This window comes from Acomys russatus, chromosome 12 (assembly GCF_903995435.1).
Source record: "Acomys russatus chromosome 12, mAcoRus1.1, whole genome shotgun sequence".
Taxonomy (NCBI): Eukaryota; Metazoa; Chordata; class Mammalia; order Rodentia; family Muridae; genus Acomys; species Acomys russatus.
Window position 1 is genome coordinate 20,286,407 of NC_067148.1, and position 72,089 is coordinate 20,358,495.

The 72,089-nt window shown below is 40.8% G+C and overlaps 1 protein-coding gene across 1 annotated transcript; it reads left to right on the plus strand.

Annotated features, from left to right (window-relative positions):
• The first annotated feature begins 33,563 nt into the window (after positions 1-33,563).
• On the plus strand, positions 33,564-35,849 carry LOC127196697 (growth hormone-inducible transmembrane protein-like). Its single transcript, XM_051154540.1, has 2 exons — positions 33,564-33,581; positions 34,785-35,849. Exons 1-2 carry the CDS (start codon positions 33,564-33,566, stop codon positions 35,847-35,849), a joined length of 1,083 nt encoding a protein of 360 aa, XP_051010497.1.
• The last annotated feature ends 36,240 nt before the right edge of the window (positions 35,850-72,089 follow it).

Genomic DNA, 72,089 nt, shown 5'->3' on the forward strand with positions numbered 1-72,089 from the left:
TCATGGCTGACATATTTGTGTTGGCTGTCTGTATTGACTGGGTCCATGGTACAATCGCCATACAGTTGAAAGATGCAGGGCCACTGCCCAGTTTAAAAAAAAAAGCAATGCCAGCATGGCTTGTGTGGGTTGCCTTTATTTCCAGTGCATAAGTTCCTGCCAAAATATCACAACTAAAATGCTTAAAAGACATTAAAACTTAAAAACCACACATGTGGAAACAAGAGCAAAGTGCCTCTCTCTCCTGGTGAACCCCGGGACCACTCTCCGGTTGTAACTTGGGAAGAGTATGGTATGAGCTAATTCTAGCTCTTTATTAGTTTTTTTCTCTAACTAGATTCAAAATAGCTTATACTTTCTGGATTGTCATTCTTCATCTTGAAAAGTCTACAGGCTGAAATGTTTTCTTGTCCAAGTTTGCCTTTCCTAGATCACTAATGTGCCCACAGTAAGAGCTAAGTATGAGAGTCAAATATTAAAAAGAAAAACAACTTTATTTTTTACCACTATCCGCGTATAGGTCTATCATATGTACTATGAACCTGAGATTCCTGAAGGGAATGTGTATGGCAGGAGTTCTGAGTCATACTCAAATGGGAGCTTTTCATAGGCTAATCTTGCTTGAGCTACTGTTCTTTTTTTTTTTTTCCCTCAGTCAGCATTTGGTCACAAAAATTAATGGGGGTGTGTGTTCTTTGCTACTGGCTTGACTTGCCTTTCTCTTGAATGGGTGCTAGACAAACTCAGTTTAGTTTTAAACATAATACATTTGGCCTAGTGATATGGCTCAGCAGGCAAAAATGTTTGCGGCCAAGTCTGTCAAACTGAGTTTGACCCCTAGGAACCAACCACAAGATGGAGAAGAGAACCAGTTCCCACAGGTTGTATTCTGACCTTGACACAAGTGCTGTAGCAAGCATGTGCCTCCACAAATAGGCAAATAAAGCCCAATTAAAATAATTTTAAAAATGTAAGATTCTCCCACAATTTCCAGAGAACAGAGATGCTTTGATTCCCAGGGAGAATTTCTGTAATAAAAGATGCCACGGAACAATGAGGCCTTAAACTTTAAACAAAGGATGTGAAAAACAACATCTGATGAAAGAGATAGAAATGGGGGCGGGGGACAGAGAATCCCTTCATCTTTGAAATAAAATATGAAACCATCTATGTTTTCAGAAAGGAAATCTCTCCACCCAGAGGCCAGCATTTCTTCAGTAAGTGCTAAGTTGAGTGAATAGAAACAGATGGAGGAAATGGCCTGGCCTGCCTTCTGGAGGCCACGGTGAGAGTCCAGCCAGGGGGACAGTTTCAATGGGAAAGTTGGTTGGTGCGGAGTGTCAGTGATTTTTCTGGATTTAGTCCTGCCTCTGTCATTTAGTGTGTCAGAGCATTGTGCCATTCTTTCTTTTTTGCCTTCCCTCTCTCTTCAATCTTTCTTAAAGTAAATTTTCTTTATCATCTCAAAATAAAAACAAATAAAGTCTTCCAGTTTTCTTGCCTCAGGGGCCCAGCAAGCCAGCGAGCAGATTTGTCACAGGCCATTCAGTGCTCTAGAATTAAAACAGAGACTGAACTGCTTGGGTGGCTGTAGTATAGATGAAAGGGATTGGCCCTGCTTAAAACAAACAAACAAACAAACAAACAAACAAACACAAAACAAAACAAAAAAGTGAATCTGTTTTTTTTTGACTGCACCTCAGGAAAGGTCACATAGGATTAAAATCTTTAAGTTGACCAGAACAAAGATTGATGACTTGATTTTCAGTGCAAATTTGGTTATGTCAAACCAAGTAGCACCAGAAGTATGATCGATTAACCTCTGGAGAGCCGATGGCATATTTCATTTCAGTCCCTCTGGAGTCACGGTGGGCACTGTGCTGTCTCTCAGGATGATGGATTCACAGGGATTTCCCAGTGCCTATTAATGCCCTTCACCCACTGTGCTGACATCAGTCATCTGAATGGTGCGGAGATTTTTATGTGAGGATGCTATAAAAAGAGTCATTGGTTTCTCTTGTTCATAGTAGTTAGGTGTATGCATGGGAGACTAGGATTTTAGAATCAATGCCATTAAAAATAGTAAGATCTGAGACTTGAATTCTCTAAAGAGTTCCAGTAAAGAAGATTTTTTAAAGACTATTTTTTCCTTACATATTTTGAAAGATGTTTTCTTACAAATTTTTATGTGTATATTTTACTTTAAGCACTTGCACGTGCTATGAGGGTTATTAAAATCCCAAGTTTCTGCACCCGATGTGGTGAGGTTGGCAGGAAGGAATGTTTAAGAACTGAAGCTAATTACGCAGTGCCAGAGAAAACAAGAGAATCACTTCAGAAAACAGGATTTTCAGCTGAAATCTTCTGATTGAGTCATCTGACAGAGAGCAGATACTACACTAGTTACTAGAACTGTAGTCTTTGAGGGTATACCAGCCTCTCCTTACTTCCATTTCTTGTGATTTGCTTCCTGGGTCCAATTGAGATGTGATCTTTCAACTTCCTGCTCTACCTGACATACTTTCTTCCAACACTATGGACGTTTAGTTGTCTGGAGCCATAAGCCAAAATAAACTTTCTTCCTTAAGTTGCTTTAGATCATAGCGAGTTTCTTCCTTCTTTCCTCCCTTCCTCCCTCTTTACCCCCTGCCTCCCTCCCTCCTTCCTTTCATCCTTCTCTCCCTCCCCCCGCCCCCACCTCTTTTTTATCATGGCAACAGAAAGGTAAGTAGTCAGTAGTGCATGTGCGTTATGCCAGCATTTGGGAAACAGAGGCAGTAGGTATATAAATTCCAAGCTTACATTGGCTAGATAGCTACATCCAAACTAGGATAATAAAAAAGAAAGCTCAAATTTTATATTGATTTTTCCCTTCTTTGCCTTTCTTCTAACTTAAGACACACATAAAGTTTCTGCCTCCATCTTCTTCTACTATGTTAAAGGTTGCACGTACATAAATGATACATGATGGCATTTATTGATACAGCAACTTGCAGTTGAGTCCCAGCCCATATTTTACAGACACATAAGCCCTTGCGTGAAGATGGCAGACTTGCCTGTGCAGTCTGAAGACTGACGTTGGTCAGATGTTCACACGTAACAGGTACTTTGAGCAATAGCAGGGGCTGTTGTGTTACCCTTCTGTTGCTACAAACCTAATCATTAGTTAAGTAGTGGGGAAAGAGGAGTGAGAGGTATAGGGTGGTGTGTGTGTGTGTGTGTGTGTGTGTGTGTGTGTGTGTGTGTGTGTGTCTGTTTCTCTCTACCTTCTTCTGGTTTGGTTGTTACTGCATCTAAAGGTTAAAGTGGCTATACACAATGGATCATGTTTCTCAATCCTGAAACTCTAGAAAAATACCCTTAGGTACTCAGCACTTTTATAAATTTTTAATGCATTTTGAAAAGCCTTGTATTAGAATTTCTGCTTAGAGATCACTAGGATAGTCTGATTTTTAACGTCTAAGTTGTGGTGGAAGAAGCACAGTAAATACCCTTGGTGAATATTTACAGACACAAAGCGTTGTGCCTTTGCGCCCACTGGTTAGGATTAGCTGTGCCACTTTTCAGTATCCCATAATGTTCCCATTTACCCTCTCTCGGTGCCTGACCCGATGTCAACTGAGAAACTTAGCTGTGGCTTTGACCATATTTTTGATGCCTCACTTTGGATTGTCTTTGGCAAAGAAATCCGCTCCCAGTTCAAAATAGAATAGGCTGTGATTATGGAGTCATTATTAATGTCTCTTATAAACGTTTCTTTTTCAGTGAAAATGTGAAAAAAAAAACCCCTATGTTACATTTGTCATCCATGTGTGTTGAGATAACCAGAGATCATGTCGGGACAAATACAAATACAATTAACGTTTTCAGAAAATACAAAATATACCAAGTATTTAAGAACACACTGCCAAAACCAAACTGCTTGCTGTGTTCCTATGGATTGATGTCCCAAGCCTACAAAATTGAGGTGCTTAATGGAGACTTAATGTCAGGGATGGATTATTCACTAGCACTCCCCTCCCCCATTTTTTGAACTTGCCACACCGCACCTAACCTTGAGTAATATGAAAGAAGCTACCTTCAGCAGTTTTTATTTCAATCAACAAGGAGAAAATGGGGCGAGTCCCAGGCTGGGAAGAACAATCAATATCTTGACGTTGATGCTTCAGAGCCACTTTTAGACATTGTTGGCCACTGATCATGTATCCTCTCACTGGACTTTTCCATGTTTGTGCTAATTTGGTAATATGCATCTCCTTCATGCATTATCCACTTTCTCAGTTAATTCATTCATGAGACATGAAATGGTTGGTGACCATTATAGCATGAGTCACAGAGGCTGTTCTAAAGAGTCTTGGGCAGTTACTTGGCAAATCGAGTGTTGTACTGTCTGGTTTTGTGGCAACTTGACACAAGCTAGAGTCATCGGAGAGGAAATGCTTCCATGAGATCCAGCTGTAAGGCATTTTCTCAATTAGTGATTGATGGGGGAAGGCTCAGACAATTGTGAGTGGGGCCATGCCTGGGCTGGTGGTCTTGTGCTCTATAAGAAAGCAGGCTAAGCAAGCCAGTAAGCAGCAACCCACCATGGCCTCTGCACCTGTTCTTGCTTCTAGGTTCCAGTCCTGCTTGACTTCCTGTTCCGACTTCCTCCAGTCATTCACTATAATCTGGAAGTGTAAGCCAAATAAATCTTCTCTTCTCCAACTTGATTTTTGGTCATAGAAACAACAGAACCACAATAGAAATATTAACTAACAAAGTGTGCATTGGGTTTGTTTGTGTCTCTTGCCTCTATTCTTAGGGAAGACAGGGACTCCCTTGCAAAGGAAACCTCAAGTTCATTCCCAAGATTTGTTCTTATTGGACTGGCTGTAGTCTCTGTTTTTTTTCTCAAGTGCTCTGCTGATCTAAGGAATGAGGTGTGGCAATTGGTCAGGTTTGGAGATGTAGGTTTCCCTAGGTTAGGGGACCATAGGTGGTGGTGAAGCCTACGTAGCTACTTCAGGCAGAGGAAGACAATGGAATCTTTCACAGGAGAAATGGTGGACCAGCATCAGAGAATGATGGATTGGAGGGTGGAGTGGAGTGGGGGGAATGAATCCATTCAAGTTTCAGAACAGGTTGATCCATTTATAATGTTAATATTTTAATACTCATTCAGTGACATGAGTGACTTGTGGGAAGTGGGAGGGAGACGTGATCATGCATTCTAAAGCTCTCAAAATACGACCAGCCGTAAACAATTATTTTATGACTGTTCTGTAATGTCTACACATTGCCTAGTTTTTGCCTTTTGTAAAGAAGCTTCTTTCAAAATATATTTTCTGTGAGCAGAAGAGGTGGCTTTGTGGTTAAGAGCACTGGCTGCTCTTGCCGAGGACCTGGGCTCAGTTCCCAGGAACTATGCGGTGGCTTGTAACTGCCTGCAACTCCAGTTTCTGGAACTCCAATACCCTCTTCTGCATTCTGTGGGCACCACATACACATGGGTGCACATGCACACAAGCAGCTACTTACAACACACATAAAATGAAGTAAATAAGTCTTGAAATATATGTATAAATAGCTCCTTTTTTAGCCATGTTCTCTCATAACAACTGCCTACTGATACCCTTGCAAAAGCCAGTATTTGAATTCAGCTAGAGACATGAAAGGAGAACAACGGTTACTTTTGACTCTTCATATTTTCTCAACCATGATGACTGTTTACTGACAACGGACAATCATTTGATTTAAAAGCATTGATAAAAATGTAGTTTCTGATAAATACATTTATGAATAAGGTTATCTTGTGCAATTTTGTATATTCCATATATTTTTTGACATTTTAGAATTTTTTAAAAAAACAAATGGCCTTTAAAAGATTTCAATGTTGTATTAGGATTCACTAACACACACACACACACACACACACACACACACACACAGAACACACACACACACACACACACACACACACACACACACACACACACAAAGAATTATTATGCTCTCTAGGTTGGGTTCCAAATCTCCTGAAAAGAACTAGGTCTCTTTTTACATCCTTGTAAACAAATGAACCACCTCATTATATCAATAAGTAAACATCTCCCGCCCCCTACTCTCTCTCAGTGTCTCAGTGTGCAGGTCTCAGTGTCTGTCTGTCTCTGTGTCTCTGTGTGTCTCTCTGAGTGTGTGTGTGTGTGTGTGTGTGTGTGTGTGTGTGTGTGTGTGTGATTCTACCTGTATTTATCTTGTTTTTCTACTGAATTCCAATTTCTCTTTGATCATCTAATGATCCTGGCTTAGTTTTTTTCCTTGCTCACAGTTAGGTTAATGAACATAGAAACAAGGCATGGGGTAGCACTAAGTGCTTTCTTCCTAAGATGACCTCATTCATCTCAATCTTTGCAGCATTTCAATGCAATTATGTGTGTTTAAAGTGGGTGTGGTCTTGGTTTGCAGTATCATTCTTTCTTACTCCCCAGTCTTTACTACATGTGTTCTGTGCCTTTTTGAGTTGATCCTGCCAAATTTTGTCCAGTTTCTTTGATGCCTGTTTACTGCTGTACTTGGGTGTGGGGAGAATGGATTAATTAATACTCAGAGACAGTTTTGAAGATAAAAGCACTGTGTTCATGCCACCGTCCACTCTCTAGTTCCCTACATCTCCAGACTTTACAGCATAGAGGTCTCCCTCAGTCTCAGCTTCATAGACAGAAGCTCTGGACTAGGTTGCTTTATGGGACTTCCAAAGAAAAAAGTCCTAGGTTTTGCAGTGGAGAATAGAATAGACTTAATAGAAATGCTTTTCTCTTATTGGATTTCCAAAATTATAGCCAGCCCGTAATAGGCCAAACTCCCTACTTTTGTATTCGTTTTGAGTAATGGGGGATAATATATGCATATGTGATTTATTTTCTAAATCTTTCTTGTGACCTAGAATGACATTTCCATGAAGAGACACTGTCCAAGTTTGTCATCTGCAGAACCACACCCCAGCTTGCTCGAATTCTAGCCTCTGTCACTTTCTCTGAAGATGACACGTCTTCCCTCTGTGGTTCCAGCCGCACATTTCTGCCACGCTTCTCACATCATCCTATGATCTCCACTCTTGTCTTCTGGAAATCACATTTAAAAAAAAAGAAGAAACATTTTTAAGCTTGAATATCTCTTCTAGTATCTAAATGCTTCCCAACCAGTGACCCGCACTTTCCTCTGAATTAACGCAACACAGCTTGAGCTGATTTGGATGAAGCCACAGGCTTGAGTGCAGCCCTGCTAGCACTTCTCAGGGAGCTCCTGCTCCCTGACCCCAGAACTTACAGACAGTTCCTAAGCCTGCATCTCTCACTACACTTCGCAAATGACCTGAAATGGCTTCCTTTATTTTTTTGTAAGTGGAAGGATAGAGAAACTTCTGTGGAAATTGCAAAGACGTGTATACAATCCAAACCAAATGAGGGCCATATTTCTTCATTTTCAGAGACAGCGGTGAAGATTCGTAAACAGATGTACAGCCAAATAAAGTATTGCTTTGGTACACTCTGTCTCCGTGAAAATGCTTCCCTAGTTTGGGCTTGCAAAGTGAATGTTCAGGTCTGAGATTTTTGCCTACATGGTTTATTTATCCTAAAATCTTGCTTGGAAAGAAGTGATTTATTTCCCTCTTTTTTTTTTTTCCATTTATTTTTCTACTTGGCTTAGGGTAACTACACAAAGCAGTTATCATAATTAGTGTTTGAAAAGCACCTGTAGCCTGTCACACATATAACAGACACCTTTCTAGAATATTTCATTTGATGTTAATTGTAGTTCTCTAAAGCAGATTTTACTATTCCCATTTTCTGGATGGAGAAAGGGAGGCTCAGAGAGGTCATTCATGTGGTCTAAATCTAGGTCGCAGAAATCCGTGCTCTGCTCATACTCTGCCTTCCTTGGGACTCGCTTTTGCCCTGGAACACATCATTCTCAAAGCACCTGAGTGTTCGAGTGAACCTGGGTATCCACAGAGGCTGATGGGAATATCAGCCTGAGGTATGCTTGGATGCTTAATCTCATCCAAATGATGCTGACATCCATTGCCCCTGGATCTGTGCTTTAGTCCCTCGCTTCATGTGGGAGGAGTAATTAATAGCTCGGTTATAAAAAGCTTCCCTATGGACTCACATATGGAAATCAAAGAAACCAAAGCAATATTGAAATGTGTCACCAAAGGTTATTTTTATTTCTTCTGATTGTGTTGCTTGAGGCTTGGGATGTAAGATTTGCTATGATTATCTTGTGACACTTCCTGTGAAGGGACACCATGACCACGGCAACTCTTTTTTCTATTTTTTTTTTTTTTAAGGAATAGTTTAAATTTTTAATTGAAGCCAGGCATGGTGGTTCCCACCTTTAATCTCAGCACTTAGAGAGGCAGAGGTAGGAAGATCACTATGAGTTTGAGGCCAGCCTGGTCTACAAAGTGAGTCCGTGACAGCAAAGGTTCCACAGAAGAACCTTGTCTTGAGAAAACAAAAATAAAACAAAAAAGAAAAAAAAAACCTGAGCAAAATTTAATTGAATAACAGCAAATAATAATGAGTAATTGGAAGTAAATGTTCTCCTACATAGTATATTGGGGGCCGGGGAGGAGACACCAAAAGCACATTACAAGAAAAATACGGTGTTTTGAAGAAATATAGGTCACAATAGACTTGTTTTCTTTGAGTGTTCACACAAGCATTCAGAAACCTCTCCCTCATGACTCCATTCCAGGACAGTATTCCAACAATATACATTAAGTACGTTTATTTTGCTCTAATTAAAAAGTAACAAAATGTACATAAATAAAAATGAAGGAAACCCTTTTTAAAATATGGGAAAACAGACACACATGTAAACACATACATATACATGGTATGTCTCTACACCATATGACTACTTGATGACCAAGAAAGGCAGAGAAATTCATCAGATGTCCTGGGCCAGGATTTACAGGTAGTTCTGTACCGGCTGATGTGGGTGTGAGGAACAAACTCGGGTTCCCAACAGCATCAGTACCACTGAGTCAACTCTCTAGCTCACAAAGATGTCATTATAATGCAGAAAGTGAAGATGCCCCTTTACTCGTTCTGCCTTCTATCACTTGTAGGTGATGATAGTCCTTGCTATTTAGGCATTGAGAGATTGAATAGATTTCAATCCATTTGTGAATGGACATTGCGCACTGGCTCTATTATAATCATTAGCACAATTCTTTTGACATAAAGAAAATGAAAGATTTAGTTGTGTAGAGTTGAGTCCAGATTATTTTAGATAAAGTTCCATAACGCGATATATGTTTTAAAAAAATTGTTATTTTTATTTCATATGCATAGCTGTTTTGCCTGCATGTATATCTGTGGGAGGGTGTTGGCACAACAACACTTATAAATGAAACCATTTAACTGGGGCTCTCTTACAGTTTCAAAGGTTTAGTCTATTGTCATCATGTCAGGAAGCATGGCGGTATGCTGGCAGACTTTGACAGACAAGCTACTCTAAAAGTGACTTGAGAGTTCTACATCTGGATCCAGAAGCAGCAGGAAGAGACAGACACTGGACCTGCCTCGAGCTTGAGCTTCTGAAACCACAAAGCCCATCCCCAGTGACACACATGCTCAGACAAGGCCACAGCTACTCCAACAAGGCTACACCCACTAATCTCTCCAAAGTAGCCACTCCCAATGACCACATATTTAAATATATGAGCCTATGGGGGACACTCCTGTTCAAACCGCCACAGACACCAAACAGAAGATGCTCTTTCCATATATTAAACAAGCTGTTTTGGTATCTCCTCTGCCTGTCCTTGCCCTCTTTCTGGTTTACCGTCTTTGGGTCTCCTATCTGGACTCTAGATTGCTTCTCTGCTCTGACGCTGTCTGCATTTCGATGGTGGCATACTAACGATATGAGCACCATTTCTCTCTCAGTCCTTTACCCTTCTGCCTATTTTTCCTTTTACTCCATTGTCATAAGGTCTCTGTTTTTTCACCTCCTCAACTAACCTGGTACACAAACAGTGGCTGTGCTGTTCTTGGCTTCCTTTCTTTTCTTTTCTCATTAAAAAAAAAGATGTTTGATTAAAAACAAATTATGTGCATATGTTTGTGTGCATTAATGTATCAACCTGGTGCCCTTGAAATCCAGAAGAAGGTACCAGATCCCCTGACGCTGGAGTACAGGCTGTGGCCCATATCAGATGGTTGTTAGGAATAGAAATGTGGTCCTTTGCAAATGCAGCAAGCATTTTTAATATTTTTATTTAAATAATTTATTCAGATTATGTTTAATTTGTTGTCCCTTCACTTGTATCTCCATTTCCCCCTCCCTTTCTCTTTCATCCTATTCCCTTCCCATGGGCCTGTGATAGAAGAGGACCTCCTCCCCTCATCATATGATCATGGCCTATCAGGTCTCATCTGTCTAGTCTGCTTCCCCTTCCTCTGAGTGCCACCAGGCCTCCTCACCAAGGGGAGGTGGCCAAATAGGGGGGCACCAGAGTTCATGTCAGAGTCAGTACACACTCTCCACACAGCTGTGGAGAATGCACTGTCTGTTATCTAGATCTAAATAGGGGGTCTAGGTTTCCTGCATACATTGTCCTTGGTTGATCTGTCAGCCTGATTGTCTTATTGTAGGGTTTCAGGACCCACTGGATCCTTCTATTTCCCCAATCTCCCACACTTTTCTCACTTGGAGCTCCAATAGCAAGTCCCAGCATCTGTCCCAATCCCTCACTGAGTCACGACTCTCAGAGGACATCCATGGCGTGGTAGTATCCAATTATAAGTGAGTATATACCATGTGTGTATTTCTGGGTCTGGGTTAACTCACTTAGGATGATCATTTTTAGTTCCATCCATTTGCCTGCAAATTTCAAGATTTCCATTTTTAAAATAGCTGAGTAGTATTCCGTAGTGTAAATGTACCATAGTTTCTTTATCTATTCTTCAGCTGAGGGATATCTAGGTTGTTTCCAGATTCTGGCTATCACGAATAAGGCTGCTATGAACATAGTTGAGCAAATGTCCTTGTTGTGTGGTGGAGCATCTTTTGGGTATATTCCGAGGAGTGGAATAGCTGGGTATTGAGGTAGCCCTCTTCCCAATTTCCGGTTTTTAATATTTTAATGGCTAAGCCATCTCTCCAGCTCTTGTTTCTGACTTTTTTTTTCCTCTCTCACATCCTTTCTTTTCTGTGTTCTAGCCTCAAGGACTTTGGCACCAGCACCTCCAGGATAATCTGATAAAGATCACTCCATGGTACAGAGCGCAGCAGTAGGAAGCACTTCAGATACACCCCTACTTTCCAAGATGTCTCTTTACAATGTGATTTTCTCTTTAATGTTTTTTTTAATTATAGTTTTGACTTCATTCTTTTAAAATGAAAGATGTAAAAGTAGCAGCAAAGACACTTCTTGGCGAGGGAAGGGAAGAAATGAAAGAAATGACCTTGGCCATCAGTCCTGCTTCCCCTGCCCTTGTGACAATGTAGCTACTCTCTTTCTCTGTCTCTCTCTGTCTCTCTGTCTCTCTCTCTTTCTCCTTATTCCCTGAAAACTTAATAGTTATGCATTCAAGTCTAATCTCTAGTTTTGATCCCTATATTTTAGACGGCAGTGTCTTGGGATCACGTTCAGTCTAGTTATACCCAGTCATTATAATTATCTATTTTGATAATAAACAATATTTTTGGTGGTATCACATTCAACAACGCTCTTCTAGAAAATAAGTTTGGGTTCTTCAGAGTAAGTAGCCAAGAGTGAGACTGATGGGCGGTATAACACATTTAATTTTAGTGTTAGAAGAAAGAGCCAATCTCTTTCAGAGTAGTTGTATCTTCTTCTTGTCCCAGCAATATACAGGTGTGTATAAGGGATCGAGTTTCTCCACATTCTTGTTAGGTTTTGATGTTGGCAATTTGATTCATTCAAATAGGCTTGTTTTGTAATAGTCTGAGATCAAACTTACTCAGCCATTGATTTCTTTTTTTTTTTTTTAAATTGGTAGTCTTTCTACCTGTAAATGTGACTAGTTTCCTCATTACAGAATGCAATTATCAAACTAGAATATATGTATAAGCATTATGTATGTTCCTACAGTCTTTGCTTATGCTTACTATTGCCTTACCTCTGTGTGCATTATTTCAATTTTTCGAAATTAATGTTTTCAGTTGGCATATATTATAATAATAGGTGTGTGATGGTTGAAGCTGTAAGCACGACAGGACTTAGAGTCACTGTGGGAATAAGCCTCTAGGCATGTCTTTGAGGGACTTTCTAGAATGCTTAATTAGCGTGGAATAACTGAGCTAACTAAGGCAGCTCCTGTTCTGTGTGTTGTGGTCCTGCAATAAATACCAAGAGTGAGCACTTATCTCTCCGGTTCCAGACTGTGGATGCGGTGTGGCCAGCTCCTTCCTGGTTCTGCTGTGGTGACTTCCCCCAGTGAGGGATGATACCCTTGAGCCACGAGGTAAAGCAAGCCCTTTGATCCTGAAGTTGTTCCCACCAGGTACTTTGTTACAGCTGTGAGAACCATCGTGAACACAATGGGTTTCATGATGGCAGTTTTTTACCCATGGATGGCACTGTGCTTTCCTCACACTCACCTCACATTACCCTCCCCTGGTCCTTCTCCTGCTAGTCCCCTTGTACCTCCAATAGCTGGCATTTCTAATGCCTAGCTTGTTTCCATGGATTTTTCGCTATTTGTGTATTTTCCTCAGTGAAATATCTATTCAAATCTTCTACTTTTTTCTTTAATTGTAGGCTTTAAAAAATTGTTGAATTCTAAGAGTGTTGTGGTTAATTTATCAATATGGCCTAATAATGTTTATTATCAGGCCTATACTTATTATTATGGCAGTATTTCCTAACCTGCAAGCAGTCAATCAAGACACAGACACCTGTTATATTTTAAAATAGCCTTAGTTATCATGGGGCAGGGAAGATATTTATTCCCATATTGGGGCAGGTATGGGATTTCTACCCCAATCCCACGCCATCTGCTTCTAATAATTTCTATCAAGCTACCTCCTATTCATAATCCCAAATACTTGCTAATAACCTCAGCCACACCTATCCCATTTGCCCTGCCCAGGTGTAATGGTCTTTTATTGGTCAAAAAGTTTAGAGTCTTAGGCAAGGCACAAGGTGGGGCACAGAGACAGCAAGCAGTAATTAGCATTAAAATACATCAGACCAACCTCCAACACAAGGGTCATTAAGATGGAATTTGTTGAATGACATTGGTAACTTCTTTTCATCTTCTTATTGGTCCAGAGCAAAAGTTTTATATTTTGATGATGTTTCTTGCTTCCTCTCTTTATTGATCATGCTTTTGGTATGGAGTCTAAATTTTTCCTTTCCACTTTCTTTTGAGTGCTGGGATTGAACCCAGCATTTTGTGGGTGCTCCACCCAGCTGAGCCTAAGAACTTGCTGCCTCAGGCAAATTCTGCAAGATCTTTTTTTTTTTCTAAAAATTGTATAGGTTTATATGATGTATTGCAGTCTCTGGTTCATTAAAATTAACTTTTGTTTTTAACATAAGGTTTAGATCAAGAGTCACACGGAATCTCTTATTTAGAATAGGAGTTAGATGATTAAATCAGAGGTTGGTTGAGTTTTTAGAAATACTTGGGTTTTATTTTTTAACTTAGGAGATGACTAGGACACTGGGAATCTCAAATGCTGGGTGAATCCAGATGAGAAAACGGAGACATCTCAGTATTGATAAAGGCAGGGGGAAGTTCTTTTTGTGTTGCGCCGGAGTGAAGGACACACATCCTAGACGGTCTCCGTTGCTGTGAACTTCACACTCGGTTATACTTGCCTTTTTAAGAGATGAATTTATTTCATTAATTTTACAAAATTACAGATATTTCTCCTTTGAAGGGATCTGACGTAGGCTTAGGCACAGGGTAGACACTGTCCTAAGAATTTTATATATAATGAATACTCTTTACTGAAGACTTGAAAGGCTTATTTATTTTTTAAAGTTATGCTTACTGTCTGTTTTGTGTGTGCATGGGTGTCGTGGTAGGTGCAAGTCAGAGGACAACGTGCAGGAGTCGGTTCTCCCCTTCTACTGTATGACTCCCAGGTGTCAAACTCAGGCCATTCGCCTTCACAGCAAGCACCTTTGCCCACTGAGTCATGGCCCCAGGCTAAGAGGCGTTTCATTTTATCATTTTCATTTCACAGACAAGACTGCTTGGGAACAGAGAGACTTATTAGTAATAAATCTGGGCTTTTACAGCTGGGTATTTTCAAGCCATGATCCAAGTTAGGCAAAGCGGTCTCTGTAGAGTAGGTTTACCCATTTCCCCACCAACCTTCTCTCCATTTTATCCTCCCAAAAGACAGCTCACCCAGTTTAGCAGACACACATGGTAAGTAAAATAGAACAGGACATGGGGAAAAACCGCTCTAATAATCCCAAATCTCTATTGTGATGCTTTGGGCAACTCCATCAATGGACTTCAACCTCCCCATTGGTGGATATATCAAGAAAATACCTACTGTCTAGTGAGGTGATGGATGGTGATGCTGTCATTCGGGTGGAATCCAAAGGGTGTGGTCTGACAAGGGAAAGCTAGCTTGGTTTGAGATTCCACTGGTCATTGTTTTGTACATTCTTGTCTACTCAGGAATGGTGGCAGTGACAAGTCCCTCTCACATGCTTCTCCTTCATTTGGTAAAGATAGAAGTGGCCTATCTACAAAAGTCCCTGGGAACCTGTGATGTCATTTGACACCCAGGTCACAGCTTTATTTCTGAAGCAACTTTACTCTTAGTTTCCATTGTATCCCGGAATGGAATGGGCATTTATAGCTCACTGGTAAGTGCCCCGTGTTTAGAGCAGACAACTGGGAGGCTGCGTGAGGCATACGTTCCGAAGACACCCAGAAAATGCCTGCCAAGTACACTGGAAGCCAAATGAACGGGCTGTGTTATGTGTTGTGCGGTTAAACTGTGCGTGATTTTTGTCTGAACAATATGTATTTCCTTCTCATAGAGGCACTACCAGGGTGTTTCAAGCGATGCAACGAGCGAGCTGTTCTAAAAATATCTGAAGTAAAACAGCAGAGGATCCAGTTCAAGGTATAACGCAAAAGATACTTAAGCATGTTTCCTAAGCCAGCTCGGGATTAAGAGCACAGAAGTGTAGAAAAATAGAAACAGAGAGAGATCATATCTGTTCAAATTATCTTGGTATGGATAACAATGTAAATTTACTTTTTGTGAGTGGAGAGATGTTACGGAAAATCTGGGATCAAGTCCTGCACCTGCTCACTGTGGCCCCTATTCTAGTTCCGTATTCTCTGTGGCCCCTCCCCCTTAGTCTCTGGATGATTGCAATGGTTGCACACCCAGCGACATAAAGAGTAGCACGTGGAGGCCTGGCATGGTGGCACACGCCTTTAATCCCAGCACTTGGGAGGCAGAGGCTGGTGGATCAATGTGAGTTCGAGGCCAGTCTGGTCTACATAGTGAGTCCAGGACAGTCATGGCAACACAGAGAGACCCTGTCTCGAAAAACAAAACAAAACAAAACAAACAAACAAAAAAGAGTGGCACGTGGTACAAACACGCCTGGCACAGGGTAAGTCCACAGAATGCACAAATTTTTATCTGTGTTTTCTATACCATGTGCTTCTAAGTCAGCTTCTCAAATGAAAGGGATATGTTAAGATTTTCCTATAATATATAGATATTTGGGTTTTTTTTTTTTTTACTGGAGCTTCTCAGAGTGTCTGCAAGGAAGAAGTATTTAAAAAAATTCCATTTCTCCTGTGTCATCAATTTTCTTTCAGACATCAATCTTTTAGCATTATGAATTTGCTATTAGAGCTTCATTTTTTCCAATTCTTTACTAATTATATTTTTTGTTCCACTGTATGATGGTTTTTGAAATTAAGATCTTGCCAACATTTTCTAGAAAAACAATACAGAGAAGACTTTAAAAGCTTAAAAAGATTTGCCCAGGTTGTAAACCCTTTTAAAAATCATTTTTCTTTTTTTTTTACATATACATTTATATTATTATACATATATACAATATACTACCTACTGCAAGAAGAACCACAAAACAATCAGGGCTATTAGAAATTCGAATACGTTCCTTAAAATTGGCCAGCCACTGTCTGTGAGCCAACAGCAGATCACATGACATTTTGAGGGTCCTCCTGTTGCTGGTACCCATTGGCCTTTTCAGTCTTTATTGGACATCTGTTGCTCAGCATCCCTATTCCTATGGGGATTGCCCCTCCTCCACTCCATATGCCTCTGGTGAGGTTTCAAAGTAGAGGACCTTGCTCCTTCTGAAGACAGGGTGCATCTATCATGGTCCTGGCAGGAAACAGATGGCGCCCTCAAAGTGGGAAACCTAAGGACTATTTGATGAGAGTATTTCCATGTTGTGTGTGTGTGTGTGGGGGGGGGGTGTTTACAGAAACAAGAGCTCAGGAGAGGAACAGTGTAATATTTGCTGCTTGCCATTAAACTGAAGACCAGGGAGACAATGGTACCCAGTCCCCAGAAGGGCTGCTGGCTGAAACACAACAGACAGAGGCACTACCTGGCAGTAGTTTAAGTTTTGAAGAAGGATGGTTCAGGGGGCAGATTAAAAGGTAACTTAAGGATGAATGCTGTGACTTTTTCCTTCTCACATGTTCTAATCCCATGTGGCTCAAGCCCAGCTGGAAGCCAGAGCAAAGGGAATCCTGGGACTTGTCACAGAGGTGATGGGGGCTGGGTGGGGTGCATCCATAGATACTAGGGATAGCCGTGGTGTCTTTGTCTGGAGGGGGTCCTTCCTGGGAGAAGAAAGTGACAGTAATAAAGCTGGAATTACCAAGTGAGTGGAGATGGTTGGCCTACGGGACACCAGATGCTGCTGAAGAGGACCTATGCACTGGACACCTGTAGTGATTGGTGTAATCTCAGTCATGGTTAGTCTTTCTTGTGAGAATTCCTTCCTTGAAGGACATAAACAATGTCTATCCTTCCTCCTGAGGGTCTAACAACAAGCCAAGGTACAATTCCACCAAAGCCACTTTGGGGAACAAGTGAGTTTATTAGGCTGACTTACAGAACTTAGGTGAGGGACTATTTATAGTCCCTCAACTCTAAGTCCTTCACTGTAAAAGCTTCACCCAGCGTGGATGATGGCTGTGGTGAAGATGAAGGCTTCTATTTCAAGTCCCTTTTCCCAGCCTGTATCCTTCAGCATCTCTGAGAACACCAAGGCTGTTTGCGATTAGGGAAGAATTGCGTACGAATGGATGGGACCTGCAGGAGAGTGCCAGACTCTCAGTGAAAGGTCCAGGGATTTCCCCTACTCTCTTGTTCCTGAGAGAAGATCAGCATCCAGCTGGACAACCTGTTATGATCTTTTGTAAGCAGGCACAGTGGATCTGGTTAAGAGGGTGCCTGATTTGCTCAAAGGATGGCATCGTACAAAAGCCATATTGTTCATTTCTTTCTCAATTTTGGTCATAGTCAGGAAAACACCAGGGGCCTTTTTCCTAATCTCTTCCCTTACAATTGTGATAAGGTATAGGTGATTTCAGGATGCACCTGAAGCTGGGAGTTAGGATGCCCTTTAGTGGGGAAGCCAACACTCTCCTGGTAGAAAGGGTTTCTGTTTACTGCCAGGGATATGGGATGTTGGCTTTGGGCTGTGTCTTAGCAGGAAGTAGGACTTCATGGAAATGCCCTTCCTTGTTGAAGCAAAGGCATTGATTATCAGTATGGGGAGTTGGGAAGCTTTCAAAGACTCTTACCCCGATGTCATATTTTAGGAGTAGGAACCTGGGTCTTTGTATGGGTGTACTCTGTGATGCTTCTAATGTCCAAGGGAAAGCTTGTCATCTCAGGTCCTGATGTCATTCCTGCCCCACAGAGGAGTGAGATAGGAATCTATGAAGCACCTTATTCTCATACGCTATTCGCTGGTCTTCCAGAGAGTATTTTTGAGAACCACCAAGTGTTGTTAAGTAAACTCCCTACTGTCACACAGGGTCAGAGGACAGACGAAGCAAGACAGGTACCCAGGGTACACATTTTCTACATGGAGAGAAAGTTGGGCCGCAACAATGAACCCCTCTGTGCTGTATTTTCTCCTTCACTGTAGTCTATGTTACATGCTGTCTAGAATGCCCCATGTGTCATCTGGAGCTTTTCCCCAGCAGGTTCTAAGAGTTTTGGTATTATTTTATATTGGACATACTTACCACATTGGTACAGATGACAGTCTCTTCCAAGTGGTGTCCTCTGGCTCCTTGTACAGCACTTAATCTCTAGAGATCTGCAAGTTCTCTTTCCAGTAATCCCACAGTCAGCTCCTTTACCATCAGATCAAATCAGTCCAAGTGTGCATTCTAAAGCAGAGGGTAGGTGAACCTCTTTTTCAGTAGCTCTGGAAGGTAGCTTCCTTTCTGAAGTGCATTGCTAACTTCCAGTTATAAGCAGATGCTGTGTGTGTGCTGAAAGTAAAATCACTGTTTTCATATGGTGTGGCTACAGGGTCTCATTTTATGATATGGGTTGACCTTTTGGCTCTCAATAACAGATTTTATAGAAAACTGTGTTCATTTCCATTCACGAGTAAAATTTTGATTCCACAGAGAGTTGTCTTCATTTCCAGTCATGGAGCGAAGAGTTTTATTTTAAGTTTGTGTCTGTATGTGGTGTGTGTGTGTGTGTGTGTGTGTGTGTGTGTGTGTGTGTGTGTGTGTGTGTGTGTGTGTCTGTATTTTGAAGTAGAAATTTGATGTTATTTCTTATCCAGAATGAACACTACCAGTTCTTTAATTGTGAGCAGTTTCTAAACTCTGGACCAGTCTAAGTGTCTTTATTTGAGGAGTGAGTTTAAAGACGATTGTGACTTTTATTGGTGTTAAGATGTGCCTCGCACTCTGCAGTGCTTAATACAAATCAAGCTATAATAGCCACTTTGTCCTGATCATACAATAAAGCCCTGGCTTATCACAGAACACACCACACAGCTAATGCACCATAATTCTAGCTTCAGTGTCAAACATTTACCACATAGCATGTGTCCTGACTTGACCCCTCTGTAAAATGATACATACTGATGAATCCACACAGAAGTTTCTTTCAGAGTTGGCTATTGGTCATTGTCTGCTAGGCTCAGATAAAGAAGACAAGCTTCTTGGAGTCAGAGAGAACCAGAGGGCATAAGAGCTTGAGAATATGAGACAGTAACTAGTTGGACAGTGCAGGATCCTTTCCCTGGAAGTACAATGGCACAGGGTGTTCCCTCATCTGCTCAGGTCTAGATGACGTCTAAATCTCCTTGCCTCTAGATGTTCTTTGCTGTTTTTCTAGGGAAACAAGGACACAGATGCACTGCCCAAGGTCACAGAATGAATCAGCATCTATTTGGAGATTCTGATTCCTAAGCCTGGGATGTGGCCTTCGGGGGGGGGGGGGGGGGGGGGGGGGGGGGAGGGAAAACCATTAGAACTTCTTTATTGACCTTTTTTTGTTTGCTCTATTTTGTCATCCAAAAAAAGCTTTGGAAATTACTTTCTCATCACTAACACTATTGATTTTCGACTATTGATAGGTTTTTTAAAAAGACATTTGCATATAAATTGAGCAGGCTCAGGGATCATCATTTGCATTTATATTAGCTAAAGGCTTGTTGCCATTAATTATTTACTGTGTTTAACTCTCCTGAAAGTGGGATTTTGGTCTACACTTCATAGGTGAAGCAGATTTCTAAAGGCAATGCCGGAAACTACCAAGTTCAAGTTCAGGATGGGTTGGCATCTTAAGGCCACTAAGCTTGTGAAAAGGATATCTTTACCCACGTGGGCACTCCTCTGAATAGTGAATGAGTCTATACATAGATTTTCTTTTATACAAATACTATTGTTTTGAAGTTTCACTCTGTGTTGTTATGGAAACCTCAGGTTCAATTGTGCTAGCATGTATGGTTAACTTGTGCAATGAAAATTTTTCAGACGTTCACAAAAGCAGGGATGAAAGAATTACAGAGGACACACATGAACCTACAGCAAAACAGCAAGCTGCATGTGGATGCTTTTCTTCTGTCTATGACCGCCTACTTGCTTTCTGTTTGATTTTGCTTGCACAAATATTTTAAAGTAAATCCTTGATACTATCTACGTCTTACCAATAAATTCTTCAGAGAACAAGTAAAGACTTAAAATAAGAATGCCAGGATCCTGATGTTGTCATCAGCCCTTCCATGGTTAGCATAATCATCCGGGTCACCTAATCCTAATCAAATGCCAACATCTGTGGTTGTTTTGTTTCAACTCCTTTAGTTTGATGAGAATTGAGTAACAACTATGGATCAGAAACAAGGATCACACAGAATAAGCTACTTTGTCCCTGACCTGGACATGTTCATTGTCATGCAGAAAAGACAGACAAAATTATCCTCATGTACAGGGCAGCAAAGGTTGTTCTAAGTTCTATATCTTATGCAGTCAATGTACAGGTGACGTTGAGGGTTCAAGTCGAAGCTAACACTAGTGAAGGGATGGATTGCTGTGTTTCTGTAATTCTATTTAGTCTCTATTTAGCTTGCTAAGTTCCCTCAACAATTCAATAAAGCAGATACTCTCTCCTTATCTCTGATCTGTAGGTTGAAATCCAGATTGGTTAAATAATGTAGGTTTTGAAAGGTCAGAAGACATTTTGCAGGATACTGGGCAGTGAAGAAAGCGGCCAGCATGCAAGTTGACACTGCCTGACACATAAGGGCCAGAAAGGGGGGTGAGTAGGAAGGAAGGGGAGGGTTCATAGGAGAGATTTTGGGATAGCTGGAGATCAGAAATGCTTGATAAAGGAATTTGTATGAGTTTTTAAAAATAGAAAATATATATCACTGAAAGAACATACACAAGCATATATTCATATACATACAAATTTATGTCTTATTTAAATTTTTTTAATTCTTTGAGAATTTTATACAATGTATTTTGGTTATATTCACTCTTAATTCTTCCCCAAAACCCACCCCAGATGCACCTCACATCTCTATCCTAACTTTGTGTCTGTTTTTAATAGCACATCAACTTCAATTTGTTCTGTTCACATACTTCTGAGAGTTGGGCCCATCCACTGGGGTGTGGTCCACCCACCAGGAGCCATACCCTTAAGATAAACTGATTCTTCTTTTTATCAGAAGCCATCAATTGTCCATAGCTCATCAGCTAAGGGTGAGGGCACATGAACCTCCATCCTGTTTCATGCTAGACAGTTGATTGGCTTGATCTTGTTAAGGTCTTGTGCAGGCAACTACAGCTGTTATGACTTTGTGCCTATAATGATCCTCCCATTACACACAGTTCCATTCCATTCTTCCCTGACTTCTGGCTCTTGTAATCTTTTCATGTGCTCTTCCAAGATAGTCCTTGAGTCTTGGAGGAGGGATGCATGTAGAGAATCTACCTGTGGCTGATCACTCCACAGACCCTGATTCTTCATACTTGGACCAGTTGTGATGGTCCATATCAACCACCATCCACTGTACAAAGGAACAAGTCTAGATCTTTCAACTAGTGTATTTCATCTGCAGTGACTGTAGAATTTAGGAAACTAGGAAGGAACCATCGCGTGGGTAGGTGACAAAACATAAGGGAGTGGGGCTAGAGAACATGTCTGCTTTTCTGATGAGATCTGAGAGCTGCACTGAACTATGGGTAGGAAGATATAAATTTAGGGCACAGTTTGATACTATGTCCATTCATCAAACTAAAACATAGGTTTGCCCCTGGGCCCAAGAACTCTCAAACATAGGTTCTTGTCCAGATTTGTAATACCAAGCATGTGCTTCCTCCTGTGGATTGGGTCTTAAATCCAATCAGGAGGCAACTGGCTAGCTTCTAATATTTATGCCTCTGTTGTACCCATGGTAATATCTTAAAATGCCTGTCATTATTGCAGTTCATTCTTAGGTAAGACTGTTGGGACCTTTTCTCCCTTGATAACCTGCATAGGACCGTCAAGTACTAGCTAGCCTGCAGAGAGTATGCTTCTTGGCCAGTACTGACTTGATTTTTCTTATGACCAATGTATATGGTATCTTCAGCAATAAGGTCTTACAGTTAATTTCTTCTGGGCAACCCAAGGCAACAGCAATAGGCTGAATTGTTTTGAGGTTGTTTTTTCAGGACACCTCTAACTAACAACCTGAGGGGAGCTATCCCACACATGGCACTGTTTGTTTGCCTTTATATTTGTCCTCCTATGGCTTCTAGGATGAGTATAATTCCAAGACCCAGAAACTTAAATGGCACATGTTCTCCTATGCGAATTTTAGTTTTAAATCTTTAGACATGTGCATTTCATCTGCAGTGATTATAGAGTCTAATAAAGTAGGAAGGAACCATTGGTGGGGAGGTGACAGAAAAATAAGGGAGTGGGGCTAGAGAGCACAGGTGATGGGACTGGAGGTAATGAGGACAGAGGTTTAGATGGGAGGAGAGGAGGGGAGGGATACAATCACATTTGTATTGTAAAAAGAAAAAGCCATTGCTGCGCCCCCCCCCCCCCCCTGTAAAAGATAAAGTGGGATAGAAATTTCCTGGGAATTCTCTGGGAAAGAGACTAGAAATGAGAAAGTCAGGAAAAAAATTTAAAATATTAAAATATGTGTGGTGTTAATGATTGAGCCCAAGACTTTATGGATGCCGGGCATGTGCTCAGGCAACGGAGCTGTATCTATCCCTGGCCTCCACCTCAATTGAATTTGTATCACACTGAGTTTTTAAGGCTTCTCAGCGTGTTCTTTTATTATTATAAAGGCCAATTGTCATGGGATATTGTAAAGCACCTGCTTAGTGTATGCAAGGCTCTCAGTGCTAAGTCTCAACACTAAATACATTCTAGAAGATTTTGGAGAAGACATGAAAAAGGCAAGAAAATTCTGTAATTCTAGGAGAGGAATCTTCTTTCACTTCACATCAATGTTTTATGGTGTCTTTAGATTTTCACAGCTATGATTTTGAGTGAGCATATTCTATCCAATAGTGATGTGGTCATTAGCTATCTTTCCACTGTGGGACAGCCAGGTTATTCACACATGGTTCATTTGTTTGTTTTTACATAAAGAGTAATGTTTGTTTATGTTTATGCCAAACTTTTATGCCTATACCAGAATTGCAGCACTCCCTTAATCTCCAGGTATCATGACTACAGCAATCTCTGACATTTTCCACTTTAGCTGTCCTTTTACGCTGACATGCAACCAATTAGTAACAGAAAGAGGAGACACTGAAGTTGAAGACTCTGGTGTGCAATTTAGACTTGCTCTTATATTCTCCATTCACCACAGGGTCTTTCAGATAATAATGCACCAGACATGTTGACTGCTAGACTTGGCCTGGGTCTGTATGGCATGTTAACCTATGAGGTTAATCATGAGGCCTATGTTGTTTTTCTGAATAGTCTTCCCTTAGCACAGAGGCCACCCCTTAAATCTACTAATAGTTACCTTGATAACAAAGAGGAAAAAAATCTATGGTGCTTAGAGTTTCCAAGGTGGGAGCAAGCTGTTCAGATGTTGACTATTTTGTGGAAAATTTCACTTACATACCATTCAGAAACTCATTACACCAAATCCCATGCACTGTGTTCATTTTTAATGTGCCCCTAAATTGGTCATTTGAATTCATTGTGAAGAGTGCTGTGGTGTGGTTGCTTGGGAACCTGGGTGTAAAATGCATGGTATTTAGGGATTATAGGTAAGCTGACACCATGTCTAATGAAGCGGTGAGCTAATGGATCCAATCAATTATTCACTCTTCTTTAAAGTAATATGATAAGTCGGCTATGTGGTATGAAAATACTGGGACCCTACTTAGTGCTACACATCAGGTGAGTGTATAGGTGGTAGGTAAGAAAAACTTAGACAACTGGAGGAGAAAAATAGAACCCCCAAAGAAAGGATGATAAGAATAGAGGGTGGACTTACAACCAAAGGAAAATATTTAAGTCTCCAATTTGAATTATTAAATGTTCAGTACTAATGTCAGTGGTTCATTAACCATCAGGTTGAAGGTGAGTAAAGTTTGCTTCTCAAGACCCCATGGCTAAATGTGTCCAGGTAAGCCATTAGAAGCCAGAAGCCAGAGACACAGTACATGTTACAAATGTGTCACCCTAGACCCAGACATCTGCCTCTGATAAGATGAAGTGAACCCGTATTTCCTCACCTCCCCAAGGAAAACTGAGAAACCTCCACTTGCAGGATGGACAGAATTTCGATGTGGTTATTGAGTTGATTCTGGGAATGCCATGCTCCTTTTAAGGTATTCAGAGGTGCCATTCTCAGATGCCCACCTTAGAATTCTTCCTAAAGCCTTACAGTTACTGGCCTCGTGTACAGAGTTGGCAACATCAACTCAAGCTATTGTGATGTTCCCTTAACAGTCTTTCTCTTGAGCATCCTGGAAAATAATTGTGAGGGGACAAAGAGAAATCCAGGCAGTGTGTGGGCTGTAGGGTGAGATGTGAGATGCAGGAAGAAAATATGAGTTCTTCTTATTCATTTAGTAGATGGCCATCTTGTGTGGTTGTGTGGCAATGTCTTAATGTTCTTCAAGGATTCTCAATGATTCTAAACCACTGTCATCCCAGGGGCTCAGCCCAGAACCTTGAAAACATGTTGCGATCTGAGAAATGGGCATATAGTCATGGGTTTCAATGAATTCACCATCTAGTTGAAAACTGAAAGTTTGCACCTTTTAAAACTCAAAATGAGAGATTAAAAACAAGCCATGTCAACATGAAAACAACTTTGATTATCCCCAGTCATGAGGAGGGCGGGGATAGTAACACATTGACAATGAATATAGTGACTGTAGAATGAGGGCCCAGGCTGCTGCTTGAGCAAGTCTTTGGTTATATATCAGTACTTGATATTATACCTAGGTTCTTGAGCATGCCAGACAAGGACTACAACACTTACATGTATCTCCAGGCCACTTTTAACTTTGTGTTTTGAGACAGTGTCTCACCAAGTTGTTCAGTCTGTTATCCAAGTGACCCTCAAACTTGTCATCTTCCTGAGCAGCCAGAATTACAAGCGTGAACAACCAGTCCTTTTCCAACTGGTATGTAGATGAAGTCCTGTTTCCAATTTATACAGGCTATCAGACTCTGCCTTCATTTCCCTTTCTTCAGTTTGGAAGTAATCAGAGCCCATGTACCCTGCGGTATACACATTAGGAAGGGTCATGATGTATCGAGTTCTCGTTATGATACATGAGTGTTTGTTATATAGTGATCCCTCAGTAAACACTACCACAGCTCAATGGACTTCAGCTTCTGGGTTTAACAACATGCATTTTACCACATATTTTAGGTAGGCTTTCTATTGCTATATAGAGACACCATGGCCATGGCAACTCTTAGAAAGGAAAATGTTTAATTGGGACGGGCTTATTTTACTTCATTATTATCATGACCGGAAGTATGGTGGCACACAGGCAGCCATAGTGCTGCAAAGGTAGCTGAGAGTTCTACATCTGGATCCACAGGCAGCAGGAAGAGACAGTGAGACACTGGCCTGGCGTGAGCCACACTTCCTAATAGTTCCATTCCTTATGAGTCGACAGGGGCCATTTTCTTTCAAGCCACTATACCACAGATGCAATTTTCCTAAAAATACATTATTATGTATATAATGTATATTTTGAAATTTGAGCAAAAACTACAATAGTGTTAGCTCCCTGCCTAACAGAACTTTGGCTTTCTCACACCCTGTCATTTATTTGTAACTATAACCACCAGGGAACAATTAAAAGGGCTATATTTAGGAGGCTGGGACCCCAGGGACTTCTTGCTTTGTGCTTGATTTTCACACTTTCTCTTCAGAGTTATGACCTCATATTTCCTTAAAAAATACCCAAGTTTCTTGTGTTTCTTCTGTGGGTGGGACAGAAATCCCCTTTTATGGGAGCTGTGACTATGGTGTGCGTAGATGGCTTATGTGGGAGCTTGGTGAGAATCTGCCATTCGTAAGAAAGGGGCAGAGTTTTTCAGTTCTCCTCTTGCTCTTTAAGTGGCTTCTTTACCATCAGAACTACAGTCAGAGATGTCATGGTAACACTTATAGTTTCCATGGGTTTAGTGATTAGACATCTTTAGGAAAACAAAAAGGAAGCTAAACTCCAGAAATGAACAACTAGTTCAGCCTAGGTTTAATTTCCTTGGAGATCTAATGAGTTTAAGAGATTCATTGTGTGTTCAATTCTTCCATACAAGGAATCCTTTCATTTTGAACTCAATGAAGTTATTTTCCTACAAGGTTGTTATCAGAGGAGATCTTTCACTTCTATTTATTCTAATTGCTTACAGCTTTTGTGCTTGGGTATGTGGGGTGTGTGTGTGTGTGTGTGTGTGTGTGTATGTGTGTGTGTGGTATGAGTGTGCATATATGTAGGTGACTGTGCACCCCTGTGTGTGTGCATGTGTGCAGGCTACTGTATACCCTTGTGTGTGCGTCTGAGTATGTACTGTGTAGATGAATGTACTGGCTTCTTTGTGTGCATGTGGAAGCCAGAAGTCAACAATGGGTATCTTCTTCAGTCACTCTCCACTTTATTTTTTGAGACAGAACCTCTGACTGAACATGATGCTCTCTATTTGAACTAAGCCTGCTGGCAAGAGAGTTCTCAGGGTCTGCTTGACTTTGTCCCCTGCCCCCCAGTGCTAGGGTCTGTGAATGCACTACCTCTTAGGCTTTTACATACATGCTGGAGATGCGAATTCAGGACGCCATGCTTGCACAGTAGACATTTAGCTATTGAGCTATTTTTATATTCCCTGCTTTTGTTCTTTAGAATGAGTAATGAGTTCTTTATAATGATGTCACTCTTAATTGTTGACCCATATTACAAAACAGCGGTAAAATGGGATTCAGGACAAGTGTTGGAAGCGATATAAGCTTTAACTCTGGTGTCAGTGGCCGGTTGAGGGAAGTGAGCAGAAACTCATCCTTGCCAGAGGAAGAATTGTTATGGTAGATGGGTACCATGCTGAGGTGGTCATGTATGAGATCACTGGCCTTGGGAATTATCTGAGACTGCTGTTACATCCCTGGTGGACAGATCTCTGTCCCGTTCTTCTGAGGTCACATTGTTGGCCAGTGTTGTGTCCTCTGGGTGTTATACCATCTTCTTTGTTTACAAAGAGAAATAATTTGACCTGTTGACATTTAAAAAGAAAAGTAAATGTAAAATAATATATTTTATGATATGTAGTAATATCAAGTATTGTATATTTTATTTCCTATTAATACTAACATATAGAGTCATTGATTGATTTATGCAATAGGGATGAATTATACCTTATCCTAGTACTTCTAACTGAAGATACTAAAGTTTTTTTTTTAATATACAATATTCATTAGTTCTTTGAAAATACTATACAATGTATTTTGATCATATTCCATTTGCACATGTGGCTGAGTACTATTAAAATTGTTTTATTTATTAAAATGATTTATTCTAATCCTTAATGTCTTTATTGTTCTGTAATTAAAGAAGCTGCAGAAACCTAGACTTTTTATGAATGTGGCAACTCAGGCATTATTAGAAGTTCCAGATAATTAAGAAATAGTCAACTTAATTACCAAGAAGACTTCTGAATATAAAGCCATTAGCAAGTGGCTCATAAAGAGGCTGATAGGGGAACAGCACACATTCTATTAATCTTGTATTTCAGGAAGACACCCAATCCTGAAATGGAAAGGTTGACATTTTGCTGGCGCTTATCCATCCTTAGAGGCAACACTCACACCATATGATGTTGAAGAAGATGTTGTGTAATGCCATTTACTGGGGGATATCAGCAAACATTTACTCATTTAAAATAAGGAACTGATGACAGACCCAAATAAAGGCACCATGAACAAACAACTGGGCAAACCAATGAGTTTCATTATAGTTGCTATGCTGTTATGCTATGCTATACTATGCTATTCTATAAATACTATAATATTATAGGTGAAGAATTATTTGCAAGAGCAGAAATGACTCAATGACAGCTGAACCACACACGACATGGGTGACAGCTCACAAAAGCTGGAAATATGGTACTAGCAGACAGCTCAGCAGGGTTGAGGGTGTCCTTATAGCTCAGTTAGTCTGAGCCTCTTCCGGGCAACTCAACATGTTTAAGAGACTCTCCCAGACATTCATATTGATTATTTAAGTTTGGGAAAGTAGTGGCTTACTGTGTCTGCTCAGTCTCAAGGACTTCTTAAAGCTTTTGAGCTGTTTATTTCCCCAGTCCTAGTGAGCCTTCCAGAAGGATGGAATATTTCACTCCTGTTTCCTTCTGCGTTGTAAGAAGCTTGCATCCAAGCTGAAATGTTTTCTCCAGAGAAGGACAGCAGTTTGTGCTATTAATCAATCAACTCCAAGAGATGCTTTGAGAGAACTGTTGCAGAACAAAAAATTGCAAGCTTGGCTGTTCCTGGACAAGGCAGTCAGGACCCACTTGAAATTTCAGGGACTTTAGCTATTCTGAGAATCCAGAAGAGCATTTTCTTATTTCCTGGGTATGGTGCTTAGCCATGAAAATTTTCTGGTTCGTTGTCCTCCCTCTGTGGTGGGGGAGGGGACTCTGACGATGTGTTTAGACATGCATCATAAATAATTCACAGGGGTCTCTCATTCCTTGACATAGTCTGGCTCTGTGTTCTGGAGGGCTCCGATGTGGAGGTAAGGAAGTCTTTGCGAGAAGCATCATCCCTCACAAACATGTCTGGAATTCAACCATCAAAGGGAGGAGACCACAGGCTGGTTTCTAGGTGTTAGATGTTCAGGCGATGCACCGGGATTTCCCTGTCTTGGCTCTCACTTGCTCCCAAGATCCCGTAGTGCATCTTTAGGAACAATTGTGCATTGTGTGACATCGTTAGGTTTCTAGAGTCTTCAACCTCACTACTAAGGCAGATATTTCAAATGATTTATTATCAAGTAATAAACAAAATTAAGACCAAATTTGCTTCTTGCACATCCGAGCTTGGGCCTGATGCTGGGATCGTATCAGAAGTGCATACGCAGGTCAACAGCTTATCTTTAGTGCTCCACTCTCATCTTGTGGAGTAAGAGTGGTGTTTTGATTTAGAGATGTGGGTACAGAAAGGGGAGATACTGCCAAACCCGATCCTCTGGGCCATGAATATTTACTCCCACAACTGGTTAAGAGATTCAGAAGTCTTTCTTCACAAATTGATTAGCCTATGGAGACCTCAGGAGGAAAATTTGTTTCTAACCCTTTGTGAGCTAGAAAGAAAATTAATTTGCTTCTAGCACTTAGTGGGCAAATGATCTTTGTTTTGCCTGGGACCTGTCAATTTGGTCTGCAGATTAAATAAGGGCGTTTGGGGTGATTCACGTTATCAACTGACGTAAAATCAACCCCAGATTGATGCTGGAGCTGCCCGGTAGTCACAGACTCCCCAGGACCTAGGCGTAGATGCGTCTGGTGTAGAGGACAACAGAGGAGGATACTAGACACAGGAAGATCCAGAGCCGATGCTACCCCAGCATGTGCGTAACTACTCAAGCTCTAGAAGCAAAGGGCATTCAGGTAAAAGCCTGCACCCTGATGCTCGGCCAGAGGCATTGACACAGGGCTCTTAAGCAAATAGCAGTTACCTAAATGATTCCATATCAGGCCATATTCTGTTTTCTCTGTCTCTGCTCTTCATGTATCATTTTATAGAAATCCCTTCCCTGTGCATGCTTCGTAGATAAGACTTTTGGACAGAGACCCCAACCTCTATTTTAGGTACTTTAAAATGCACATCTCAGTCAGTGCTTAAGAATCAAGTGTTCCTACTCTTTGGGTTCCCACTGATGTTCCAAAGTTGACCTGCCTTTCTCTCCATTCTGTTTCAGAGGTGGGCATACAGATCAGGAAGAAGATCTCTGGTTTCTCTTGTGCTGTATGAACGGATGTGTCCATTGAGGTGGTGTGAGGAAGAGCGACAGGGGAGACCTGGCAGCTCTGAGCAGCTGGAGAGGGAAGACAATTGGGAGGAGGCCTGAAAATAGTAGAAAGGAGAGAGAAGATTCCTTCCAGAGATTGCCAATGGGGGAAAAGCTCTGAATTTTTCATCAGGTTGAAGGGGACAAGGAAATAAAGAAAAAAACTGAAGCCAGGAGAAAATTCTAGTTGAGAGGGAACACTTTCAGCCTGCTGATGTCAGCTCTTCTTTGCTTCCCTGAGAAGGAACAGTGCTTGTCAGTTTCAAGCACCAAGAGGCTTCCATTCTAACTCCCATGGCTTTCACATTTCACATAGCTGAGGCTGATCAATTTCAAAGTCCGAATGCAGTGAGCTCCAACAACACATTTGGATAAGGACGTACCATACCCTCAGCTATCCAGTGGTCATTTTCTTCAACTGAGAGACCTGGACTGTTCAAAGTAAGCACAATTATCTGAGCTTCTGAGACAGGTTCATCTCCAACTAGAAACCCTCCCTCGTTTTTCCCTCAGAAGGGATACTTGGCTACGACCAGACACATTTTTGCTTGTCACTACTGGTGTGAGTGTGGGCTGAGATGCCACTAGTATGTCATCGTTAGAGATTGCTGCTCACTATCTTAAAACGCACAGAATTATTCAGCTCAAAATGTGAATATGCTGGTGTTGCAAAAATGGAAACCTGTTTCTAATGTGAATCCAAGTACAACCGAGAATAAGGTGGGCATTCACAGTGCCTTCCCAGAGGGCACCCACTCTCCATGGGACACAAAGAATGACCCATCACTCTAAATGAGAGACGCATGGGAGAACAGCAAAATAAAAGGATCCAGAGGGTCCTAGAAATCTACAAGTAGAACAATATGATAGGCAGATTTGGGCCCAGGGGTCCCGCTCAAACTAAGGCACCAGCCAAGGACAATACAGGAGGTAAACTTTAAACCCCTTCCCAGATCTAGCCAATGGTCAGAATATTCTCCACAGTTGAGTGGAGAGTGTGATACGACTTTCTCACATACTCTGGTGCCTCACATTTGACCATGTCCCCTGGAGGGGGAGACCTGGTGGCACTCAGAGGAAGGACAGCAAGTAGCCAAGAAGAGACTTGATACCCTATGAGAATATATAGGGGGACGTAATCCCCCTCAGGAACAGTCATAGGGGAGGGGAATAATGGGAAAATGGGGGGGGAGGAATGGGAGGATACAAGGGATGGGATAAACATTGAGATGTAACAAGAATAAATTAATAAAAAAAAAAAAAAAAAAAAAAAAAAAAAAAAAAAAAAAAAAAAAAAAAAGAATGACCCATCGCTCAGGCCAAGTAGTGACCGTGATCATCTATCCAACTGCAAGCTCACAATATTTATTTTTTCAAGGTACTATATTTAAAAGAAATGGTGATTTTTTTTTTGAAAAATTGATTTCATTTCTTTCCATAAAATTATGCCTTTTGTGTGTGTTGATGAGTGTGACGTGTTATGGAAGACCATAGTGGACAAACACACAGAAAACAGCTTATTGGGTGGATTGCGTTTTGCATTAGCACAGGTGGCTCTGTCTTACATCAGAGCTCATAAAGTACAAACGAGTTCGAGTCAGACGAGAATGTACAAGGCTTGAACACTCAACACAGTGGCCTGAAGAAGAAATTGATCATTCATTATGAGAATGGTTACAGTTTGTTCCTGCCATCTCTAACACGAAGCCACAACAGTTTAAAATTTGCACAAAGGCATTCGATTTCTATGCCTGTAGAATTTGTCTTGGCAGCGTCTGAGGTTGGGAAAGGAAGTGGCACATGCTGTGGTGGCATCTTGCCTCCTCCCTGGCTCCTCTTTCTCTGATCACTCCATTTAGCCATGTTGAGAGATGATCTGCTCTTCAAAGGCTCTGAAGCCAGTGAGAATGAGATCTTCTTTAGGATGCTTCGCCACGTGCTTGTATTGATAAGGGAGCAACATTTTAAAAAATAGGATCTTAATAGAGACCTTTTAAGCGCTTATGAACTCACATCAATAGAACTAATAAGCTTATGGTCGCAGGCTAGTGTATGTGTCTATTAAGTAAAACTAATTTTACTTAATCTTAATTAAGTTTCAATTTCTATTTTGTCTCCTCAGTTCCTGCATTATTCTTTTAATTACAGCTTATGCTTAGCTTTGCCGCTATGGGAAACCAAAGTTAAGAAATAGAAAAAGAAGCACGGTGTAAGCAAACACGCTTAGGCAGCAGGAAACACAGGACCAAACCCAACTTGACTATGTGGAAGGTTGAGGGTGTGCCTGTGCATGAGTGTATTTGTTTACCCCAAGGTTGAATTTGCACAGAAACGGTCCTTCTCCTTGGTAGACCAAGGTCCTTTTGAACCAGTTAGGTACTTTTACTGCTTAGAAGTAGCTTACTCGAGTATCCAGGGTCATATTTTTGCTAGTATTTAGATATTGTGTAGTTACTAGGAGACCAGCAGCAAACTGCTGCACCCTGCTTCCTAAGCTGAACCAATTGCTTCAATGTAACTTCACAAAACTGCATGACCTGGGTCTCTCCCGAAGGAAATGACAGACTCTCATAGCAAATTTCACAACTGATCACTTCTTCAATTTTCTCAGTATATGGCCTTACTTTCTAATTTTTTTTTCAATTTTATAATATTAAGTTGCAAGGTTGATTTTTTAATTTCTTCATTCATTTCTCCAATATTAATAACTATGTTTAAAAAGCAATTACGTTTTGGTCAAAGCCTTATTGAAGACTTATTTCCTGTAAAAGAGGGAAGTTAGCCTAGAATAGCAAAGCACCTCCATCTTGCATCCGCACATATAGTTCTTGAAAAACAATTTGACTAGCAACCAAATGACTGAAGACATGTATACATACGTCCTATTTTTTAAATGTTGAGTCTGGACAGATTCTTTTATTATAATAGGAAGATGTACTGAAAATGTGTTCAAACATATTCAGATAATATACGTAGAAAATCATTTAGAAGGTACCAAAGAAAAACATAAATGTGGAAAAGAATTACTACAGGAATCAGAAAAAAAGGAAAACCTAGCCTCTTCTAAGGGATAAAAAAAATTAAAAATAAAAGGAAGAGATGTGTATGGCTAATGTAAAACAGCATCAGGAATCCATGTTTGATGAAATTGTATTTGGGTAGAAACAGACATTGCTGAAATTCATGCCAACAAGTAAGTCAATCTAGGGTCTATACAAAAAAACACAAACAATGAAACTGGTCCTATTATTATTATTTTTTCTTAAAGACAGATTTGAATTCTTACCAGGATACTGGTTGGGGAGGGCAAGGTTGACAATAAGGAGAAAAAAAAAAAAAATAGAGCATAAGGAGCCAAGTTGAGAATTATAGGAATTCCAGGAGAAAAATAAATGGAAAGGAGAGCAGAGGTAAAGATTCAAGTGTGTAATTAAACGAGTTTCCTGAGCTGGAAAAGAAAGAGCAGGCAGATGAAAAGCACTTAACATGTTCAAAGGAAGTTAAATGAAAAGAGAGCTATGTAATGTTTGAATTACAGGGATGGAGAAGAAGGAGGCTGTAAGCCATTCAAGCCGGGTGGGGGTGGGGGCAGCGGTGTGTGAAACAAAAGAACAAAGCTGAGCTGGACTTAGACTGACATCTCCCCTGAACAGCCTGGAGCTGCCTCAGTAGGGACACAAACACTAGCCTAATCATTTTATATTAGCAGACTTAAAGTGTGTGTTCCCGGAAAGTCAAAGCAGTTACGTGTACACTGAGAACATGGCTAGCTCCCTTTCCCCCCTCAAAAACTACTGGGTCAAGAAAATTTCATCTGGGAGATTCTGGAAGAGTTTTAAATGCAGGTGTGACATGCCTGTCTGTCAAAGCACCTGCTGGTGTAAGCGACTAGTGAGAGCGCAGTTAGCTTCGCGTGTGCTGGAAAAACCTGTCATCACAGCAAAGTCATGTGAACTGGCGACGTTAATGAAGCCACATGCTGCCTCTATGCAGTGTCAGCTGGATGAAGCTTGAGGGTTAAATATTTCCAACTTATTCATTAAAAGTTTTGTATAAAAGAGTGTGTGTGTGTGTGTGTGTGTGTGTGTGTGTGTGTGTGTGTGTGTGCGTAAGTGTGTTCCTCTGTGGACAGGCTTGGATGCCTGCCCCCTTGTCTCAGACAGGATTTTTTGTGTTGTTCATGGTTGTAGACGCCAGGCTAGCTGGCCTGTGAGCTTTCAGGGATTTTCCTGTCTCTGCCTCCCATCTGGCTATTAGGAGGGCTGGCAATAAGGATGGACCAATGCCTTCTCTACTTGTGTTCTGGGCACAGGAGTTCAGGCAAGCACTCCACCCACTGCTCTGTCTCCCTAGATCAAATATTTTTATTTAAAGCTATCACTCACTTGTTGCTGAAGGATGGGCTGTCTATAATACATTTATCTGAAAACACTTGTTTCATCTCTTGAAGTTTTCTTTTCTTCTTTCTTTCTTTCTTTCTTTTTCTTGAGACAGGATTTCTCTTATAACCATGGCTGTCCTTGAACTCACTCTGTAGACCAGGTTGGCCTTGAACTCACAGAGATTGGATGAAATTTTTATGGCTGTAGGTTCTAGAGTCAGATGTTTGGACAAGACACCACGCTCCATCAGCAGGATCAGCACAATACTACTTACTGCACTCCCTACACCTCCTCAAAGCCACTGGTCCAGCGGCTTAGCTTCAAAACCTGTAACATTCAAAGATTATGTGGTAGAGGTGACCGGAGCTGAGCTTTTCAGATCTTGCTTTGTGTATCACCCACCGTGCTGGCTGCAAGACTTGTATGTCTCCGGACACTACCTTCTAGGGTTTTCCAGCCCACTTTCATCACCAAGACCTCTCCGCTTGTGAAGAATTCCATCACGAAGAACCACTGGCTCGTAACGCCCAGCTGGGAATGTGCTACCAAGACAAGACTTAGGGCCCACCGTGGGAAAACAGGACAAGAACTGAAGGAGGTAGCTTTGGAACCATCAATGGAAAAAGTCTTTAAAATTGATCAAATGGGAAGGTGGTTTGTTGCTGGAGGATCAGCTGTTGGTCTTGGCGTGCTGTGCTACCATGGCTTGGGAACGTCTAATGAGATTGGAGCTATGGAAAAGGCTGTAATTTGGCCTCAGTATGTGAAGGATAGAATTCATTGTACTTCGCTGTACTTAGCAGGGAGTATTAGTTTAACAGCATTGTCTGCCTTGGCAGTAGCCAGAACATCTGCTCTCATGGACTTCATGATGAGAGGCTCTTGGGTGACAATTGGTGCAACCTTTGCAGCCACAATTGGAGCTGGAATGCTGGTGCAGTCCATACCGTATGAGCGGAGCCTGGACACAAAGCATTGGGCTTGGATGCTGCATTCTAGTGTGATGGGTGCAGTGGTGGCTCCTCTGACTATCTTAGGGGGACCTCTTCTTCTGAAAGCTGCATGTTACACTGCTAGTATTATGGGAGGTCTCTCTACCGTGGCCATGTGTGCACCCAGTGAGAAGTTTCTGAACATGGGAGCACCCCTGGGAGTGGGCTTGGGTCTTGTTTTTGTGTCTTCACTGGGGTCTATGTTTCTTCTCCCTACCTTGGTAGCTGGTGCCACTCTGTACTCAGTGGCAATGTCTGGTGGATTAATTCTTTTCAGCACATTCCTTCTGTATGATACTCAGAAAGTAATCAAACATGCAGAAATAACACCAATGTATGGAGTTCAAAAGTATAATCCCATCAATTTGATGTGGAGAATCTTCATGGATACATTAAATATATTTATGTGCGTTGCAACTATGCTAGCAACTGGAAACAACAGAAAGAAATGAAGTGACCACTTGAGGTGTCTCTGCTCACTGATGTCTTGATTGTTTAATAGGAGCATGCAGTCATTACAGTTTGCACCATCAAAACTTCTTGAAATATAGACAATAACCTGTAACTATGTTTACAATGTTCAGTAATGTGACCCTTTAAGCCTCTTTTTTCTTTTAGAGAATAAATTCAATATATGCCTTTCTATAGGCAAAAAACAAAAGAGAGAGAGAGAGAGAGAGAGAGAGAGAGAGAGAGAGAGAGAGAGAGAGAGAGAGAGAGAGAGAGAGAGAGAGAGAGAAAGAATATCATGGAACAGAGATCTGGGGGAGAGGGAGGGATGGGGAGGGGGTGGTATTCAGTGCTGTGCCAGATCGCTCTTGTTTCCTCCATTGCTCTACTCCTCCTGTGATGGTGGGGGGAACACGTGATGTGTTCAAAGTACTTTAGTGGTGTTCAGAGCCAGAGAAGCAATTCTCTGTAGCTTTGCAAGACTACATTAAATATCATCATGGTGCCTAACATTTAGCCCCATGTTTACCCTACATGGAGAACTGGATTAACATTAGTCTTTGCCTGTTCAAGCTCTCTGAGGTAGTGGATTGATGACCTTGGGCTCTGGTTTGGAATTTGAAGCTGGCTTTTGTATTTTGTGTTTTATTCCAAACTATAGAATGTGGCACGGTTCTTTCAATACAGCCTTTCATCTGTGCCGTAATGCCACATCTCATCGTAACAAAACCCTCCATGGGTTCCTGCCCAGCTTGCAAACTGTGCATTCTTCGTTAGTAATTGAACGTTCAGTTTTGGAGAGAGCTGGGCAGGTAAGCATGACTTGTAAAGAACTCATGGAGCATATTTTGATACTTATTTCTTTTTTAGCTAAAGAGTTTGCATATTATCTCTCTTTTTTTTTTCCTTTGAATACTGTCTTTTGTTTTTTTATTTATTTATTTTTTTTTTTTTTTTTTTTTTATTTTTTATTTATTTTTTGTTTTTTTTTTTTTTTGAACACTGTCTTTTGAATACTGTCAGTTGCACTCATTTTAAAAATCAGTCTCTCCAGCTGTTTAAAAAGATTTTTTTTTAATTTAGATTTTCTTTTGTCAGTGAGCATTCCTTAAGACTTCCTTAATTAAGGATTTTAATTTAGTGTGTGTGAGGTCACAATTATTATCATCCTTTTTAGTATCAATATTATTGAAGTAATCTTCCAGATATTAAATAATTAAAAAAAAAAAACCCTTTGAAGCTACTTAAGTCTGTAGTTTGCAAGTAATGATGAGTTAAAATTACTAAGAAAGCTTATTGTGTGCCGGGCACCAAGGTATGTGCTTTGTATATGTAGATTAGCTAAATAAATCATTCCAATAACAATAATAAGAAGGTACTACTTTCATGTGGACGTGTGTGTGTGTGTGTGTGTGTGTGTGTGAGTGTGTATGCCAGAAGATAATCTTGAGTGTCATCCCTCAGATAGTGTCACCATTTTTTAGGGACAGAACTCTCATGGGCCTGGTACTATACAAGCAAGCGAGTCTTTCTGGTCAGCAAGCCCAGGGATCTGCATGTCTGTCCCTCTTTGGACTCAGCCACTCACTGCCATGCCTAGCAGTTTTTTTTAAAGGATAGGTTTAGGGTATCAAATCTGGGTCCTCCTTCCTGCATAGCAAGCCTTGTGTGGATTGAGCTATTTTGCGAGAACCAGGTGCTGTTTTTAATCATAGGGTGATACTCAAATCATTTAAAAATTCCCCTCTCCCCTCCTCTCTTTCTCTCTGCCTTCCTTTGAGCTGCCAAGGATCAATCCTGTGGCCTCATGGATGGTATGCAAGTGCTACACCCTTTGCAATAAAACAAACAAACAGACAAACAAACAATTCGACATATTTATGGGTAAAGTGTGACAATTTCAATTCATGTATTCAACTTACAATGACTGGGTAATTGGCATGTTTACTAATAGGACTGCCATGACTTAGAGAGGTGAAGTGCTTGTACAAGATTATATAGAAACAGCATAGGTCTTGGCTCTGATCAGTTTCAAAGTCCATTCTTGCCACAGCTCCTCTGAGTTACAGTTAAATTGGTGGCTGTCAAGCAATTGTGCTAATTTCCGTGGGCTGACCCTGTGCCTAACAGCAGCAGGAATATGTCTTGGTTTCCATTTTCAGGGCCTTTGAGGAAGTTAGTCACTGACCAATGGGAGCCATCTATTGAGAAGCAAACAAGGCAGAATGAGATAAGTGCTGTGTGGAAGTATTAAAAACAGTCGCTCGGTGTGTCTGTCTTACCTTTTGCAAAGGTTTGTTAAGAGTCTTGCTTCTGTTTGGGATCCTGGTGGGAGGCAGACTCACAGAGGTCGACATGTGCAACCTGGAAAGCGTGTGTTTGGAGACATGCCTTTTCTGCACAACTATTAGCTGCTGTAGAAAATTATATATATATATATATATGCTCCTTATGGTGCATATTATAGACATGGCATTCAGATCTACAATGTCAAAACAGAAGCAAATAAACACAAACAGGAAGCTGCTGTGCCTTGTTTTCAAATCAGTTACTTCCTAGATGGTTTAGCTTTTAACATTCTAGAGAGAGGATGGTATGGGCAGTGACAGACCCCACCTCTCCAAGTCCTCTCTCACCACCAAGGGTGGGAGAGATGCTCATGGAGTTGGACTGGAGCCTCCCAGAGAAGGAATTCCTTTCTGTGCCCTGTTTTCTGACAAGCAGCTCTTGCTTGGTATCCATTTGCAAGGAAGAAGTTTGTTAGTATAACTGTTTAGATCCAAACTCCGTCTAAGGGGAGTTCATATATGTTATAGTGGCTTAAGCAAATCAGGATCAAAGCAGACAGACAAAACCAGAAAGAAACACAGCCAAACAAACTGGCATTCTTCTCTGAATTGTGTGCCGTAGAGTATCCTGGAGGCTTGCCACGTGTTCTGCAAAGCGCTGCTTTACTCTTGAGTAGAAGGAAGAGCCGTTAGCAAATACAAAGGAAGATAAATGGAAAGTGAGAATCAAAAATAAGCACATTTGCTTTGGACATGGGACTGTGTGCTGGCAGCCAAGTGTCTCCCTGTTGGGAATGGGGCTGTGACCCTCACTTGTCTGGAGGTCATAGCACCAAAGGATCAAGAAACCTTGCCTGGAGCTATGTCCTTGCATCAAATCCCTCCAGCCAGTTTGCTGGTTGGGTGAAAGTGGATTATGCCTAAGGAAGGGATAAATCTTTCCAGTGGTACTCAGACATGGATGGTATTTTCTGCTTCTTTTTTACAAAGGCTGATGATCCGATTTAGGAAAGAAAAGTAGAGATCAGGGACAAGTATAAGCTGTCCTAGCGATGATCTCTCTCCATTAATCTCTTAAACTCATTACCTTATTTCCTGTAAAAGATGCCGTTCATCAAAAGTAGCACGCCATTAGAATTTCTGGCTATTTTAATATTGGTCAAAAATTACATCAGTCTTAATCTTTTCAAAAACAATCTTTTGAAAAAGTCAGTGGCAATTTGTAACTTACTTAATAATCAGAAAGTCTGCATTTGGCATCCATCAATATTTAGTGTCTTGTATAATAGAGGGCCGGAGTAAAGTGCAGCATCCATGAAGGTTTTTTTTACCAAATTGTTATGTAATAATTGGTTTGTCTGTGCAGCTGTAACTTGTCAAGTAATAAAGCAGAACGTGCGCCTTTGAGACCACCAGTGCCAGAGATGTTGGGCGGAACAAGAGAGCATTCGGATCTGTCTTTGGGGTACGCCTTGAAGCTTCTTTGATGATCCCCGGTATGTCTTATTCAGGGTGGGATGTTTTCCTTCATGAGTGGATCAAAGGCTTCTAGTGCAGAGCTTGGAGTGTAGTCAGGAAGGAGAGTTTGTTTAGAATAATTGCAGGATAACGTAACCCCAAGTTTAAAAGTATTTACATCCCCCAGAGACCTGGTCTAAAGCACCTCGAGGTAGCACGTGTGATTGTGTACTTAAAACACATGCCATCTGGCTAGAGAAATAAAGTCTTTATGATCTGATGCTGCGGGACAAGGTGACAGTGTATTTAGGGGGAAGGGCCCTGGAGTGGAGATATTTGTTGGCCTTTCTTAAAAGGAACTAAGGCACTGCTGTTAATTGATAGTTGTCATAGCTTTTGGACAACCTGGCCTTTGACCTTGGGGAGGAACTCTTTTCCTGCCCTCCCTCTGCCTGTTTGTCACTCCCTGGCATGAATTCTTGCAGCACCCTTGACAGCTTTACCAGAAACTCCCTTTACTCACTGTCCCTGGACTCTGGGAGGCAGAGCTAAGCCCCCTAACTGGCATTTCTTCTTTTTTTTTTTTTTCTAGTTTACATTCTTTCACCAGAGAGGCTCCTGCAGGTCAGCACTCCCACCCATGCCTTTGAACTTCCCCTTCCCCTTACCAGTTCTCTCACACTTTGAAGGCTCAGCATGATTCTACACACCTGGCTGTGACTTCCCAAGAGGCTTTGCTCCTTGGAGCAGATCTTTCTTTCTTTCTTTCTTTCTTTCTTTCTTTCTTTCTTTCTTTCTTTCTTTCTTTCTTTCCTCCTTCTCTTTTTCTTTTTGGTTCTTCAAGACAGGGGCTTCTATTTGTAGCCTTGCCTGTTCTGGACTCACTGTGTAGACCAGGCTGTCCTTGAACTCATAGAGATCCTTCTGCCTCTGCCTCCCAAGTGCTGGGATTCCAGGTGTCCACCACTGCGCTGACTTGACATTAGCTTTCTTACTGTGTCCTCTCGGGCTCTGATCTAGAAAGCCTGGACTGGCTTAGGCAGCAACTGACCCTGGAACTCGACTAGAGACTACGCCAGAAGTTCTCAGTGAAGATGAATTGGGACATCTTGAAGAATCAGGGAGGCTGGCATTATAGGCTTGCATCAGCGTGGCCAGCTTGGGATTTCCTCAAAGGCCTACAGAAGCGATGCTTAGGGGTTATAGTGAACTGTCAACATGCTATTTTGATTTTCCTTTGATCATCACATTTTAAAAATGTATCCATGTTGCCTTTTCCTGCCTTTCTATAATGCCTTCTCCCTTTATCTCCCTGCAGAGAGGAGATCCTTACCAACTTGTTAAAAGACAGAGGCGGTTCATTTGCCCCCTTGTAGTCTAGAGTGTCTGTGTCACAGGCTAGGTGTTCTAAGCATGAGACTCTTGTTTCTTTATAGTTATGCAAGCAGCAAGCCTGAGGACAAAGCCATCAGAGTTGGCGTCTCACGAGGCTGCTCACTTCTACCTGTATTTGGCCACTTTCTTGCTGGTCATCTCAGGACTTGTTTGACTCATGGTCAGATTCGGATTGACTGTATTTGAATAGTTTCATCAGCGACTAAGGTTTTAAAAATCAAATCTTGTGATTACTCATATATGTCTCTCCATCTGGCTTTCTTCCAAATGCTAGATAACCTGAGAGGAGTGGACTTGTTTCTTCAAGTACAGCAGTTGATGAGACCCTATGCAGTGCATCCTTAAGATGGGGCGCCCACTTTCCAGGCCTCTAGTTCCCCTATCATATTCTTGTCCTCTAGTTGATTACCCTGGCTTCTGAGGCAATTGTGGATTTGATTCCCTAAAATATTGACGATATATGCTTACTTTTCTACACATGTGCTATCTCTGCCCTCTCTGTCCCATGGTGCCTCTTGTTCTTTTCCTTTCCACCTCCTTTTAACACTTTATGGGTTTCGTTGTCTCTGTTTGGGGTTGGGGATGCGTGTGCCGCAGTGTGTGTTTGTAGTCTTTTCTAACTTCCATGACTACCAAAAGGGCAGGTGCTAGGGCTTCTGGTAGTTAACGCCTGAAGATATCACAACATGTTCTATATTGTACCCCGATACAGCAATGAACATCCCTGGAAATATCAATAACGCTTGATATATGGCCAGAAGGAAAAAACAGATCCCATATCTGTTTGCAGTCTCAACTTTTCCATTGAATGGCATTTTGACGCCACATTCAAACACATTAGAAAACAGTACCCAGGATAGTTCAGATGTCTTATTTACTGTGTTCATAGACTCTTTTCTAAGAGTTTCTTAGGTTCAGGATTGGGGCGCAATTCTCAGGTGTATCTCAGATGTCTCCCTCCATCCTGTTTCACTCAACTGGGGAAAATGTCTTGCCTTTCTGTTTTATTTCAGTTTTGATCAATGCCATGCCCATCCTGGTTTGCTGCAGGAAGCTTCTTGATACATCTCACTTTTCAACATTCTACGCATGATCTCCAGGCCATTGGAATATTCAATATATTACCACTTTTTGTGGATCTTCTAGCCATGTTAGGTCTACTCTTCTGTTTAGGGGCAGAGGTTTTGTACATGTTCAGTTACTATGTATTCAGGACTGATTGGTTTAGTCAGACTGTCTAACAATACCATGTGCTTGCTTGGCTCAGGTCATGTGTACAATCCCTGCCCAGCAATTCAAATTCTTCCTATAGTTCCTTAACAAGATCAGGCCATTCATGAACAAGACTGGTGTTCCAAGTAGACCTTTATCATTTCTTTGAAATCTACAGACTCTTAGCATTTATGTTAAATGCTTATTATTTATTCTTTGTATGTTGACTTTCTTTTAATGTTATATAGAGTTTTAACCCAGATTGTAATTTCAGTGAAGTAGACTCTATATTTCTACCTAATAATAAATAGCACATAACTCAGAATCTAGGTGTAAGTCATGCACTGGACCTTCCTGTTCAGTATAGAATATAGATGGTTGGTAACATTCATGATAGATGATCAGTGAGTCACATAGATGCTTCTAGTCCTCGGAGGTGGCACAGCTGAGAGAAAGAGCATGGATCTTAGAGTTAAAAGATGTTGAGTTTCAAGCTAAGTTTTACTGTTTAATAGTTACATAGCTTCTGGCATATGACTTAATTAGTTTCTATTCACTTCATATTATTAATCTATAAAAATAGAAAGAAGACTACTTTATGGACTAGGTCATCACGGACATGAAATGACATAGAAAATACCTAGGATAGGTGTTACAAGTATGTGTGGGAGTTTTCTTTTGTCCATCAAAAGGTAGCATAAAGCACTTCTATTTGGAAGCTCATACTCTATTCTCTGGATGCTTTGAGTGGGTTGTTACAAGGCAAGGGATGATAAGGATTATCAGTGGAATTAGGTTTCCAACCAGTGTCTGCCTTGTAAAATCAGGGTGGTCCCAACATCATTAAGGTGTGGAGGATGCAGAAGAGGGATCAAAGTCGGGATGGGGGTCAAGGATGGGGAGGTAATGACCAAGAGAGTACTCAGAGTACTTTTACCTGAGAAAGAATCAATTTGCCATTGGTGGCTTTGAAAAATTTGGAGGGGCAGAGGACTCAAAAGATAAGGAATGGGAGGCAGTGACATCCTTTGGCTTGAATCCAAAGAAATGGGTTCTTCCATAAAGCTTCCAGAAGGTGTTTGAACATGAGCCAGCACTACCATCTTAGTTTGTGAGACTCATTTTGTACTTCTGACCTCCAGAGCATGGAGGTCATAACTGTTAAGTCATAGAATTTATGATACATTTTCTACAGTACCAACAATAAAAGAGTATATTTTTCTCATTATTCCCAAGATTATGTACTTGAGCTACCTACCTGAAGAAGAATGTGGAAGAGGGGTAGAATAGTTTCAATTCATCATATCAGGTACTTGAAAAGTGGTTTGTAGCTGGGGGCTGAAATGAGGATTGGATAGGAAGTTTGCTGTTGTTTGCAAGGTAGTCTGCTTCACTCTTCGGATTGATAAAAAGCTTCTACATTTTATTAAAGAGTCAGTTTGTATAATTGGCTTATTGACTAGAAGAGTACATCCCATTCTGTTGCCACTGTAATTAAGAGCTGTGTTTTCTAGCCATTATTCTTTATTATGAGTTAAAAAGAAACTACATATTTGCTAAGACCCATAATCATCATAATAATCTCATAATCATTGAACTGAGTCTAGAATTGGGCAAGGGAGACTTCTCATAGACATGCTAGTGATTTGAAATGGTATCGGTAGATATGGGTGGACTGTCTACTTGTTGCGATAGCCTGGACCACACTTCTATAATAAACTTTATATCATATCAGTTGCTTGGCATCTTATTTTAAACCGTAACACTTATGAAAACGATTAACTGACAATAGTGGATGGATAAAAAAAAAAAAGCACAAGGTTGGGGAAGAGATCAACATTACAGTGGACCCGATGCATCATTATGAATGAGATTTCTGCTCATGAGAGCTTGAAGTCCATCTAAAGATTTCTGAGGAGATTTTTTAAGTCATTCTAGGTTGAATTCAAGGCTTGGGTTATTTTTGTAATTGTTAAATTTCATTCTGTATAAAAGAGGTGGAATGGTGTATGACAAAAGTCTCCAATCATCAGGAAAAAACAGTGGCTTCCGTGGAACTATGGTCACTTCTGTTTGAGTCTCTCCTGTTTTCTTAGTGGTGTGACCCTGACTTATATGACCTGAGGTGCAGCAGATCGTGCCTGTACTCTTTCCTCAGCCATAACACTTATTCTTACGAAGCTCTTGACTTTCTAATATTCTGTTCTTTTACCCAGAGTCGTCCTATTTCCTCTGTTTCTTCTCACTGGCCAGGACAGCACTCCATAACTAAATCCTGCATCTCTTTCAACAGCCAAAGCCCTCAGTCCAAGCTCCCACAAAGTGATCTAGAGGCACATGCCAACCGGACGAGATTCATTTTACAAAATGCAGAGAAGCCATTTGACATACATACACAGCCTTTTTCTCTTATTAATGAACTCATAAGATATTTTCCATTGAGAAATAATTCAATAGAACTCTGACTGTTTTTGTAGCCGTTTTGTAGCCGAAAGAATTTTACAGGACCAGAATAGTGTCACTAGGGGAAGGTGCATCTCAACATAAAGCTGTGTCAAAACCAATTATTTGGGCTTTCAAGTACGTAGTGTCATGACTTGTTCTTTAGGACAAAGATTAGTAACTTTATTTATTTTTAATTGAAATTGAATCATATCACTTTCCCTGTCCTTTGACCTCTCCAGCCCCTCTCAGAGATCCTTATACAACTTCTCCCATGTGCCTTCCTGCCCACTCTTCAGTCAATCACCTCTTTTTCTTTGATTATTATTATTATATATGAAAGAAATATGTATGCATGCTTGTATTTATGTGTGTGTGTGCATGTGTTGTAAAACTATATAAGTACAGCCTCTTAGTCCATTTTATTATTTGTGTGTATATGGTTGCAGCGCTCACCACTCTTCTTTGGACCAGCAGTAAGGTGTCTCATTCCCAGGAAAGTCAGAGACTCCTTCTCCCAGCCTTCATTTTCTGTAATATTTTCATCTAGAGGTGGGAGCACTCCCACACCCCCATTTTTTCTTTCTATGTTAACATGTCCATTGATATTGCCAGTGTTCTGGACTTGTTTGTGCAACAATTTCTAGGATAGGCTGTTTCTCAGGAGACTTCCAAATGACTGGCTTTTTAAATCTCTCTCCTTCCTTTTCCAAAATGTCCCCTGAGCCATCAGTGTAGGAGCTGTAATGTAGATGCTTCCCCTTGGGCTTGGATCTCCATACTCTCTGCATTGTGTACAGCTGTGGTTTTCTGTGATGGGCTACATTTGCTGTAAAGAAGGGTTTCTTTGATGAGGGCTGATAACTACACTTACCATTGGATATAAGAATAAGATTTAGAATGTAGTAAGGAATTGTGCTGGCCTCAAAAAGTAGTGGTAGAAGGTTTTTTTTTTTTCCTAATGTCCATGACTTCAGTAGCCCCAGGAAGTTGAATGGACATTACACCCAGTTAGTCAGCTGCTGCTACCATGAACACAAGAGTGTCTCTTACTGAACCTTCATGAGTGCCCTGTAATGATGGCTATAGTCCTGCTTCTTAGGCCTTGCAGCTGGGCAGAACTGTTTAATTGCTTCCCTCCCTGGACAGCCTGCATAGTATTTTCTGGAATGATGGAGGCTAGGCTGCAGAAAAGAGGCTCTCAGGTCAGACCTGAGGTGTGTGTCCTAAGCACGTGGAGTCTTGTGATAGGCACCCACCCTCAACCTCTGAGAGGCCACCAAGGGCTGCATGGACAGTCTTTGTTGTTTTGGGAGTCACTTGGACTATCCTGACCAAATGAGGCATTTTATCACTGGCACATAATATCATTACTTTGAAATAAACTTTAGGAAATCCACATCTCTTTTGTTCTTCGGATATATAGTCCAATGGCTTTAAAATCAAATTTATAGTAGTGAGAGAAGAGATTTTTTTCTGGTTTGTTAAACGTTAAGTAGTCACCGGAAAGGAAAAGACAACATTTAACTGCATTGTTATCATTTGGAAGCCAGTAATAACCTTTCCTAATTTCAAACCCAGAAGCTCTTACTATCTTGTAGTCTATAGAAGCACAAATAGTTTGTTTTCTAACCTCTAACTTCTCTGTGTGCTGGAGGATAATGCTATCCATTTTCCTGTGTGTAGTTGTCATCCTGAGCTCTCAGAGATGACATGTCTGTCCAGCACCTTTCAATATTCATGGGATTTTACTGTTTCTGAATGAATGGAGGATTCTTATTACCCATCATTCCTTTCCTTTAGGAAGAGTTCCGTCTGTTGGATTGGCATGACCTGATGTCCAGGTCTCTTGCTTCCCTTTATGTCCCCTCTGGCTTTCCTTACTCCTCCTCTCTGACTGTCTGTGTGCCCTTGCCCTGTTGTCCTGCCCCTTCAGTCTCCAACAGTTCTCTGCCTGTCACCACTGCATGTCTAACTTCTATTACCAATCTTAACGGTTCACCTGTCTTTCATTTGGGGACCTCCAAGGTATATTGAGGATCCTGTGAATGCCATGGCCAAGATTTTTATCATGTAAGCCATTTGCAGTGGTTAGTTTCGCTTGTTAACACGACATAAAGTATAATCAACCGGCAGAAAATTAGAGGTAACTAAAACACAAAATACTTTTATGAGCACTTCTAAGTGTCCTCACCTCTCTGTACTTTCCTCTTTCTACGGGCGGTTCACCACTCTGACATGTTTAGAGAGAGAACCAGCAATGAGGGAAAGCTGCTTCTTGAGGGACTGAACTCAGTGTAAGTGGTTGACACATGAATCTTAAAGACAGGAGTGTCCTTCATTTGCTTAAAGTATTTCTGGCTTTCTTCTTGGGCAGTTAGCTATTTTAAACTTTGAATGAAGTTTAAATGAAATAAAATTTCTCTGATTGGAAATCAACACCCCCACTTGCATAAATTTATCCAGATTTATTGTTGTTCTGAGTCTTTGTTTCATTATTATATGATAAGCTTCTTGTGTTCCTTGCTCCTTATAGATTAAACGTTTTCTAAGATTCCCCTTGCTTTACCTTGTTTAAGAGGAAAGAGAAACCTAATCATACTTTTTGAAAGCCCAGGGACCATGATTACAAGTCTCTGGTCTTTATTACTAAAGAACCTAGATAATGTTTTGGCTATTTGTATTTGGCAACCCATGAATGTAACATTAATATAATTCCTGATTGTTTCGTGCTTCTTGCTGTATGTAGTTTATTTTACATACGTGTAGTAATATAAGTGTATATGCAAAAAAATTAAAAATTCTTATTAAAAAAAAGAACCTAAATAATGATATGCTTCTATCTCAAATTCCCAATGTGCTTTAATGAACCTCACCATGAGCTAATAAACTACCAATGGGCTTCCCTTAATCTAGAACATAGTTCTGTTCTTGTCTACCCACTCTCTTAACTAATAATAGAGAACAAGCATACAGAGATTACAGCACCTGCTCGACCACTGATAAACCAGGCAGAAAGAGGAAGGATACAACCTCCTACAAGGTGTGATCTGAAATATTTACAACCCAAAGCCTCTTGGATTTATTGTGTTTTGATTTTAGAATACTTCTAAATAGCTAATGAAATATAATATGCATGAAATCTGGCCATGAACATAAAACTCACTGACATTTCATAAATACCTTGTGCACATGTTTGAAGGTCATTTTATACAGTGTTTTTAATACTGCCAGAATTTTGACGGTGACATGTCACATGAGGTCAGATATGGAATTTTCTACTTATGTACAATAACTGTTGTTCAACAGTTTTAAATTAGTTCAACAGTGTTTTAAATTAGGGATGCCTAAGTTGTGTGCGCATGAGTCTGTGTTGAGAAAGGGTTTGAAGTTAGCAGGGGAAGTAAAAACAAAAAGGAGCTTTCCTATTTGGCTTTTAGCAAATGTGACCTAAGCCATATATAAGCTTTTTAAGTGGCTGTGCAGATTTAAATACAATTGTTTATTTGCAAACAAATTAAGTATATTTGTAGTCATGTGAAGAAAATGGCATATCAGAATTTTCCTAATTTGAATTTGGATTCTCAAAATTTCCAGCCTATGTATAGGCAGAAGACTCGATTCTCTCGGTCTCACCTTCTGATGAATGCTACTTATCCAAAAGATACCCAGAGAATGTGGCCTGTGTTTTTAGGCATAAAGCGTCCAGCATTTTGAGATAGTAGATACAATTTGATAATTTTCTCCCCATTAACCTATGTATGGAAATCACCTAGGTTTGTCCCTATAGTTTTGATTTAGAATAGTGCATTCAATTTAATACAGGTTCAACCCCTTGACCCTCACTGGGAGGTTTCTTGTTGTTATTTTTATGGCATTTCAGAAAGTATAGCTCTCCCTACATCTTCTGTATCTGAGTTACCTGATGTACTTGTTAAGGGGACATATTGCTGGCTCTCAGTGAAGGTCTGCTAAGCTATGATCCGAGAACCTTATCATCAAAGGCTGCTGCCTGTGACTCTGATGCACAGCAGTAGTACAGGAGTAGAGGAGAAATGTCAATGTTTTCCAGTGGTTGAGAGGAGTTCACACGACAGTGGAATATGGTGACACAAATCATCAACACTGAAAATAGGCCCAGATATGCATCTCTTTTATTTCTGGTAGAGAGAGGAATTAACATTTGATTTATTAGCATTAAAATAAATTAAGAATGCTTGACTAAGGATGGCCAGATAGTTTCTATAGCAATCTAATATGGCAGATAGTTATATACACTCATTCAATAAAAAAATATTGAGCCAATGAAGAAATTACTCTTTCTTGTCCTTGTGGAGAAAACAAACAAAACTCTGAATGGAAAATATTGTCTCAGTCTTAAGGGCATCTTTATCTGTGAGTGGAAAATGAACAAGGAAAGACTGAGGGAATGGAAGAACATTGATCCATAGAAGGTATAATTTTGATGGACAAAATGTTCAGTTATTGCAGACATATACTATTTCTAATTCAAAGTCAAGCACAAATGTAGATTTTTGAATCATGAGGCTGCCTATAAGAAATACCACTCTGAAGCTCTTAAAATTGTGCATAATTTTGACATTTTCTGCCAACTTTCCTCAGCGAAATGTGTTTTTTTTTTTCAGAGCTGAGGTGTGCTATGTACATAGCACATAGGAATGCCGCTACAGTGTTAGACTTCAAGTGTTTCTCATAATGACTGTATCATTGCATCATATTGACAGGGTCACAGTGTACTGAAAGGAAGAAGAGTGGATGGAGACATCTAGCTAGTGGTGTACATGCAATATTTTATGGAAATGAAAGAAAGCTGAGATTCATATTTAAGTGCTTTTTAAAGAACTGGATTTGGTGAACTTGAGAAGATAAAGAAAAAAGGATTTAGGAAATCCCTTGAGTGTTTTGGACTTAAGAAAATGTTTATGTTTATATCAATAGAGTAGGGCTGCCCTCAGACTTGGTCAGAAATGTTCCTTTAATTTTTTAAATATTTAGTCACTGAGGATTTCATACACTTATAAAATGTACTTTGGCTGCATCTACTCCCTAGTCTCCCATCTCCAGCTCCTCCTGGATCCCCTTACTCTTCAGGCCTCCTCCCAACTCAATGACTCCTCCTCTTCCCAACTCAATGTCTCCTCCTCCTCCTCCCAACTCAATGTCTCCTCCTCCTTCTCTTCCCAACTCAATGTCTTCTCCTCCTCCACTTTTTTATTTTCTCTTTTACATTTTTAATATATTTTATTAATTTATTCATATTACACCTCACTTGTTATCCCATCCCTTGTATCCTCCCATTCCTCCCTCCCTCCCATTTCCCCTTACTCCCCTCCCCTATGACTGTGACTGAGGGGGACCTCCTCCTCTTGTATATGCTCATAGGGTATCAAGTCTCTTCTTGGTAGCCTGCTATCCTTCCTCTGAGTGCCACCAGGCCTCCCCATTCAGGGGACATGGTCAAATATGAGGCACCAGAGTTCATGTGAAAGTCAGTCCCAACTCTCCGCTCAACTGTTGAGAATGTCCTGTCCATTGGCTAGATCTGGGTAGAGGTTCGAAGTTTACTGCACATATTGTCCTTGGCTGGTGCCATAGTTTGAGTAGGACCCCTGGGTCCATATCTGCCCATCATAATGTTCTTCTTGTAGGTTTCTAGAACCCTCTGGATCCTTCTATTTTCCCATTCTCCCATGCTTCTCTCACCTAGAGTCCCAATAGGATGTCATCCCCTCTGTCACACTTTCCTGGTAAGTGAAGATTTTCATGGAGCATATCACTCTTTGAAATATACCCAGAAGATGCTCCAGCACACAACAAGAACATTTGCTTAACCATTTCACAGAAGCCTTATTCATAATAGCCAGAACATGGAAACAGCCTATGTCCCCCTCAGTAGAAGAACGGATAAAGAAACCATGGTATATTTACACTATGGAATACTACTCAGCTGTTAAAAACAAGGAATTCCAAAAATTTGTGGACAAATGGATTGAACTAGAAATGATTATAATGAGTGAGTTAACCCAGAAGAAGAAAGAGTCAAATGGTATATACTCACTTATATCTGGACACTAGTTCACTTCTTTTAATAAATCTCTGAGACAAATTATGCTTCCCATGTGTGTGGTGTGGGCCCAGCAACTGGAACATGAACAACCTACTGAGGAATATACTCCTGAAAAACACTGATCGCACCCCCTGCTAATAGCTCCTCAGCTAGAGGTGGGTCCTGCTTGCCCCTCCCTTACAAAGGGTGGAATGTTGACTGGCCTGAACTTGTGTAGAGACCTACAGCTACTGTGAGTTACTGAGTGCAGGATTCTTGCCATTCAGGAGACACAGTTTTGAAGCAATTCTCTCTAATCTATGGCTTTATCTAATACCTCTTCTTCAATGTTCTCTAAGACCTTGGGTGGGAGAGGAGCTGTGATATAGATGTCCCATTTAATGCTGAATACTCCCCAGTCACTTCTTATCTGCACTTTTGACTTATTGTGGCTTTTGGTAACTACCCCCGAAAATGTTCATAATCTTCAACCATCAGGGAAATGCAAATTACAATTACTGTAAGATTTAATCTTACTCCACTCAGAATGGCTAGAATTAAGATGACAAATGACAACAAATACTATGCTATGAAAGATGTAAGGAAGAGAGAGTATTTATATTCTGTGGTTGGGAGTAAAATCTGGTGCCACCAACATGAAAATCAATGTGGAGATTCCTCAAAAAAGATCAAAATAAATCTATCATATGACCCAGTATACTACTCTTGGGCATATGTCCAAAAGATTCTATATTCTACAGAGACACATCGTTTATTCATAATTGCTAGGAAATGGAAACATCAACTCATGAATAGATAATAAAAGATGATATATATTCACAGTGGAATTCTAGTCAGCTATAAAGGAAAATGAAATTTTCAGGTAAATTGATGGAATGAAAAGATATTATTATAATTGAGTGAGAAAATATATTCAGAAAGACAAACCTTCATGTTCTCTTTTAGGTGGATCCAGAAGCCACAGACTGCTAGTCAAAAAACCTAGTACCAGGCTTGAAATACCTGCCCTGAAGTGGTTGGTCAGAGTTGTTTAAAGGTCTATCTCAAATCAATAGAAGCTAGTGGTGTTGCTTTTGAATACTGGCCAGAACTTGAAGTTAAGTCCCTGCTGCTGAAAATGGCACAGAGCTAAGTCACAGAACTTATAGTTACCAAAATGATATTAACTTGGAAGGCTCTAATCTGACGGCTAGCTAATCTGACGACTAGCTTTCACGATGTTAAAAGATGCCATGCAGGCAGTTGAGGAAGAAAAGCTATAGTCCTACCCAGTAGTAAGTCCTATGAACTACAATAATGACTGGCCCAGCAAAGTGTAGTGTAATAGTGACACTAATTTCTTATGGAGTGAGATGCTTAATGCTCACTCAGTGAGAATAAGCTGATGACTAGCTTTCATGGTGTTGAAAGATGATATACAGGCAGCTGAGGAAGAAAAGCCATAGTCCTACTCAGCAGTAAGCCCTATGAACTGCAATAATGACTGGCCCAGCAAAGTGTAGTGCAATAGTGACACTAATGTCGTAAGGAGGAGGTGCTTAATGCTCACTCAGTGAGAATAAGCTTATTTTGATATACTGTAAACCCATGACTACAGAGGTCATAGAGCCTAGAGAAGAACTGTTAAACTGATGCAGTATATAATTGCCTTCTAAATACTTATCTCTATAAACATAGGTTAGTGCCATGCTCAGTCCTCATCACAGATGTTTCTTACAGTGAATGGATGAGCTTCTTTCTGCAGAGAACAGTGGTTAATGCAGAGACTCACGCACGATCATGGGATTGAGACTCAGTGAGTATCATGTACTCAGCCCTTGCTGGAACCTCCATCTTATCCCTTTGAAGGCTCAGGTAACAGTTTAGAAGACCACGTAGTGGAAAAAAATGTAAGAAACAGTGGATGGAGGGGGGTGTCCGTGAAATTGTTTTTTTCTGGGTATGGCATGGCTGTTTTACTCAGGAACTCATAGCAGCTGCAGGTACTTGCATAAGGTCTACACAAAATGGACAGTCCAGCACAAATAAGGGGGAGTCCTGCTACCAACAGTTGATTGTTGCTGCCAGAGGGACAGTCCTTATCTTCCATGGCTCACACACCAGTGAGTGCTCCATGAGCCACACCTGTGTACACATGGGTGGCCCTTGTGAAACCCAGAGAGTCTAATACAAAACAAAACAAAACAAAACAAAACAAAACAAAACAACGACAAAACCTACCCAAACCAAAACCCCAAATAAAACAGAGAGACACAGTAGTAGTAGTAGGGGTTTGTTAGGGAGATGCTTGGGGAAGGGGAACTGGGACAAGAGAGTGTGGGGTAGTGAATATGATCACAGTCTAATACATACATGCATGAAATTGTCACAGAATGGACTAATTGAAAAATTAATAAAAGTATCCTGTGGGCATACACACAAAAAGAAAAGATAGGTGTTTAAGAAAACAAAATGCAAGGATGTCTATTAAATTCAATCAAGATAGAAAATGTAAAAGGAAGACCACTTTGGGGGTGGATGTTTCTCAAAACTGAGGTTTTGATTTTTCAGCACATGGGACATTTACCTATTTGTCTCAACTCAACCTTGTAATTAATGCTCATCTTGCAGCTTGGTGCTGTATAGTCAGCAATGGATAGTGCTTGCTCCTGTGGGTGTCTTAGACAAAAAAAAAAAATGCCAGATAAGGTGTTCGTAACTCATGGTGACAGTAGGAATGCTGAAGAGGTCTTAGGTGGATGTATAGTTTTGAAGGCCTTGAATCTATAGGTTTGGATGGCCTGCTGAGGGAAGCAGGCAAGAGAGAAGATGACAAGTAAGAAGAGGAAGGATTGATGGGAGAATTTTGTCATGGCTCTTTGTTAGATGGGTACCACACAAGACTGAAGCAGTGGCCAGGTGACCAGGTGTGGGTAGAGAGAAATCCAGAGACAGAGGTGTTTGGAGTCAAGGTCAGAAGTGATCAGGGTATACTGTGAGAACAGATATAAATTAAATCTTTAGAGATGCCCTTTGAGTCTTACTGTAGAGAAAACTGTAAGGATGTTTGAGGGCTGCCTATGCTCGATGAGGATGAAGAAGTGCTTAGAAGATGACAACCAAAACCAGCATGTTCCAGATGCTTATTCCTGATGAGAAAGGGAGTAGGAAGGAGACAGAGAGGCAAGGGATGGCAGGCAAATTCCACGACAGTGCGGAGAACTCAAACATACTTAGTGACAAAAGAAGGAAACAAGAAAAGAAGTTGATGATTGGATAGAAAAGTGCTAACTCATAGATCAGGATTCTAGAGAACATGTTGGATGGCTTTAAGTAAGTACAGGAGATTGTTCACTAAAAAAAAAAAAAAAAAAAGAAAGGCAGATTGTATGTAGGCAGAAAGGGCAAGCTAAGCAGGACCCTAAAGGGGACCAAGAATAGTGACATAGAAACTTAATGATGAGTAACACTTTTCATGTCATTAAAATCGCCAGTTCAAGAGACTGGAAAGATGGCTTGGTGCTTAAGGGCATTTGCTTTGCAATTGTGAGGACAATAATTTAGATCTTGGCACCCATGCAACAAGCCAAGTGTCCCTGTAAATGCTGTAACCCCAGCTCCAAGGGGGTGAATTGCTGGGGATGTTTGGTTTCCAGTCTAGCTGAGAAAACCAGAGGCCCTGGTTCATAGAGAGATTCTGTCTCAAAGGAAAAGGTGAAGCACAAAAGAAGAGGGTGCCAGTGTCCTCTTCTGGACTCTGCGAATACATAGGTGTGCACGTACATGTACAGGTGTATACGTATACTCGATCATGTGGCCACATTCATAGAAGAATCTTGATGAATTACAAGTCTCTATCACATTGATATAGATGGTGTATATTATTTCATATTTATTTCCTATAGTATGTTATAATAGCTTATTGGGTAAGACAAAAATAAGCACAGAAGTTGGCAGGGCTGAGGAGATGGCTCAGTGAGTAGAAGCACTTGCTATGTGAGCAAGAAGATCCATGTTTGGGTCCTCAGCACTCATGTAAAAACCGTCTGTGGCCGTGTGGCCTGTCTACCCAGAACTCAGGGACAAATATGGTGACAGAACTATTCCTGGGACTTGCTGGCTGCCAGCCTAGCTGGTGCACGGAGAACTTCATGATCAGTGGTGAAACTCAGTCTCAAAGAAATCAGGTGGAGAGTTTTAGACACCCACAGCCACCAGATGTTTCTCTTTGGCCTGCATATGCATACAGCGAGTGCGCGCGCACACACACACACACACACACACACACACACACACACACACACACACACACACGTCTCCCAAGTGAAAAAAATGTCAAGAGATTAAAAACAAATTTGACTTTGAAGAGCACACCCCTAGAGCATTTATTCAAATGAGGCGTGAACCTCTGGATGCTGCAGATCTCAAGAGAAACCCGATTCCAGGGAATTCCCTGGCATTGTCATTTTTGGAGAAATTGTAGCAAACAGAAGCTTTGCTGTGGAGTTTCATAAATATTTATCAGCCACGACTTTTACCCCAGGAGGTTAAAGATCTCTAAGTCATGGATGAGAATGCCTAATGCTCTGATTTGACCTGAATTAGCAAGCAAAAGGAAATCTTCAAATTTGCCACTACTCAGCGCAACCAAATAATGACATTTTTTTTCAAAACATTACAAGCTAATAAGTTGTTCTGGTCATTTACAAAACACTCCGGGTGAATAGTGGAATTACTTTAATCACTGTAATCCTTAATAAATTATTTTTTGTTTTCCATTTGGCTTTGTCTCAGAAGAAAATAAAATGAGATTCACTCTCAAAATATGTGAGGTTTTTTTAACTAGGTCAGTTTTAGCATCAGAAATGTGACTTCCTTCCTTGTTTTCACTTGTCCCTTGTTCAAATTTGTACTGCATACCATCTTACCCAAAGTTTTAGTATCATTGAAACAGATTGGTTTAGCCAGGCAGTGGTGGCACATGCCTTTAATTCCAGCACTTGGGAGGCAGAGGCAGACGGATTGCTGTGAGTGCGGGGCCAGCCTGGTCTATAAAGCGAGTTCAGGACAGCCAAGACTAACACAGAGAAACCCTGTCTTGAAAACAAAAACAAATAAACAAAAGAAACAGATTGGTTTTATTGTACAAGGTAAAACTAAACAAAGCAACAGCAACAACAACAACAAACCAGCTTTCAAAATAGTTGACTTCTGGGTGATTTTATTATAAAGGTAGACCACTTTATTAATTTAAAAATAGTGCATTCAATAAGTTAGTTGAAAGAAATATAGATAAAAAGTTACACATGTACTAGTGTTAATGTTTTGGAAACATTATATTAATTTGTGATTCATGTACTTAATTACATAGTGTTTCAGGGCAAATAACAAGCATTAATGTCGAATAAATGTGATTTTTCTCTTGACAATTTTCTATAGTCTAAGATGAGCAGAAATGCTTTAGTGTGTGTGGAGGATCATTTTACGTTTCTGTCTGTCAGCCATGGGATTAGCCATGGGTTAGTTACCTGTGCCACTAGTGCTGAGCATGTGCACAGCAGAGAGAAGAAGAAAGGTTTTCCAGCACCTGTTAATCTGATGAGCACTGATGCGCTACTTTGAAGAAGTTGTGGAATCACAAAGAACCTTGACAGTTTATCAGGGCTGCAAAGAAGTTTCATTGAACCATGGAGAGGAGCATGAGTTCTCGCCATGGGACATGGTATCCCAACATTGTGCTGACCAAGGCAGGGCAAGTCTAAGAAGCAAATCAAGTGTTTGGCTAAGCGTGCAAGGGTATCTGTTCCAAGTTTTATGAGCTTTGTTGCTTTAAAACATTTTTCTTTCCTGTTATTTATTTTCTAATCACAATGCTTCGTTTTTTACTTTTTAAAAAGTGACTTCACAAAAATCTGTGTTCCCTTGGAGCACATTTTGTAGTTTTCACTGGAAAAGGAGTTTACAGAGCCTTAAAAACAAGTCTTTCAGTTACTGTTACACTTATTTCCTAGGGCCCAGCATAAGGAAGTGACCATATGTTCTTACATATGTGTTGGTAGTAACTGCCCGTGAGCTCACTGCAGAGCAATACCGTCACATCCTTGCCCTGTTTTTCTGTCATAGACCCCTCAGTGTTCTGGAGTTCAGCTTATGTGAATAAGAAAGTAAATGAAGTTCAAATCCTTTTTTAAAATATTTATTTATTTACTTTTAATTTTTAAAATTAATTTATTCTTGTTACATTTCAATGTTTATCCCTTCCCTTGTATCCTCCCATTCTTCCTCCCCCCCCCCCCATTTTCCCTTATTCCCCTCCCCTATGACTGTTCCTGAGGGGGATTACCTCCCCCTGTATATGCTCATAGGGTATCAAGTCTCTTCTTGGGAACCTGAAGTTCAAATTCTATGATGGTTTAAGGACAGCTCTCATTCTCTGGGCACATAACCTTTTCAAAAAAATCAACTAAGTGGAGACAATGGTATATGGTAAAGCCATATATTGCACTAGTGATGGGAATACAAAGGATGTGTTCCATAAAATGGGTGTTTTTTTTTTTTTATCTCAGCAGCATACATTGACCTGTGAATATTGACCTTAGCTTGGTTTTTAGAAGGCTGCAGGAGACCATGTGACTCTACAGCCATGGCCATCTCTTGCACTGCCAATACCAATCCTCTGTCTACAGGCATGTACTCATAGGCACAAGGCTAAGAACAACAACACAACAAAAACAAAAATACCCACCCAACCAACCAAGCAAGCAAACAAACAAAACATTCTACAAGCAGATGAACAAACGTTTCTTAGGAGTGACAGACTTGCTCATGAACTTTCCATACATACTCGGGCTTGGAAAATGGGGAGCTGATAGCATCATCTTTGTAGATGAAGGACAGCTTGTTATTGCAGACACCAATTAGCAGGGTGAAGAAGGATCCCTGGTTTCAGAAGCATGCTGCCATTTTGAAAAGGTTCCGTAAATGGGGCATGGGAAAAGCTGTCCTAGATACTGTGACCGTATTGCGCCTCTGCATGTTGGGAAATATTTCTGTTCTGGTGGAGTTGTAGGTGATAGTGCTTGTATCTGTGCATTTGGCATGATAGTTGGCTAGAAGCTGAAAGGCTCTGGGAAGTAAAGCCCAAATCCCATACATTCAAGCCACTTGAAGCATATTTCCTTTGAGTTGTATTTTATCCTATGCAGCAGTGAGGCATTCCAACCAGACACTGTGTATATTTTCTCAGAGCTGTGATGCTCTTTAATCTTCGCACAGCAACAGATTCACAGGATTTATTTCCCCCAGTAGGATCTCCTGCGAGTTAGAGCCACATTGTTTCCCTGCATCCCACTTAGAGAAGCACTTTGTCTAGGGAAGTGGAACTAGCACTGAGTATGGCTTAGGGGGAAAAAGATGTCGTGATGAACTGTACTGCTTGGCAGAAAGTGGCTTTTGCTCAGGGCAGACACAAATCATAAGGGAAATATAATCCTTCATACCTAATTGATAAAAGATTTCTCAGAATACCCTATGAATTACGGACCCCAGAAATAAATGCTCTTGGCCTTGCAAGGCAGTAAAATCTGGGATAAAGCAGAATTATTCTATGGCAGGTTTGTTCATGGGGCAGTAGAACACACATGCAATTTAAAGACAAAACCAGTGTGTGACAATCTTGAAAATGTATTACCCTACATAGTAACTTTTCTGGCATGGCTAGTATTCTCTCGTCTTATATGTGCATTTTGGAGCGTGTTTAAGGACAGGCAAATCTAGCAGCATAAAGCCAACCAGGGCTTATGAAGCCCAAATCTTGATTTAAACTCTCCAAGGTGATGTTTTATTCATGTCAAATTAGGTATCATTTTCAAACTTTGCATTTTGATGAGATTTCTAAATTTAAACCCGTAAGTGAAAGTTTAAGAGTATTAAAGGTCTCCATATTTTGCCTTATTCTTTAAGCAGATTATGGCAAAAGGAATATCTTGTCTACCCTGTCTCAGTCTGTTCGTTGGTGCCATGAGAGAAGACCTGAGGCTGGGTTATGCACAGTGGTGGGGTGTTTATTCAGCTCAGTTCTGGAGGCTGTGAGTGCTGTACTAGGTAGTGGGCATATTGAGGAGGGTTATTTGACCTTATCACATGAAGGAGAAGTACAAAGGCGAGAGTATGCCAAAATAAAAGAAGCAGAGGGGGATGTCCCCACCTTCTGTTTCATTCCCAAGAGAGCTAGAATTCATGAATTCCAGAAAGACAACCTGTCACATGGGTCCCTGCACTTCCCAATGCTGGGGATCAAATCTGAGGACCAAATTTCAGTGTGACCCTTTGAGGAGACAAATTGTATCCAAATTGCACAAACTGCACTTGTTTCATAAGTCTGATGTCCTGAGTTTGAATCCCCAGATCCCATGTAAAAACTGGATGCACAGTGCAAGGGTATATAGTCTCACCTTCCCTATGGGGAAATGGGGGTGGAGGCGGGAAATTCCCTAGAAGGAGATAACTAACCACACACATGTACACCATCCTCTACTCTGTAAGTCAAGAAATTTCAACAGAACCTGAGTTCAAAGATTGATTAAAAACATAGAAAAAGCAGATAAATTCAAACATATGGTGTATATGGCTTCTATGAAACACCTGATTAATTATTGCTAGAAAGGGCAAATGTTCATTCACTTCAGCGTTTTAGAGATTCAGATCCCAGACAGTGTAGTTCAGGATTAGTTTGCTGAGGTCTGGCCCTTGGGTGCATCACCCCACAGACCAGATGGTAATGGCTGGCCTGTAATATGCTTCTGTCTCCAATTAAACACAGAGAGAAAGAGACCAAATGAGTCACACAGTCCATTTTTGAGAGCATGGTTCTACTGACCTTAGTCCCAAGTCCTACACATCACAAAAACACCCCCTGGAGGCCACACTTCTATGTACGGATATTTGGGGGTACTCATTCAATCTGTGGTGTGCATGGTTCTACTTGAAGTCCACTGAGGCAGGAGTGTATTCCAATTTGGTACTATAAGGCCTGTCTTCAAATAAGGAGATTGCAGCACAAGTTTTGAACCCCAAATGGGCTTGCTTCAGCTCCTCCCCTCTTTAAAGCTCAAGGTTCTAGCTGATGGATCTGGCGAGTGGCTCTACTGGCTCTATGGTTCTATGGCTCTATTCCCTGATTCCGTGGCTTCTGTACTCCTATTTTACCTTATTTTCATAGGTAACCATGGTGCTGAGTGAGGCTAGGGGTTTCAGTGTCTAGGTGCTGGGTCATTGTCTACAGCTGTGGACTCATGTGACGTCATCCTGTCGCCTCTTAAGTCCAGTGGGTTTGTGATATTTCTTAGAGAAACGTTAAGCCAGTTGTCAGTAACAAAGTTCCATCTAGACACAAGAGAGAAGTGTTGTTACCACATAGTTTCCAGAAACAGGAAGTTCGAAACAAAGGGAATCCCTTAGGCCTTACACACAGGTCAGAGTCTGGCTCTGAATCCTCCAAACTCGCCAAAGCCACTGACCCCCCAGGAGTGGTTCTGCAAAGGGGTTGAACTCACTGCTCTTTGTTTCTGTAATTGCCAGTCTCTCATCTATTTCCTTTGAGAAAGGGCTTATCTCACTATCAACTCATTAGTGACTTAATAAGGGTTAAGCTGATTATAGTCAATCCGCACAGGGATGCTCCCACTGCAGAGCAATTGCGCTAATGGTACCTTAGGAGGATACTTCTTGTGGCTCCATGATTTTAGCAGTTCCTGTTGGGTGTGATATGTCCAGGTAGAGTGTTTCCTCTCATCCTGCTTCTGGGATGCAATAATCACTTTGGACTCCACATTAGAAAAAGAAAGAAGTCAGGTGGTGTGAAGACACAAGTTCGGGGAGCCAGGAATAAAATTGTTTCTACGTTCCTATTTGGTTTTTGGCTTCTTACTTGATCGAAACATCTTTGGATTCCGTCTGAAAGGATGTGAGGAATAGTTCCTGAAGGGCACAGAGATTAGTTGGGGGAAGGGAAACTAAATCAGAATAAATAAGAAAGATTCACAATGACTACCCAGGGAGGAACAAAGGAATTTGAAACCTATCCCAATCCCTTCCTTTTAGTTTGTCTCCAAGAGCCTAAAACATCTGGTGAGGCATGTCAAAGACCCAATCAATCATCCCAGTGTTTGGTCTCCAGGATGCCAGACATCTGGAATAACTATGTTTCTCTTTTCTTTAATTAAATCAACCGAATATTTTGGTTTCTCACAAAATCAGCTTCTGCCTATACGATACACATCAGGGTTCTTTTGCAACCTTATAATTTTGTTTAGATATACTTTTATTTAGGTTGTAATCTCTCTTACTATAACCCCAGATTTAAAATGATTCGTCTATCATACAATGGTTAATATGGAAGTATTAACAAATAAATAAAAAAAACTTGACTTACACCCCCCCCCAGGCATACTGAGTAGCAGTACCTCTTGGCAAATGAAAGTGGACACAGTTACAGAACAGTGTTCAATAATGACAGAGCTAGCTCAGCAGAGATGAAAACACACTCTTTGATGTAAAGACATCTGGCACCAACAGTAATTTTAACTGTGTGTAACAGGAACATGCAATTTATATAATTTATGCATTCCTAGGTTTTTTAGTCCATAGGAATTTGGTCTGGTTTTCGGCTATTTTCAAATATTCTTTGCATTCCTATCTGGAATGGCCGCTGGGCAAGTTAAGGAGTGAAGGGCGTTAAAAAGAGACCAAGTGAAACCACGAACACATACTGGTTTAATGGAAGATCATATTTACTAGGAGAGAAATCAAACCTCAAAATAGACAAGACAATGTTTACAACTCTAAATATATGACAGAGAACAACTGAAGAATGTGGGCTGACATCTCAAGTCTCATACCTTCCTCTAAGGATGCCCACATGGGACTTTATTGGCAGACAAGAATTGCTTTTTTTTTAGGGAGATTCTGTTTTCTTTGTTTTTAAGGAAATGAAAGAAGAAAGTACTCTATGCAGCTGGAGGTTAGTCTTTAAGATAGATGAATTATGACTTTAGAATCCTTATTCTAACCACTGGAGGCAAATTAGCTAAATATTTTATATTCGTATTGTGAAACCTTGGTGATACATGTCCAAACATGATAGCTAAACATGATTTTACTAAAAGGAGCTTCCATTCCTGTATAGATGGAAAAGCTCATCTATACTCAGCCAGTCCAGTTGCTAACATGAACACTAAACTCTACTTTGAGAATAGCTTGGTGGATGCAGATGCTTTGTTTCCCTGTTCATTGACTTTGCAATATTTTCTGCTAAAGCTGTGGTCCCTCAGCAGGCAGAAGATGGCTGCTTGGACACATTTTACATCTAGTATCTTGGCAAGCTTGTGAAATGGACACTGCTACCAACTTCACTGAACAGAGACAGGCACAGAAGCTTAGGGAGATGAAGGCACTTTATGAAGGTTAGACAATTTAATTTGGAGACTGAGTATTTATTTTAAAAACATGTGCCTGCATATAAATGCATACTGTTGTCTACATTAAGAAAATATTTTAAGGAGAAGAAGTTACTGTAGATATTAAGATAATGGCTTAAGCTTTCAGGGTATGGAACAAAATATGCACAGGTATATAATATCTGTAATAAATACATTCACATTTTAAAACACAGCCCAATGCACAACACACTATTGTGCAACTTTCTTATCTCTTTATAAGCTTAATTGGAAACTTTGCAAATGTCATGATGAATCATACTGGAGTCCTCAGCCAACTTTTCCTGCAAAAGCCTCGTTGATAGAAGTTTATGATTTGTGGGCTACATTACTGTCAAAATTATGGAATGCTGAGATCATAAACAAATGTGTATGTGTGTGTGTGTGTGTGTGTGTGTGTGTGTGTGTGTCTGTGTGCATGTTTTAGTACATTCGTTCATCAGTGAAACACTTAGGCTACCGTAAACAGTGTTGCCAGTATCTCTTTCATTTCTTTAGCTTGTATACTTAGTGGTGGGATTGCTGGAGGTTGTAACAGCTCTACTTTTGTCTTTTTCTGAGGGGCTTCTATACTGCTTCTCATAACGGCTGTATAAACTTACAGGTTAACCAAAACTGTGCAAGACTTTGGAAAGACCCAAGCTACTTGAGTGTTACCTTGAATCTGGCCACATGCAGGGTTTCTCAACCTTCCTAATGCTGCGACTATGTAATATAGTTCCTTATGTTGTGGTGACCTCAACCATAAAATTATTTTTTGCTACTTCCACAATTGTAATTTTGCTACTGTTATGAATTGTAGTGTAAATATGTGATGTATAGGATTCCTGATATTTGTCCCCCAAAGGGGAGACTTCTGAGAATATGTGCACAAGGCTTCACCCTTTTAGCATTGCTTATGAAAAGTGACATAATGCCTGTGGTCCCAAATCTCATCTCAGTTTAAAACTATGGTAGCAGAGAATAGAGGAGCTGTATCAGGGTCAACATTTTGAGTTTCTGAAAACATGAAGAAAGGTGAATAGAATTCCTTAGAGACCAGGTAAGAAATCTTTGTGAACTAAGAAAAATGCTCAGTGATATTATGAGAAACTCAAAACTTTGGAAGGGAAATACAAGTGTACCTGCAACACTGTTTTAGAAGTGCTTACTGGGAAATCCAGAGACATTCGACTGGTGTGAATAGCATGCTTGTGTCTTGATGTCAAATGATAAGCAGCAGGAGACAAAGTCAAGTCAATTACACTTAGGATTCTGCTTCAGTCTGCCTACCCGTGATGTCACTGCTTACCTGCCATGGGTATGACCTGCTCAGGGCTATATAAAAGGACAAGCCATCCATGTGGTCTCTCTCTTACCTCTCTACCCCCTTCCTGCCTCTTCTCTCTCTCTCTCTCTCTCCCTCTCCCCCTCCCTCTTCCTCTCTCTCTCTGGGGTACCCCATCCCCCTTTTTCTTCTCTCCCATGCTCATTTAATAAACTCCTCTATAACATAATATCTGCTGCCTGGTACCTTATTACCTTATTATACCTTGTCTTACCTTATATCTTACTGCCTTAATTTTTAGATATAAAAATTACAATGGGGTGTGTGGTGTGTGGTGTGTGTGTGTGTGTGTGTGTGTGTGTGTGTGTGTGCGTGCGTGCCAGATTTTTCTACCAGAAACATTACCACATTAACAGTAGGAACAAAGGAGATAAACACACATTTCACTGTTTATAAGTGTGAGACGGCATGCCAGTGATGAAGTTAAATGGCTATGGACTGACAGACATGGCAGAAGCCTTGAGGGGTCTTCAACAAAGCTGAGGGTATAAGAGATGTGAAGTCTGCAAAAGTGGGTTAAGGGACTGCTGCAGTGGGAAAGAGGGGAGAGAGGAAGCCTCTACCCTTAGGCTACAGCCAAGGACAACAGTGAGATAGATGCTTGAGGGTGTGGCTAAGGATGAGGCAACAGGCTACTGTGGGGATGCCTGGGCCAGCCACCACTGCAAATTCCTGAGGAATACAGAGGACACGGAATCTTTACTCTAAGCTGCTATAGACATGGCCGTTTTCATGAAGCTAGGTACCATTTTAGAGATGATTCAGGGATTCATGAATTAAAAAGGATTTAATTCCAAGGACGGTATAGGTAATATCTATAAACCAAGTTCTTTGGATTATGGCGCAGTTATCCTTGCACCCTCATGGACCATGCAGACCATGAAGCATGACCCAATGGCCAATCAGACTATATTTCTCAATTATAGAGAAATCCCCCCAAACATTTGTATATTGCATAAGTAAACTCATGCTGAACACAGAGATCTCATTATGCCAAATGAGTTCATATGCAGTATGTTACTGCATAGATGATTCACGCCCTTGCCGTTGGCTTGCAGACGTTCACACGACCTTCTATGTGTTCATCTTTCACTTCTGGACTCTTCCAGAAGGCTTTGCCCTGATTGGGCCAATCCAGAAGGAGCACAAGAATGTTCCACTGTCCACTCTCTCTCCCCTAGATCATCATTTAGTCTTACTTTTGAAGGTCTAGCTGTTAATGTGAGCACAGTGACAGGGCGGTTCCAGCCTCGTGGGATAAAGTGCTTTGTGCACTCGGACTTTGTGGCCCAGCCAGGCCTGGTGTCTTCCTGGTGCTGCTGGTTTAGCTCATTTATTCCTTCCTTGCATTAGCATGTCTTGCCTGGGAGGGAACACAGGCTCATTTTTCCCGCTCATGGAGCTTGCATTTCCAGTTGAACACAGTGGGCAGGATGAAGGATAATGGTCAGTTAGGTTGGACTTTTTCACACTGATTTCACACACCATTTTGGAAGTTAAGTGTGGTGCCGAGTGCTTGGAAACATGTGAAATGACATAGATGAGCTGAGCTTTTCACAGTTCTTGGAGACAGAGATTGTCTAAGATAGCCTGAAGGATAGAGAAAGAACACTGGCAGTGACCTCATCCAATTTTCTCTACACTTGATTTCATGCAAGACATTCTTACATGGAGGCCTGCTTCTGGCAATGACAGTGAGCCCAGAAGAGTGCCAGGAGCAGCAGAAGCCTCACCCTTACTTTGTAAAAAGGAGATTTCTCCCCTGTTGTTAGTCTGTTGCCTTTTTTGAATATGGTGGGAAAAAATGTGTTTATGCTCATCAGAGAAACGAAGTCCAAGTATATTGAGTATCCAGGAAATGAGTGCAGCATGTGGGACCGAAGCCTGCCTTTGTCTTTCTTCCCAGCCTTGTCTGTTTTACCGCAGCTGGCCACCCAAGCTCATCAATTTTGGAGGCCCACCCAGGGGATATTGGTGTCAGCAGGGACAGATAAAATTGCAGTTAGGTGTAAACATGAGAATTTGTGTTCAGAGTGCTAAGTAGCAGCAAACTGCTTCAAACATTTGTCTGTAATACTTGATGGGATTTGTAGCAATGCTCTTGCATTTTCATGTGACTGGAAATAACGGGTTTTCAATTTACAAATAAAAATTTAAATATTATTCATATTTAACAGGGTGAAATAGAGTAAATGGCTTAATCTATTCAGGCTGCTTTTGCATGATACCATAAAGGAAATAACTTACAAATAACAGAGTTTAATTTCTGGGAGGTCCAAGATCAAAATTCTTGAAGTTAGGGTATTTCTATAAAGCCTGTGTCATAGATAACTGTGCCTTTGCTGTGTCCTCTCATGGGAGAAGGGAGAAGGGAGTCCCCTGAGGTCCCTGTATGGGGCACTTATCCCATTCATCAGGACCCTTTTGTTATGATATCTAATCACCTTCCAAGGGCCCCACCCACATATATGCTATTTACTTGGGGTTAAGTTTTAGCATATGAATTTGGGGAGCTACATAAGGAAGACACACAAGTTAAGTTCTCCAGTACTAGAGAGGAAGCTGTGGTTTCTGATCACACGTTAATGTGCAGAGCTTGGAAGGCTCTGGATTGCAGACATACCCAACAACCCTCCAAAGAATCTGGATGCTGGTATGTTAAGCCTGCCCTCCCCACCAGACCATTGTCTTCCAGGGCCACTGAGGTCGCACATCATCTACCAGATGATTGAGATACCTCACTTGCCTTCACTGAGTCTCCTTCAATTTCACAATCTTTAGAAACATGACCTGGCAATGTACTTTCTAAGGATCAGGGTTTCAGAGGCGCCATTCTCCACGCACACTCTTCAGCTTGCCTGCAAAGATTTCAATGTCTGCTCCTTGTCTGACACACTTACTAATAGTGACTCTCAGTAATGTCCTGTTTGGGATGATAGGTGATATAGTCCATTTAACTTACTATAGTTAATTTAATTCTCTATGTATTTTTGCTGTGTTAAGCATGTGATGTGTGTTATTTTGTTTAATCCTATGAAAGCAAGCAGGCAATCCCCGTGATCCTTGCCCTTGTCTATAACAGAATAGTTTTTATCAGATTCTTCCCCACACTGAGGTTTAGGGGGTAGAATCTCAGACAACAAAACATATCTTGGGAAGAAGAGCATTCTCTGATGCTATCCCCCTTAGACTATTTTTCGTTTTATGGGCTAGGAGGGAAACCGGGGCGGAGACTAGATAGTGACTGAGAGCTTTAATAGACACATTGCATGTAGAAACACTCGGAGCTCATGCATGCTGCTTGATACATCTTTACAGTGAGCCCACTGCTTGGGATTGTGAATAATGTGATTATAAGGATTCAGTGTTGCGGGTCAGTATGGTGCTATGTATTCTACGGTTAATTATTTTGCTCCCCGGTGTCTGCTTGCTGTCTTTTACAAGCAGACACTCATGTACCCTAAAATGACATTTGTAACATTGCCTAGGAAGTCATCCCTGATGGCTGAATAAAAGGCAGGGCAGAAGTAAGGGTCAGAGCTAAGGCTCGTGGGATTTGGGGACAGAAGGATCTTAGGGAGGAGGAGTAGAGAGGTACCAGAGGAGAAAGAAGGAGCTGAATCAGGATGAGACAGGTAAAGAGCCATGTGGCCTGGCGGGCTTGACTCCGAGGAGCTCCATGAAGGGGTATGGCCCAGATGGAGTGCATAAGTGAGTATTTATGGAATGTTGGATGGGAAGTAGCCCAGATTGAAATGATCGAAGCAGATGGCATGGGATGAGGGCTGGAAGATAATAAGCTAGCTTAGGTCGAAATATCTGCCCAGCCCTGGGTAAAACAAGGCTTATTCCAAATACAACAGGTGTCTGTGTCTTTTATTGTCTATGGTAGTGGGTTATATAATACTGCCATAATAATTACAAACTATTTAATAATAAACATTATTAGACCATATTTTTATATATATTTTTTACAACAGGTAAGTAGAGCGCACACAAGTATTTGTTGAGTTTATGTCAAGTTGTATAATAGCGTTACTGTGAACATATCTGTCTCCTATCAGGAGATACTGTTTTCTTTTCTTTTTTTCTTTTTTAAAAAAATTTTTATTAATTTATTCTTGTTACATCTCAATGGTTATCCCATCCCTTGTATCCTCCCATTCTTCCCTCCCTCCCATTTTCCCCATATTCCCCTCCCCTATGACTGTTCCTGAGGGGGATTACCTCCCCCTGTATATGCTCAGAGGGTATCAAGTCTCTTCTTGGTAACATGCTATCCTTCCTCTGAGTGCCACCAGGTCTCCCCCTCCAGGGGACATGGTCAAATATGAGGCACCAGAGTTCGTGTGAAAGTCATTCCCCACTCTCTATTCACTGTGGAGAATGTCCTGTCCATTGGCTAGATCTGGGTAGGGGTTTAGAGTTTACTGCCTGTATTGCCCTTGGCTGGTGCCTTAGTTTGAGTGGGACCCCTGGGCCCTAATCTGCCTTTCATAATGTTCTACTTGTAGTTTTCTAAGACCCTTTGGATCCTGCTACTTTGCTATTCTCCCATGTTTCTCTTATGTAGAGTCCCAACAGGATGTCCTCCCTTCTGTCCCAGTTTCTTGGTAAGTGAAGGCCTTTGTGGGACATGCCCCTTGGGCTAATATGCAGATATAAGTGAGTATATACCATTTGATTCTTTCTGCTTCTGGGTTAACTCACTCATTACGATCATTTCTAGCTCAATCCATTTATCCACAAATTTCGGGAATTCTTTGTTTTTAATAGCTGAGTAGTATTCCATAGTGTATATGTACCACAGTTTCTTTATCCATTCTTCTATTGAGGGACACTTAGGCTGTTTCCATGTTCTGGTTAATATGAATAAGGCTGCTATGAACATGGTTGAGCAAAGTTTCTTGTTGTCTGCTGGAGCATCTTCTGGGTATATTCCAAGGAGTGGAATAGCTGGGTCTTGAGGAAGCCCTATTCCCATTTTTCTGAGATAGCACCAGATAGATTTCCAAAGTGGCTGTACTAGTTTGCATTCCCACCAGCAATGAAGGAGTGTTCCTCTCTCCCCACATCCTCGCCAGCATGTGGTGTCGCTTGAATTTTTGATCTTAGCCATTCTGATGGGTGTAAGATGGAATCTCAGAGTTGTTTTGATTTGCATTTCCCTGATGACTAAGGAGGTTGAGCATTTCTTTAAGTGTTTCTCAGCCATTTGATATTCCTCTGTTGAGAATTCTCTGTTTAGCTCCAAGCCCCATTTCTCAATTGGGTTATTTGGTTTGGTGGTGTTTAATTTCTTGAGTTCTTTATATATTTTGGATATTAGACCTTTACTAGATGTAGGGTTGGTGAAGATCTTTTCCCAGTTTGTAGGCTGTCGCTTTGTTCTCTTGACAGTGTCTCCTGCCTTACAGAAGCTTCTCAGCCTCATGAGGTCCCATTTATTAATTGTTGACGTTAAGGCCTGGGTTGTTGGTGTTCTGTTCAGGAAGTTGTCTCCTGTGCCAAGAGATACTGTTTTCTAAGGTGATTATTGTAGTGCTAGTTCTAAACATTAGGTATAACATGACAAAATGTGATCTGACCAAGTAAATGAAGGAATTGGTATACCTTTTGTAAAATCAAATTCTTGACTTGTAATATTTAAAATAAGCTACTTTCATTTGTTTAAAGATGTATCCAATTTTTCATCTGATTTCTGAACTATATAGATTTAAAGGAAAAAAATAACAACAACACCCAAGGCTGTTTTTGTTTTTTGTCCTTTAGGTAGAGATCTTGAGAATATAAGCACAGACCATAAAAATCACATTGGACAACTGTTAGCACATGACCTGAAAACCATGATATGATTACATTGGCATGCTGAGTGATACATGAAAATTATGGCGAGAAGGGGATATCTTAAGGGGTCAGTTTTCCAGCTTTCTCAAGATGGGTTACAGTAGCCACAAAGCCAGAGAGCTGCTTTTCAGCTTTATTGTGTCGTGTCTCTGATTTCTCTTGTCTCTGGAGTAGATTTCAGTATGTCTAAGCAGCTCCCTGGGCCCCCACATCCACATGTCACCTACCTGTTTTCCGCTCAGTGGCCACCTCAGGCTTGGGTCCAGGCTGTGGTGAAGTGAGTGACTAAATTCTCTGGCCATTCACTGTGCCATGCGTTTAAGCCTTGTTATATGTTTCTCAATCTACACCCAACTCTCTTATAGTTAATGCAGGTTCCTCCTAGATCCTGCTTTTAGGCTGGCTATCAGTCATCGATCTTCCATGCGTTCTCTATGTGTCCTGTGTTTGCAGACTGTTCGTGTCTTTAACGAGAAGCTGGGGGAGGCTATGCTGGGAAGAGTTTGCCATACATCATTTTTGACCTCGTCTGATGTATGTTTGCTCCTACAGATACCTGTTTATGGTTAACTCACCCTGGTTGAATTTCACAGGGTGCGTTTGGTCAAAACATGTTGGTTGGGTTTCAAAATTTTGTCCTCTGATCTCTTTGGAAAGTCTGCAGTGTCATGCTGAATCGTCTGCTTAGCAATACTTCAGGGTTGGCTTACGACAAGAAGTCTACAAAAACTCTGCTCTAGGAATAGAAATGTGGGAATAAGGAACAGGACGATGATGCTTATACAAGAGATATAATTAACTATTAAGAGACGTCTAACTATTAAGCTGTATTTTTCTTCCTTTTAGTACATGCCACAACTGTGACTAAATCACTATGTAACTAATTGTTTGATGTCAAACCATCCTTTTCAGTGTGGACTTATTAAGGATAATCTCTCTGTTTCTGTCTCTCCATAAATCTGTCTCTCTGTCTCTTTGTCTCTGTCTCTCTCTGTGTGTCTCTGTCTGCCTGCCTGCCTGTCTGTCTGTCTCTCCCAGTTTCCTGTTCTAACACAGGACTTACACAAAACAAATATTGAATGCATATGTATGTGCGTGTGTATGCATATGTGTATACATACCATGGCATGCTCACCACTGTCCAAATCCTTCCCTTTCAGAAAAGGCTCCAGTGACTAGCAGAAACTGGTTCTTCTGAAAGATGGAGTCCATTGCAAAGAATCATGGCTGACAGCCTATACCGAACAAAGACACTTTTACAAACCTGTTTACAGTTCTGGGATGAGAAATGCCAGGAAGAGATGATGTAGAGTAAGGACTGAAATTTCCTTTTTAAAAATCCAAGTGAAAATATACGGAAAAACCAAGACAGCAGTAAAGATTGATGCTCACCTCAAAGAGTTGGTAAAGTTATACACAGAAGAGTAAAATGTAACTTGAAACAGCCACTTGCATGTGTTTGCGCAATCTTTCAGATATACAGATCTTTGTACCGTGATGGTGACTCACACACAGCCACTGCTTGCTTTCCCCAAACATTCTCAAATTATAGTCTAGTGTCTTAAATCAGACGAAGTACCTCTAGTCACTAACGCTGGCCTCGCCATTTGGCTTGATGTATGTTTAGTCTATTTCTTCTTGGCAAAAATGTTTTAGCGCAAGTGTCCGAGCATAAGGCTGACAAAATGTTCTTTTTCCTACTCATTTGTGTGGTCTTGTTTAACAAAAACTATATACATAAAAAAACTGAGTAAAATTTGTTCAAAGGAAACATACATATCTATCTGGCAGTGTGCTGTTCATTGAGAATAATTCATGAGAGGCCAGTGCGTTCTAAGGGAAAGAGAGAGGATTTTTTCCTTCCTGACATTTGCTGTTCTGGCCATTCAATTAAAACTTGGCTTTACTTCATTTCAACAAAAAAGAAAACTATAAAATTACAGGAAAATAATTTTAATCCAGGGAAGGGTGCTTTTCTTGATAAAACTTAGCATTTTTGCTCCCATCACTTAAGATTACAAAGTGTGATTTAATTTTTTTTTTTAACTTTTGGGTTTCGAACTTTGGGAAGGAAATTCTGCATTCCTATCAAGTTATTCTTGTAACACTAGCACATAGGTACAGGAGATGAAAATGAATCCTAATTTGGAAAGTCTGCAGTGGCTTGTTCTTGCACTCACGAGCTCTGAGGACTCCATAACTTGCATGCCAAGACGAGATATCTTCGGGTGGAATACTTGGCCCTATAGAGCCCTCCCTGAGCTGTTGGGGTTTGTAAAAACTGAGAGGAGAGGGCTCTCCCACCGGGTTAGAAGAGACCAAGTGAACTTTCAGTTTAAATCTGTTGTGGATACAGAGAAGGAAAGGTTCAAATAAAATCCGTTAGCAGGAAAGGTCACCTTTACCCAGGAAGAAGAAGGATTTTGAATGGTGGGTGTGTGGTGGCATATTAAATGTTGATCCATGGTGAGGCTGACTGTGAAAGGTAGGCCAGTTTCAGGACGGTCTTGAGAGATAGCTTTGTGCACTTGGATGCTGGTTTAATGCTGATGAATTTCTTTTAAGGAGGGTAAAAGTTGAAGTGTGTTCAAACTTGGAGACAACCATATAGAATAAACAGAAATAAAAAACACTCCAGGCATGGACTGTATGTGATGATACCAGAGTGGATGAAGGGGCCCAGGTACAGTGTCAGTGAGCTACTGGCATCC